Below are 72,089 nucleotides of genomic sequence, written 5' to 3' on the forward strand. Positions count from 1 at the left end.
AAAGAAATTATTAGGATATGACCAAGACGTCCTCAGCGCAAAAGAACAGTGTCATCAGACGAATTCAACCTCCGGAAACAAGCCAAATTTCTTAGTGGGACAAAATTAGTGTCTTTGATTCTTTGTTCCATTCTCGTCATACGACAACGGACAAAGAGGGGCAGTAGACACCTAATTTTGTCCAAAATTTATTATTATTATTATTATTATTATTATTATTATTGTTATTATTATTATTAGTTATTATTATTAATAATAATAATTATTAACTATTATTATTATAAGTATAATAATAACATATTTGTTTATTGGATAGATCCAAAATACAAACAACGATCCAAATATCACAAATGGAGCCCAAATTACAAACATAACCCGAAGTTCACTCAGCCAGCCCATGCATAGAATTCTAAACCTGATTAAGGTTTTCATCCTTAGAATCTGGCATCGACCATCTACAGCCATTGGATCTGGCCTAGATCTAATGACCTAACACTTCATATATTAGGGTTTTGAAGACCCTCCAATGCCGCTCCTTCACAGCCGTTAGATTTGATTTTAGATCTAACGGTCCAAGATCTCCCTAAATTAGGGTTTACCCCAGTATATCACAGCTATCGCCGCCACTGATGGAATCTGGACCGTCCGATTGGCACGTGAGATGCACACGCTCATCGTCCAGCACCCCCACCGCGTGAGCCGTTGTCGAAGACACCCCATATCCATCGTCGTCAACAAAATCTGACCACACAGTGAAAATACACCAAATCATTCAACAAAAAATCCAACAACCCATTTAAAATACAATTAAAATCCCACCAAATATGGGATATTAACTAGGAAAATCATTCCCCTATTTCAATACCTTATCATTCACATCCAAAAATCACCCCTAAATGGACATACAAGATATTTCGGGGGAGCACTTCGAACAACCAAAAAAAAGAGAGAAAAAAATGAAAGAAAAAAACCGTAAAGGAAAAAGGGGGAAAGTTTACCTATTTGCAAGATCCAAGTATGTTCGGCTTTATCATAGGCAAGGAAGCAAGCCACCGAAGGTAAAAAGTTTTACTTTTTCCTTCGGAATAGGGATTTAGGCTTAGTGGGTTAGGTTTTAGTGGGAGACAGATGAGAAGGTTAGAAGAGGGAGGAATAGGAAGTTTTGGGGCTTTGTTTCTCCCCGTGGCCACCGATCTATAGTGACCAGGGAGTCTCGATGGTTCACCTCCCTCGGTGGGGAGAAGGAAAATTTGAGAGAGTTTACTCTCTCCAAGGGGGAAAGGAAAAAATGAAATGAGAAAAATGAGAGGAAATGGATGGTTTTGGCATGGGTTTTAACTATATATATGGGGAATGAAACGATATAGTTTAGGGTGGGGGTTAGAGTGTATTTTAGCGCATGGCATAATAGTAGTTTCAGTCCTTCTTACTTTGTAACCTTACCTTTTGGTTATTGAATGAGTGCTATGTTATTTTGTTTCGAGTTTTTATCTTTCAATGTTCACATTTAAGTCACAAGTTTATATATTATAACATGCTTGCTCATATTCGAATCTAACCCTAAGGTTTACGAATCTTTTGTTTTGGTCACCATTTTGTATGAATGTCTTTAGGTAGAATTGTTATTTACCCTTCCATGTCCGTGGTTTAGTTTATTTTAGTCCTTAATACTATTTATGGTTTATTTATGTTTATAGTACAATTTTTTTGTTTAATATCCTCGATTATGGCTCATGTTTATTATTGGTATCGTTGTTTGGTCTTTCAAGTCATTGTTAATATCCTTTGAATCACCAAATATGCCTAGCTTCTTTTGTTTGTATTCTGATCTGAAATGATTCTTTGCCTTTATTTCAGTCCTTTATATATGTATACATATTCGTACGTGTGCATAATATTATATGTATACTGGGGTTTTATGTATTTTATATGGAATAAATGTAAATTATATTACCCATACACATTTCACCATGATATATTTATTAAATATTTTTATGTATCCTTTTTATACACTGAATAAATATTTATATACGCATACATTAAATAAATATCATTAGCCCTATTTACAACTAGATATTTTTTTCTTTCTATATTTTTTATATCTATATATTTCAATTCATATTTATTTTTCATCATACTCCTTTATTTATTGATATTTTACTCGAATATTTTCAAGAACACTTATTTGTAGAATGGGAGTGGAAAGTACTGTTTGATCGAAGTAGTGTAATCCGATACGACGTTCGAACGTAGTATAAACTTGAAAAAAAACTCGAATGCTTTTTATGTATTTAATAAAATGATAGTAATATTTTTATTTTATTTTATTTTTTATAATATTCTATTTTATTTTTATTTTTTATTCTATTATATTTAATTTTAGTATTGATGATGTATGTGTCGAAACGGTTTTTAAACGAGGGGATGCGAGATTTTGGAAACCACACCAATTTTTAATTATTCTCTTTACGATTGAATTTTTAATTAAAAACAATGCGATTTTAGAAAACCTCTCGTTTCGAAAATTTGGGATTTCATTCACGATAAAAACACAGGTTCGAAGAGTCGCCACCAATCTTTGATTAGGGTGTGATTGGGCACCCAGAAATGTTTTGCCATTTTTATTAAAAATTAATTTTAATTAAAATGACAAATTGAGGTATGCGTTACCAAAATCTGAATTCGGGAGTCGATTACGCGTAGAGAAGGATTAGCACCCCCACGGCGCCCTAAATCGGTACCTCGTCGATTAATTAATGTCTTTGCAATGAAATTTACAAATTCGAGTTTAATTTAGTTTATGATCTCGACAAAATAACAACACATGGATTTTACAATATTTAAAATCACCAAAATAGATTAAATTAAAATTACCTAACCTTTAGAAAGATAAAGAATATTCGATTATTTAAAAATATCGAGACCAGATCTTAAATAGTTATAACAACCTTTTCCCGATAAATTTAAATAGCCGAACATTTCTTTATCTTCCGTTCCCAAATTTTAAAGTGATAAACCAATTTTTAGATGTCACTAATGGGATACATTTTTAATTTAAAATCGTTAGAAACTGACCTCTAATAGTTAAGACAGCCCGCTTGAAACGATTTAAATTAAAAGGGTATTACCCTTAAGCCAATTATGTCGTATGGTCGAGTTATGCACGTGAGACTATCATACAAAAAAAATGATACATATTCAAATAAGTATTAAAGTCTAAAATACATATATAACTATATACTAAAAAAACCATTATGATGTTAATATGCCACTAATATCTTTTATACTAAAAAATAATAACTACAAATATAATATAAATCTCATTTACTTAAGGCTAAAAATAAAATATAATAATATAAAGCATAAAAATGCACATACCACATACAAAACAATAATATAAATGTCACAACTTAAAAATAAAATTAAATGTACTGCCAAAAGTCTAATCTTAAATTTAATATTGCCAAAAAGGATGAAAATAACAAATAATGAAATTAAACTACCAAAATGTAAATTGAATAGTACCTTAATTAAACATATTATATAATTAAATAATAAAGTAACAAAATTACAGACCAAATATAAGAACAATCATAAAATAAACAAAACCATAAACTTAAGACTAGAAAGAAAAACACTTAAAATATGAATACCAAAATAAAAACATGAAAGATTCAATTGAAGGACTAAAACATAACATGTCTAAAACTAAAAGATTTTACACGCTATTATCCCATTTATAAAATACTTGTAAATTAACCCACTAAAAGGCATGTGTTTGGATGTCAAACGTGTTTTGCTTTTATAATATATATATATAAAAGTTAAAAACAAAACTAAACCTAATTTATTCAATATGTTTTTACTTTCCTTTAAAACAAAACCAAAACCATGTGCCGTTATCCCTTCCCCCACTCTCTCGTTGCTTCCCTCTTCATTCTGTACACATCTGAGACCAAGATTTTTCATGGTCAACACGCCGTCAACCGAAACCTTTACAAAAATTCCATTACCATCAGCTAGCCACCAAACGCTACTGGCCTTATTTGCTCCGACGCCTCAAAAATCAACCGGGTAAGTCACTAATTCTAACCCTTTTTTATTTACTTTGATCTAAACTTATGAAAGCCAACGCTGCTAGCCTAAGACTCCTAAGGCTTGGACGATGTCAACCCTTGTTCTCGGTTCCTAATTTGGTGAAAAGAAAACTTGGATGATGAACCCAGGTAACAACATCGAATCTCTTCACTTTTTCTTTATTTATTTTTTTATTTGTTTCAAAACCCGACTAAAAAAAATTACCTTCTAATCTATTAGTTTAGTTAATGCTTAATACTTTCGAAATGAAAAAAAATGCTTGATTTCTGGAAAAAAAATAGAAAACGCTTCGTATAGCTCTCTGTCAAAAATAACGAAAGGGAAGGCTCTCTTTTCCAGTTTTATTAATTTAGAAATAAACACACACTACACTATAACGCCATATAAACATTAAAAGAAATTTAAGGAATACCTTAAAACTGAAATTTATTGACTTCAAAAACGATGGGGAAACCCCCAATTTCACTGCTTGATCCTTGAATACAAGAGAAAGAATAATCCCCTTCCCCACTGTTTTTTCCGTTTTTCTTTTTTTCGTCGTTTCTGCCCCTTTTTATGTCACTGTTCCCTCCAGTGTTTTCCATCTTCCCCCTTTGAAAAACCGAGCCCCTCTCCATTTTATCAATACTTTCTTTACCGAATACTTTGTCTGCATGTTGATTTTCTCTGCGTTTGGTGATATTTGGTTGAGCAAGTATTGACTTTTATGTAAATTTTGGTGGCTAATTAATTTTTCCTTGATTCGGTGCATTATTGACTTTGTGCAGATTAGCTCCAACAGTGGCGATGGCTTGAGATATTTGCGTGATTGGTTGCTACTCATACACATGGATGGGAACATCTCTTATGCTTAAACTGCTTTATTTTTGGGCTGCTGGATTTTTATTGGGCTTGCATTGGGCTCCGGGAATTCTTTTTTGCAGTGGGCTTGAACTTTAGACCTACATAAATAATGTAATTTGTATTAATAATAATAATAATAATATAATTAATATTTTTAATATTTTTAAGCCCGGTCAAAAACGGGTGTCTACAGCTGTCCCTCTTTGCACATTCTTGTGTTAACAAGAATAGGACAAAGACGAAAAAGACATTGAGTTTTTGACCAGTTCCATCTTCGTGCTTTAAAACTTGATGAGGGATTTGCTCCCTCTTCTTTGAACAATCTTCGACCATTGGGTTTGCTCCCTCTTGCCTCAGGGAGTATAAAACTCAAACAATCTTCATAAAACAAGTCCGTTCTCTATTCCTTCAGAGAGTATAGGACTAAATCTTCAACAAACGTGTCCGTTCCCTATTCCTTCAGAGAGTATATGACTCAATCTTCAATCAAACGTGTCCGCTCCCTATTTCTTCAGAGAGTATATGAATTGAACAACCTTCAACAAACGTGTATGCTCCCTATTCCTCCAGAAAGTATAGGACTCAATCTTCAACAAATGTGTCTGCTCCCTATTCCTTCAGAGAGTATAAGACTCAATCTTCAACAAACGTGTCTGCTCCATATTCTTTCAGAGAGTATAGAACTCGAACAATAATCTTCCTACGAGACTGCCCAATTTTCTTCAGGGACTAGAACTCGAACAATAATCTTCCTACGAGACTGTCCAATTTTCTTCAGGGACTAGAACTCGAAAAATAATCTTCCTACGGGTCTGCCCAATTTTCTTCAGGGACTAGAACTCGAACAATAATCTTCCTACGAGACTGTCCAATTTTCTTTAGGGACTAGAACTCGAAAAATAATCTTCCTACGGGTCTGCCCAATTTTCTTTAAGGACTAGAACTCGAACAATAATCTTCCTACGGGTCTGCCCAATTTTCTTCAGGGACTAGAACTCGAACAATAATCTTCCTACGAGACTGCCCAATTTTCTTCAGGGACTAGAACTCGAACAATAATCTTCCTACGGGTCTGCCCAATTTTCTTCAGGGACTAGAACTCGAACAATAATCTCCAACGATCGCGTCTGCCCCCTATTTCTTCAGAGAGTATAAGACTCGAACAATCTTCAACAATCACGTCTGCCCCCTATTTATTCAGAGAGTATAAGACTCGAACAATCTTCTTTTGCTTCACTACTTTTTGTGAAGGCTTTATTTTGGTTTGTTTCAAAGGTCGAACCTGAAAATCAAACATTATCAATCATTAATGTATGTTTGAAAATATTATACTCGAACATTCTGAGTTCGAGAAAATTTCTGAAAATTCATCTTCATCGCGAAAACTCGTCAGAAAGCCCTTAGATACATGGATCTATTCTGGCTCAATTGTTGTCATCATTCTTTTTAGGAGTTCAAAACTAGTCATCATCATCTTGATGCTTCAATATATTTAATCTTCCACTATCATTGGGAAACCTGTAGACATTTAAGTCACCATGCAATGTCATGATCCTATTCATGCCTAAAATGTATGCGATTACGCAATTCAACACATTTTTTCTTCGAAGGAACATCATCTTCTTTGATTCTGATGAACCTCGATTTCGTCTTGGGCACCGACATTTGACCAGTTCACCCCAGTTAACAATCTCAATGTCATATCTCTCGGCTTGACGGGACTTTGACTTCTTTCTTTCTTGAAACCCGCCAGTACCCATGACCATCCTGATGAATGACAATCTCTTTGGGTCATATATTAATGGTTGGAATTTTATATGAATCCCATGATTTCTGCTTCCCGCAGCCATACAAACATACATGCTAAAACCAACGTTACCTTCAGAATACCTTCCTTTTCAACATCTTTTGCATAACAATACAAAATGATCTAATGTACCACAAGCTAAGCTATATGTTTTAACTTTTTCAAAATCAAATGCTTGTAAAAGGGGAATTGAAAAGGAAAAATATCTCTTTATTTATAAATGCAAAGAATTTTTAGCAACTATATGGCAAACTTTGAACTGGAAAAAGAACAAAAGGATAGGCATATTCAAATATCAATAACACAAATGCTTTTGAACTTGCACGCCGTTAGAATGACACGAGCATAGCTTCTGTCAAAAGGAATTCCAAAATTGTGATGACACCTAAGAGTGCAAAGCTACTTCTGAACCCTAAAATCTCCCATTATTGGATGCCGTAAACCAGTATTGAATCTCATGTGCATTCAATTTCTCCTCTGGTTGCTTTCATAGAGACTCGTTAATCTTTAGTCTCAATCCTGATCACCAACTATCATTGTCACTACTCATGTCATGAGCTCTTTCCACTTCCAAAAATAATTCAGAACCTCCACCATGCACGAATTCTGAATTTAACTCAAGCCGCCCTCTGCGGGTTTTCAACTTGATCTCATTTGGTTTCAAAATGCCCTTTTCGAGTTTGCATCTTGAACCCCCTTTTATTTTTTTTTGTTTTTTTCTTCTTCTTTTTTTTCTTCTTTTTTTTATTTTTTCCATTTTTTCTATTTTTCTATTTCATTTTTTCATTTTTTCATTTTTTTCATTTTTTTCATTTTTTTCATTTTTCATTTTTCATTTTTTTTTATCTTTAAGCAAAACCCCTCTTAGTTGCGTCGGATTTCACTGGATAAGGTAATTCGGACTCATCCATCTCAATCAAGACTAGAGCTCCCCAAAAAAGGCTTTCTTGACAACATAGGATATTTCCCACTTGGGCATTCAATTCCCTCGGAAATCTTTTGGAACGAGCAATATCCTCCTGAGCATCAGATCCCCTTCATGGACTTCTCGAGGGAGAACTTTCTTACCATGTGCTCGTATCATCCGCTTCTGGTATATCTGACCATGACAAATAGCTTTCAATATATTTTCTTCAATTAAATTCAGTTGGTCATATCTGGCGTGTACCCATTCTGCCTCCTTTAGCTTCACCTCTGACAAGATCCGAAGTGAAGGAAATTCACCTCAATAGGTAGGACAATTTTCATCCCATAAACCAAAGAAAACAATTGCCCCAGTTAACGTCTGCACAGAAGTCCGATAGACAAACAGAGCAAATGACAACTTCTCGTGCCAATCTTTATAAGTTTCAGTCATCTTCTCAATAAGCCTCTTAATGTTCTCATTAGCTGTCTCTACTGCCTCAATCATCTCCGGGCGATAAGTAGGGGAATTATGATGCTCTCTTTTGAATTGCTCATAGACAGACTTCATCATCTTGACGTTTAAATTCTATGCATTGTCAGAAGTAATCCTCTCCGGTAAGCCATATCTACAGATGATTTTCTTCTTCAAGAACTTACATACCGTTGACTGGGTAACACTCCCATAGGAAGCTGCGTCTACCCACTTGGTGAGGTAATCAATTGCTACCAGAATAAAGCGATGATCATTTGACGCTTTCGGCAAAATAACATCCATGCCCCCACATAGAAAACGGCCACGGGGTTGTCATCACATGCAACTAATGAGGAGGGGTGTGCATTCTATCTCCGTAATTCCATTAGCATGGGTACCATATACTCCTTCATGTACTTCAAGAACGATCTTGGCATCTTCAATGTCCACACACTTTAATAGGACTTGATTCAAGTTTTTCTCGTATAGGGTCTCCTCATTGGGCACATATCCCGCTGTCATTCTTGGTCGCCTACTCGGGATAACTTTGATACCTTATATATTGCAAGATACCCTAATACCAAGGCCTTCTATCTTCTTCTTCTTCTTCTTCTTCTTCTTCTTCAATACTAAAGCAGTGGGGTGAACACTCATAAGCTTTTATCTCAATAGGCATCATATTTGCATGCTCGTTCATCTTAAAGGCTGCTGCCAGAGGAGCCAATGCATCTGCCACTTGATTTTCTTCTCTGGGGAGGTAATTGAAAGTCACTTATTCAAATTCTTCAATAAGTTCCAAGACTAATTTACGATATTCCACCAGTTTGGGATCTTTTGTTTCCCATTCTCTTCTGAGTTGGTAGATTACGAGAGCTGAATCGCCATATACCTTGGGCATTTTCACCTTGAGTTCAATAGCAGCTCTAAGACCCATGACACAAGCTTCCTACTCGGCCATATTGTTTGTACAATCAAAATTGAGCCGACTGGTAAAATGATAATGCTCTTCATCTGGTGAGACCAAGATTGCCCCAATTTCATGCCCCAAGGCATTTGAAGCGCCATCAAAGTTCATCTTCCAGTATTTCCTAGTTGATGCAATTGTTTCTTCCATCGATATAGCCATTAAATCATCATCTGGGAAATCAAAATTCAACGGTTCATATTGTTCGGAAGCCCTACTTACAATGAATTCTGCTATGGCACTCCCTTTAACCGTTTTCTGGTTTACAAACTGGATATCAAATTCAGGCAACAGGATTTGCCAACGGGCTAATCTTCCATACAATGCAGGTGCCCCCATTAGTGACAAACGTCATTTTCTTCATATCTTTAAAGTGCATTTTAATTTGATTGTAGCTAGGGAGACCACCCACAAATGAGAATAAAGAATTTCCAGCGATATCATCCATTAAAGTGTCTTTATGTGGCAAAGGAAAATTATCCTTTGGACTCGCTCTGCTGAGATCTCTGTCGTTGATACACATTCGACCTTTCTCATCCCTCCTTGGCACTGGGACAATATTCGCCACCCACTCAGGATATTTGGCCACTGCGAGAAAACTGACATCAAATTGTTTCTTCACTTCTTTAATTTTGAGCAGCATCTCAGGTCTCATTCTTCTCAGTTTCGGGCTTACCATTAGGCATTATCGGCAGTTTATAGACAACCAGTCTTGTATCCAGACCTGGCATATCTTCGTATGACCAAGCAAATACATCTTTAAATTCTTGAAGCAACTCCATCAAGCTATGTCTTCCTTCTAGCAGACAGGGTGGTACCAATCTTGACTTCTTTCTTTCCTCATTTGTACCCAGATTCAAGATCTCTGTAAGCTCTTCGTGAGGCAGAATTTGTTTATCTTCCTGTTCCACCATCTTTAGTAATTCCAAAGGTAGTTCACATCCCTCATTGTCATAACAACCTTTGACTTCCCCTTGACATATGGGCATCTCGAAATCAATCTCCGGGTCAGAATCATTAGCATTTGTATCATTGATATCTGAGTTCCTGAAAGAATACCGGAAGAGAATATACATACATATATATATATGGGAGAATCTTTTCCCATATAAGTAAGTAGAAAGAAATAATATATACATTATACAACCAAAAATGAAATGCATGGGAGAATGTTTGCCATTTTGGACCAATGGAATGCATCCTTTATTAAAAGCAAGTAAAAACACACAGCTTAACCCTTTACATCAGATCACCTATTGCCCCAGGGTATAGACAATAGAAAAAAGTTATAGCGCGCCCCTCTGCAAAAGATTTATAAACTACAGGCAGCTTCTCCACAGTCCGATTGTTCAATACAAAACTCATCATTTTCCTTCAGCGATTGCGTTAATTCCAGTTCCTGCATGGTTTGGCAATGGATTTTGGGATATACTTGGTTGTCCACTGTCACCAAAATTGATAACATTCCTCCTTCTCAAAGCTTGGACGACCCTTTTGAATGCAGTGCAATTTTCAATAGAATGTCCGGGATTCCCACCATGGTAATCACACTTAACATTAGCATCGTACCATTTTGGATAAGGAGGTTGTATGGGTACCACATGATAAGGAGAGACTAGATATCGATCATATAAATCACGAAATAACTCCTTATAAGTCATAGGAATTGGATCAAATTGAGGCCTCCCTCTCCTCGGGTCCCTTGCCCCTTGTCTATTGTCATTTTGAGGTGGTGCTACCGTTCCCTGAGATTGGGACATTGTGATGTTATTGGAATCGTACTGGCTCACGTTGGTGACTTCATTTTCCTTTTCCCTCTTTAGCGGCTTGTTTCTGGACTCTCCTCCCTCGAGCTTCCCGCTTTTAATTTCCATTTCGATCATTTCTCCTGTCGTAACTACATCAGAAAAACTTCGGGAAGGATTACCGATAAGGTGAGAGAGAAAAGGAGCCTTCAAAGTACTAATGAAAAGCATATTTGTTTCCTCCTCTTCTAATGGTGGGTGCACTTTCACTGCTACCTCCCTCCATCTCTGAGCATATTGTCTGAAACTTTCACTGTGCTTCTTCTTCATTCCTTGCAACACCAATCTGTTAGGCCTGACATCTTTCACATGTTCATACTGGTCGAGAAAGGATTTAGCAAGGTTTTTCCATGACCTAATATCAGCTCTTTTTAGTTGGTTATACCATCGTAAAGCTGAGCCTGTCAAGCTTTCTTGGAAACAGTGGATCAAAAGCTGATCGTCCCCTATGTACCCAGTCATTTTTCTGCAGAACATTGTAATATGGGCAGAAGGGCATCTAGTACCGTCGAATTTCTCGAAGTCGGGAGTTTTGAATTTTGGAGGCAGGACCAAATCAGGAACTAAACTAAACTCTTTAGCGTCCAGTCGATACATACTGGTGCCTTCCTTCATAATCTGGACTTCACTTGCTAATTGTTCGAATTGTTCCCGAAATTGTTTGTTTTCATTCTATTTGGCCTCTTCATCAAGGTCCGGGACTTGGTGACATGGACTTTCTTCGGGGTGCGAACTAGGTTCCGGTTGAAGATTCACAGCAACGCCAACGGAATTGATGTGCACTTTGGTAGGGACAGACATTCTTTGGACATTTTGAGACTGTACTGGGGTAAACCCTGGAGGATAAAGTGGTTCTCCAGTTATTTGCTCAGGGGCCTTTCCATGTTCTGGGTTTCTCCCTTCCGACAAACTTGCCAACTTAGACAACATATCTTCTTGAGCCTTAAGCATGTCCTCTTGCATTTTCCTTAGATCATCTTGCAACTGCAGTTGAATATTTTCAATTTGAGCAATCCTATCTTCCATGGCTCTCTCCCTTGTATTATAGTGATGCTTGGACTTTCCCAATATTTCTCTACCACAGTTCCTTCACGAGTTACTCTCATGTTTTCATGATTGATGCATGTAAAAATGCTTAAATTAAAGCAATGCGAATGCAAATGTGGATTCCAAATGCAAATGCAAAAGGTGTTAATCCCAACAGTGACCACTATAGAACAACCTTCATTTAGACAACAAGATTTCTTTACACCATGTAATCAAAATACAATTGTGATTCTTCATTTACTTGAACCGTACTCTTCATAGAATCTAGCATTGCATCTCCAAAATGGTCGGCGGATTTTATCACATTTGATGAATCGGTTGTCCTTGGATTGAATCTTGGGATCTACATCTCCACTTTCAATGGAAAGTGCTCTTCACGTCTTTGTGAAGGGTCTTTGGCATTACTGCATCTATGGAACATCTTCAGGATGTCTTTCTTTGTGGATCGATCTTCAATCAGATTCAAATTTCTTCATTCATCAGATATCCTTCTTCATAAATCATCTGAACGCCTCCGGATCTTCGATTTTGATTACATGGTTAAGAATTTCTTGCCTCATTATGACCAGCCTTCTTATTAGTCAATCACTTGCGAATTAACACCTTTGGATGACATGAATATGCAAATGCAATAAATTAAAAATAAAATAGACATAAAACCAAAATGGGTTAGTACACATAATATAAACAACAAAATAATGAGTATCGTAACAAATAAAACCTACCCTCACATGCTGACTACCCAATCATGCTTAGTAAATCCTACCCGACATGATATTTACCTCCATGCTTTTGTTATTTGCAAATAATCCTAACCGCATGATATCTAATTCGCATGCTTGTTCGAGAAAATAAACCTAACCGCATGATTTCTAGTTCGCATGCATTTATTCACAAAAACGAAAATAAATGACCCAAAAAGCTTTTCCTTGTGTACACTCCTCACGGGATTCTTAAGGTTCGGGTTAGGCTCGACCTAAGTTCAGGCTCTATGTTTACTATATGCTGGGTTCGGTTCTAAAGTAATAGGTTCTCGAATTGTCCTTGCCAGTACCCCCTTGGGCTGTCGAACCCTCAATCCTGGCCCATCACAGGCTTTAGGGGATCGAGTTCAATTTCAAGGGAACACACTTCCTTATGTCCATGCGGAGGTGAATACCATCACGAGGACCATAAGGCGTGAGCTCCAAGAGTGATCCACTATCCCATGCGGAGGTGAAAACCACACGAGGGAGTAGTCTCTCACTCCTACTTAATTAGGACGGAGCGAGTTTTAGCTCATGTTATGCAAATGCAACTGTGTAGTGTGTGAGGAAAAGCGAAAATAAAACAACCCATATTCTCAAAATACTTAAAAGATCAATCCTCTTTCAACACAATTAATCTAAAACCATTAACAAACAAATCAGTACAACTATTTATTGATTAATCAAATTAAAATCAAACAGGGGATCAAAAACCAAATTAGAACGAATTTATAACTTTCAATTGCAAAGACAATCAATTAATTGACTATAGGCCTGACTCACTAAAAAGTCCCCAGCGGAGTCGCCAAGCTGTCGAAACGATTTTTAACGGGGTGAGATTTGGAAAACCGCGTTTATTTTTAATTATTCTCTTTACGATTGAATTTTTAATTAAAAACAATGCGATTTTAGAAAACCTCTCGTTTCGAAAATTTGGGATTTCATTCACGATAAAAACACAGGTTCGAAGAGTCGCCACCAATCTTTGATTAGGGTGTGATTGGGCACCCAGAAATGTTTTGTCATTTTTATTAAAAATTAATTTTAATTAAAATGACAAATTGAGGTATGCGTTACAAAAATCTAAATTCGGGAGTCGATTACGCGTAGAGAAGGATTAGCACCCCCACGGCGCCCTAAATCGGTACCTCGTCGATTAATTAATGTCTTTGCAATGAAATTTACAAATTCGAGTTTAATTTAGTTTATGATCTCGACAAAATAACAACACATGGATTTTACAATATTTAAAATCACCAAAATAGATTAAATTAAAATTACCTAACCTTTAGAAAGATAAAGAATATTCGATTATTTAAAAATATCGAGACCATATCTTAAATAGTTATAACAACCTTTTCCCGATAAATTTAAATAGCCGAACATTTCTTTATCTTCCGTTCCCAAATTTTAAAGTGATAAACCAATTTTTAGATGTCACTAATGGGATACATTTTTAATTTAAAATCGTTAGAAACTGACCTCTAATAGTTAAGACAGCCCGCTTGAAACGATTTAAATTAAAAGGGTATTACCCTTAAGCCAATTATGTCGTATGGTCGAGTTATGCACGTGAGACTATCATACAAAAAAAAATGATACATATTCAAATAAGTATTAAAGTCTAAAATACATATATAACTATATACTAAAAAAACCATTATGATGTTAATATGCCACTAATATCTTTTATACTAAAAAATAATAACTACAAATATAATATAAATCTCATTTACTTAAGGCTAAAAATAAAATATAATAATATAAAGCATAAAAATGCACATACCACATACAAAACAATAATATAAATGTCACAACTTAAAAATAAAATTAAATGTACTGCCAAAAGTCTAATCTTAAATTTAATATTGCCAAAAAGGATGAAAATAACAAATAATGAAATTAAACTACCAAAATGTAAATTGAATAGTACCTTAATTAAACATATTATATAATTAAATAATAAAGTAACAAATTACAGACCAAATATAAGAACAATCATAAATAAACAAAACCATAAACTTAAGACTAGAAAGAAAAACACTTAAAATATGAATACCAAAATAAAAACATGAAAGATTCAATTGAAGGACTAAAACATAACATGTCTAAAACTAAAAGATTTTACACGCTATTATCCCATTTATAAAACACTTGTAAATTAACCCACTAAAAGGCATGTGTTTGGATGTCAAACGTGTTTTGCTTTTATAATATATATAATATATAAAGTTAAAAACAAAACTAAACCTAATTTATTCAATATGTTTTTACTTTCCTTTAAAACAAAACCAAAACCATGTGCCGTTATCCCTTCCCCCACTCTCTCGTTGCTTCCCTCTTCATTCTGTACACATCTGAGACCAAGATTTTTCATGGTCAACACGCCGTCAACAGAAACCTTTACAAAAATTCCATTACCATCAGCTAGCCACCAAACGCTACTGGCCTTATTTGCTCCGACGCCTCAAAAATCAATCGGGTAAGTCACTAATTCTAACCCTTTTTTATTTACTTTGATCTAAACTTATGAAAGCCAACACTGCTAGCCTAAGACTCCTAAGGCTTGGACGATGTCAACCCTTGTTCTCGGTTCCTAATTTGGTGAAAAGAAAACTTGGATGATGAACCCAGGTAACAACATCGAATCTCTTCACTTTTTCTTTATTTATTTTTTTATTTGTTTCAAACCCCGACTAAAAAAAATTACCTTCTAATCTATTAGTTTAGTTAATGCTTAATACTTTCGAAATGAAAAAAAATGCTTGATTTCTGGAAAAAAAATAGAAAACGCTTCGTATAGCTCTCTGTCAAAAATAACGAAAGGGAAGACTCTCTTTTCCAGTTTTATTAATTTAGAAATAAACACACACTACACTATAACGCCATATAAACATTAAAAGAAATTTAAGGAATACCTTAAAACTGAAATTTATTGACTTCAAAAACGATGGGGAAACCCCCAATTTCACTGCTTGATCCTTGAATACAAGAGAAAGAATAATCCCCTTCCCCACTGTTTTTTCCGTTTTTCTTTTTTTCGTCGTTTCTGCCCCTTTTTATGTCACTGTTCCCTCCAGTGTTTTCCATCTTCCCCCTTTGAAAAACCGAGCCCCTCTCCATTTTATCAATACTTTCTTTACCGAATACTTTGTCTGCATGTTGATTTTCTCTGCGTTTGGTGATATTTGGTTGAACAAGTATTGACTTTTATGTAAATTTTGGTGGCTAATTAATTTTTCCTTGATTCGGTGTATTATTGACTTTGTGCAGATTAGCTCCAACAGTGGCGATGGCTTGAGATATTTGCGTGATTGGTTGCTACTCATACACATGGATGGGAACATCTCTTATGCTTAAACTGCTTTATTTTTGGGCTGCTGGATTTTTATTGGGCTTGCATTGGGCTCCGGGAATTCTTTTTTGCAGTGGGCTTGAACTTTAGACCTACATAAATAATGTAATTTGTATTAATAATAATAATAATAATAATAATAATAATATAATTAATATTTTTAATATTTTTAAGCCCGGTCAAAAACGGGTATCTACAGTATGTTTTCAAAAAAATCATAAATATTTCATGCAAATTTCGATATTAATTTAATATTTTAAATAATTCAAAGAGAGAATATTATTTTACATATAAGAAATAGGTGATATAGTTTTCCCGATGGAGGATTACAAATTTCGAGATTTCTTTAAGTCAAAGAATTTTCTCTAATAATTAATTTGGAATAAATTATTTCGTTCAATAAAAGGAATGTACTTTAAATATTGATTCAAATTTGTGATGTCCACCATTTACGATAATGTGTAAGCGAATAAGTACTAATTTTTTGGCGTTATGCGGGTTCTTATTCTTCCCCACGAGTAATTGATTCTCGAACCCTTAAAAATACATTTTTGGTAAAACATGCAAGTTTTTGTCTTTAAAATAATTTTTTCTTAAATTCTTTTAAAAAGATATTTTTAGGTATTCGAACTGCCTAACCCAAAGGTCGATGATGGTTACAATTTAAAATAATTCAAACTGATTCAAAATCTCAATTTTTTTCAAATAAAGTTATAATTGTTTTTTAAATATAAATTTTTTAAAAATGGTTATGAAAAAAAGAAAAGGAAAAAAGACATGACAAGGATGTGTTCCAAAGGAGCTTTGCCGCCATGGCGGTGTTCATATAAAGGGTTAAAGTATGGCCGCCGACAAAGTGTGGAACAAGGGCTTTGCAAAACCCTTTCATATACCTGTGTGGGAATGAGGTCAACTTCATATCAATTTACATTGCCTTTTTCAGTCATATATATAGTTGATGGGAACAAAATGGTTGTTCACTATTCACCATTTTTAATTTAAATACAAAATAATAATTAATGATTTAACGACGATTGATTGATGTTAAAGTCCTATTAAGAGGAAAAGGGGAGAATAAATAGGGAGAGCGATTTTAATCTCTTTCAGTCATGCAAAAAATTTTACAGCGACATTTAATGTTTATGTCAGATGTATAGTCATTTTAACTACTCGTAGGTTGATAGGCTCAGTAGGTATGATCAACTGACAATATATTTAGTTTTGATGAGTTACATGAAATTGTCAAAGGTTGTGCCACGAGGTTGCAACTTTTCAAGGGTCTCAGCCTCTCAAGTGTTTAAAATCCTTCTTCCAAAGATGTTCTTTTGAAGCTTTTATTGCCGAGAAGTTTTTCGGGATTTTGTTATCCGAAGGAGATTCAAAAAAGATACAACACATATATTGACATTATATCTTATTTTACTTATTAGTTGACTATTTAAGATCAAATATTACAAAAAAATTATTATTGAACGGTATCTCAATCTAGTTTTATCTATTTATAATATTAAAATTCAAATATTTAATTTTATTAAAATAATTTAATGGCTTACCCGTTAAATCAACTGATGAAAGATAGAACTTTTAAATTTTAAGATTATATTGCATTTGTTAATGATATGCATATAAATTTGTAAGTTTATACTTAACGGATATTAAATTTGTATGTTAATGATATATATATATATATATATATTAGGTTTTATTACATATGTTTTTTTTAATTTATTTAACATGTTTTAAGTGATGCTAATGAGGTTTTAATTGAAGTCTTGAAATTTTCAAGGACCCAAGTTCAAATTGTACCATTGTAATTTATTTATTGTTTTATAAATATGGGGTGAATTTAACGAAGATAGACAATTTATGCTCATCTCCTGCATATACGGTGATCGAACTCAGAACCTAAAAGATAACAACATATCTATTAACCATTGAAATCGTTTGTGCAACCTATTGAAACTTAGTTTGAAGTCGAATTACTTGTTAAATTAATTATTCAACTCGATTCTTGCAATGTTGGTATAAAATTTAGGGATTGTTTGTTTACTGCTGAATGCGGAACCGTTCAACGCTGAATGCGAAACCGTTCAACGCTGAATGCGGAACCGTTCAACGCTGAATGCGGAACCGTTCAACGCTGAATGCGGAACCGTTCAACGCTGAATGCGAAATCGTTCAGCATTCAGTGTGTTTGATTTTCACCTTTGAATGAAGACTATGCTAAATGAAACAACAAATCACTGCTAAATGAATCATTAAACACCCGGTATTTTACCATAATACCTATGTTTTCACATGTTGTCTTATTAAACAATCATATCTTATAATATAATAAATCATTATGAAGGTAAAAATGAAAATATTCATAATTCAGATTGTACATTTAGAACCATTATCAAACAACATGTCACATTCAAAACCAATTCATACAGAGCCTTTGAATCATTTAACGCTTAATCATTTTACTTTATCAAACAATCCCTTAGACTCCCTATTTTTTTATTTTAATTTTAATTTTATACCTTAGATTATAATCTCTAAATTATAAATTTTAAATAAATTAACGGCATTCAAATAAGTAAAACTGCAATGTTTAAATTTTACGCAATGTATAGATTTTTTTCATATACGAAAGGTATATTTGTACAAATATATATATTTTAATGTTACATATATTATTTAGGGTTAAGAGTTTTAGATTTTATGTTTAGAATATTTACTCTTTTTATATTTTTCTAATAAATCAAGGCATATGGATAAGGATTTTTTAATGATAAATATTTAAGAGTGAAGTATTATTTGAAAATTATATCTATTTAAACAAATATTTAGTTTACAAAATTTACACATGAAATAACTTTTTTCAAGTAAAATTGGTTAAATATAAATTAAAAACGCTAAGGGTAAATTACAAATTTCATCACTGAATTTTACTCTTTCTCCTATTTTGCTCATTGAACTTTAAAAGTTTTCAAATTTCTCAATGAACTTAATACATTGAATTTTTTTATCATTCTGTCGTTAAATAGTTAACGGTGTTAAAAGGACATCGTTTAAAAAAAATAAAATTTTCACAAAAACGTCGTTTTGCATCTATATAACAATCCATTTATAATGTATTTAGTGAGAAAACGGTTCGAGTGACGAAAAAACCCAATGTATAAAATTTAGTGAAGAAATTGAAAAGATTTAAAGTACAATGAGTGAAATAGGAGAGAGAGTAAAGTTTAATTACCAAATTTGTATTTTACCCAAACGCTAATAGCTTGAGCTCAAAACAAGAACCAAACTTGTTCCATGTGCAGAAACCATTACAACATGTACATATAACCATGATTCGGATGCGAAATTCAAACACGATAAAGCTTTATAACCTGCTGAATCTCGGCACGACAGACGGGGCAACCCCATTTCTTGGCTTCGATCTCGTTCAAACATGACATACATCCAGCGACATGGCCGCAAGGAACGCAGGCGGCTTCTGATGGAGCATCCAAACATATTGTACACGGACCTTCGTCTCGTTTTGTTTGAGCAGCACTAGGAGGATAGCTTTCTCCTGTTGTGCAAGAAATATCGACAGCGGTGGAATCAATCGACGGGTATTGAACCGGACCATCTTCTACAATCTCATCTATGGCGGGTGCTGGTGGAGCTGATGGGACAGAATCTGAGGTTTGCATTGTCGTATGGATCTCAGTGTGCTCGGTTGAACTGCTACCAGAGTTGGCTTCGATCAAAGTCCATTCACTGATACTTGCTTTTGAAGGTGGAAATGCCGTTGGTGCTACTGAACCGCTGTGACAACTAGTGCTTGCAGAGCTATCCCAACCAGCAGATGCACTAGCTTCATTGCAAGAGTGCAAATCAACATCAGATGTCTCTGCAATAGCTGACTGGATAGAGGCATTGATCGCCATTGCTAATTCGAACTCCTCTGTATCCGGTGGTGCAGTTTCTGGAGCATCCGGAGGCTGAGAATTATGCAGAAATGCAGGAATCCTTGCCTACATATTCAAATGCCATAAATAAAATGGAGATCCGACATAAGAATTTACTGGAAACTGGAAAAGAGTTATGAACAAAATAGTTCCGTACTTGTAAAGGTGTACCTATCACTAAACTACATTAACAGGAAGATCTCTAAAGGGAAATTTGATGAAAAATACCTGTGGAATTCCTTTACATGCATCACAAAACCACTGAAGCTGCTGCATGTCATTTTCTTTACCAGGCGCAAGTTTAATTCGTGTTTCTGGAAAAGAATGAAACCATGTCGACGTGAATTGCAATGTAAAAAACACACATATATCGTCCTAAAACCGAAACAAATGAAAGTATTATCCAAGCATCAAAGTTAATAACCGGTTTCCACATGATTATTGGTGATGCAGTCACTACGGGAAACTAAACCTAGTGATCTGAAGAACCGGGAGGCTGCAATTTAGAGTCCTGACGATTTCCAATATTGAAAACTTCTAGTTTTTTTTTCTTTTCATGATTACATGAAACTTCAGTCAAATTCAGGGGTTCTCTAAAAAACTGATAAATACCATGCTTACACATTGCCTCTCGGGAGGTGTAAGTACTTCACCTCTGCCTCCCACTTCTTGAGGGCCATTCATGAAGATAAACAAATTATGGCAACTAAGCTATCAATCTGATTCCAAATTCCATAACATAGCCAGGAAAGATTGAGAACTAATAATATTGGTCACAGAAATTACTGCTTGAGTTATCGACAATTATCGCTGAAGGATCAGGCTGGTTCAGCTTTGGTTCCTCTAAATTAGCTTTCCACAATGGAATCACTGAGCGTGGTTGAGCATCCTGTTATTTCTCCAATTACACAAATAAGTGGTGGAAAATCACTTAAGGGTAAGCAAAGTTTAATGGTATGAAACAGAAACAAAAAAACAAACAACAGAGACGATTTATTATCTTAAAGTATTATTCAAAGAGTAAACGATGGTTGAAGTAATCAAGAACAAGCTATTCCTAGAAAAGGTTGGGAAATATAATTCCAGAGCTTCCTTAAGAATCCTTGTTTGAGTTTAACAACCGATAATATAGACTTCGCATACTCAGAATATAATTCTATCTGCTTCTTTCTCTTTTCATGTTTGTGATCTACAAATCAAGAAGTATCTGAATTTTGCTTATATCAGTTATGTAATAACGCATTGAGCTTAGTAGATTGAACAATTAAAGCAGCTTGGAGCCTATATGCAGTTTTTATATCTAATACCATTACTAATAAATAGTAATTAAACTCATTACTTGTACACATAATAGCATCATAAGTATTTAAGAAAGCTGCAACTAATATGATGATCAGATTCAGGACAGTTTAAGACAAGCTTGTGGATTAATTGCAATACCTTCAAACTGGAGTACATAGCCATCCCCAACTTGAGAGGCCTTGTATGATTACGCGAACCAGTTGGTAGAACAACAACCCAACTGCGAGCAATGCATAAAGGAGAAGATAACACAATTTGTTTCAAAACAAGAAAATGCTACTGATTGATAGCAAATTAAGGATTATATTAACAAGCAAAAAACAACCGAGATAAAGAGAGAGAATTCTAAATACTAATACCCACACTTTTCTTGAAACCAGTTGAGGAACAAACATTTTGATGAATCCCGACCCGGAAAACTCTCGCATCCAACCAGAGAATAAACATATGTGCTTCTGCACAACATCAAAAGAATAAAGATAAATTTCATTTCGAAGCTTAGTTTTTAAAGACACATCGAAACATAAAGGATCTCTGGAGCCTAGACACTGGCTGAAGACGTACGCCTTTCGTAAGCAAGACTCATTTTAAGCGCTATGTGCTGTTGGAGATGTTTTCATGCGTCTATGTGACGTTTTAAGCGCGTCTAGGCACGTTTTTTAAAACTAAGTTTCGAAGTTGTCGGAAGGTTATTACAAAATACAGAGAATGTCAAAATAAACTTCCCATCTTTACCTCGATGGCTCGCACAACATTGACATTTCCTTTCACCCAAGCAACATCGAGAGGCGTTTGACCATCATCATTAATAACCAATGGATTTGCTGAAAATTTAGAACCAGTCACTCATAAGACAACTCTACACAGTTCAAGTGGATGGTTTTCACACCGAATTAACGAAATAGATGAAACAAACAACCTCCACGGGAAAGAAGTAATTTGACTGTACTTAGAAGGCCCCTCTTTGCTGCGTGGTGCAATGGAGTCCCACCAAGGTGACCTAAACACAGATTAAAATCCCAAAACTAAAATCAGTTCATAAACTATTTACTTTAACAAAGTTCCCCAAAGCTTATTTAGTTTGAAAACTGTTAATTTCTTCCTTCTTAAACCAATATCATTAATGGAAAAGAGAAATTACCAGGTGAAAAAGGGAAATTAAACAAAAAAACTTCCTCCAAATTCATACATTTCTGCTTTTATGAGTGGAAGTTCCCAGCTAATGAACATTCAGCTTCATAATAAATAAAAAATAAATCAATAAAAGCGAAACCTGGACGATAAGCGTTAATATTGGCACCGAGTTCGATCAAAGTTTGGGCTACATCAAAAAACGATGGATTCAAACAAGCCAATATCAACGGCGTTCTTCCTTCTTTATCAATCCACTGTCAATCCACAACCAGAAAAAGAAGAAAAGAAATAAGATTAATTGTTCGATCAAAGTGATTAAACGAGAGGGAAAAGGATCACTTATTTGATACCTCGAGGCCGGCGCCTTCATGGAAAAGAGATTTAATCCCTTCAATGTTACCGTAATTCACTTGATTGTATAGCAATTCGTCTTTCGATTGTTGTTGCCCCATTCAAAAATGCCTCTGTTTGGTCCGATGGAAAATCCGAACCGGATTTTATTTCCTTCTGTTTTCCCAGGAAAAACTGTTTCCCGGAAATTTGGAATGGAAATAAAATCCAAATTTAAGATCAAAGAAATTGAAATATAAATTTAAATAATCATATATATATATATATATATGGAGATTTGATTTCTTAGCAGAGAAGAATTTTGGGTTGTCAAAGGTAACGATTTTGTTTTTTAAACAGAAGTGACGTATACTAAAAAGGCGGCAACGGGAACCGGTGGAGAGTACTGTTTAACACACGTTTGTTAATTATCTAAATCTTTTAAGTAATTAATTTTAGAATGAATGATGCTCTTAATAGGGTAAAGTACAAAATAGTACCTCAACTATAGGGTAGTATTTTGTTAAGTCTATCGGCTATTAAAAGTTATAAAATGATTATTTGACTATAGAGTGTTACTTTGTTAAGTCTCTGACTATTAAAAGTTACAAAATGATCATTCGTCTACAATGTGTTATTTTATTGAGTTTCTCGACTATTAAATATTACAAAATGGTCAACTGACTATTTAGTGTGTTCCAAACTCGTCATTTTTTGTTAAAAAATTGACAACAGTCTGAGCTGGTTGTTAACATGTTAATTGAGATATGATATTTTTTTGAGAAAATCGCCTCAGTGACCAAAAATGCCTTATAATATACGATTTTAACCAACTTTTTCCGGATTTGCCAAAATGACCAACAAAATCGCAATGCGATCGCTAATTCGCAACGCGATCTTCATTATCGCAAATTCGCGTTGCATTTCGCGTTGCGATAGTTGGAAATCGCGTTGCGATGGTCTACAGTGTCGTTGCGATTTTCCCAATTAGCAATGCGAATAAGTAAATCGCAACGCGAATTGGGAAAATCGCAATGCAATACTGACTATCGCAATGCGATACTTACTATCGCAATGCGATAATACAAAATCGCAACGAGATACTGACTTTCGCAACGCGATTCTGACTTTCGCAACGCGATTTACATAGCGCCATTCGTATTAACGCGTATTTTTTTTTTCAAATTCCAAACACGAATTTTTTCTTAATAAATCGGAAACTGAACCGTCCATAGTAATCGCAACTCATAACCTCAAACCCAAAATCACAACACTCAGTACCATCTCCATCTCTCACTCTCTACGGCGAAATCCGTCCCCATCTCCGAAGATTTCCGTCCCCATCGTCGGCGAAATCCCTCACAACCATTCACAGTCAAAAATCTCTCACAATCATTCAGAAATGGAAAATCAACCTCCGAGGGTTAGTTTTTTTTATTTTTATTTTGAAATTTTTGCATTATTTTAGGTTTTTCATATTGAGATTGATGATAAGTTTACTGGTAATTTCAATAATAGATTAACCATTTCACTTAGATTTCTTATTAAATTCATTCGATTGCTGCCAATACTGCTAAACTGTTTAGCCTGTGAAGTTAGTATTTGTCTTTGTTTTGTCTTTTGGTTGAAGTAATGCAGAAGAAGAATAGTTTCGAGAATGAAAATCGCAACGCGGAAATAACTATCGCAACGAGAGAATCGCAACGCGAAATAAAAAATGCAACGCGAAACCAAAATCGCATTGCGATTTTCATTTCGCGTTGCGATTCTCTCGTTGCGATTTTCAATTCGCGTTGCGATTTTCATTTCGCATTGCGATTCCCTCGTTGCGATTTTCATTTCGCATTGTGATTCTCTCGTTGCGATTTTCATTTCGCATTGCGATAGTAATTTCCGCGTTGCGATAGACATTAAGATGATTGCCTATTAAGTGATAACAACTGAACAGATCATAGCAATTTTCAAACTCAAGTTACTAATACATGCCTAACTGAAAATGTTAAAAGTTCACACATAAAATCTACATAATACAACGTTTGCATTTAAAAATCACCTAAGTTAACAGTCCCAAAAGGTGAAGCCAGTTGTGATTGGGATTTTAAAGATGATTGCGAATTTGATTGCCTTTTTCTTGACACCATATGAGCTTTGGATTTTGATGATGATCCATATTTTGGTAGAGGAAAAGATGATTGTGATGGCACTGGTGATCCACATGTCAACCTTGTATGACCACTTTCCTTGCACCGACTACATGTCGATCTCTTCTTCTCTTCACCCTTAGACGGTATACGATCGTGACTTTTTGGTCGGCCAGGTAGCCTTCTGTCCATGGCTGGTGGCAAAACTGTTTGTAAGTCATCTGGTATGTCCCACTCAGAAGGATGTGGAATAGGGTAGACAATCTCAGCATAAGTCTGTCGATATACTTCTGTAGTGTAGCAATCCATAGCGTATGTGCTTGAATCATCTCGGTTTAGATGAAGAGCAACTTTTATAACATGGCCACACGGATAACCAGATGTTTGCCATTTCATACAACTACACGTCCTTGCATTTAGATCGACAAGCCATTTAAGTTATTATCCAGTACTTCAAACAAAGTGTTTGAACATGGTTCAACTCTCCATGACGTTGACTTCACAACACGTTTCGTTATCTTTTTTTCAGTCCATGGTGTAACACGATGTTCCAATGTTCCTGTAAATTTAAATAAATAATACTTAGTAAAATATATGATAAGTTACGAATTCAAAGAAATAATACTTGCATGGTTTCTTTTCTTGTAGTACCACTGTTGAATAGAGGCTCGAAAAAACTCTATTAACATAGTAATGGGTAATTTCCGGGAATGACGACTTAGAGCGTTGATTGATTCTGCACTATTAGACGTCATGAAACCATATCTTGCTCCAAGTTCATGTACTCTTGACCATCTTTCAAACCCGACATCTTCTAGTGTTTGAGCACACTGAGGCAAAACACGTCTTAAACAGTTTATATGCTTATTGAAATCCACTTCCCGATAAGCCTTTACAGCCTTCCAGTATGTCCATTTGTGCTTTTTTATACCAGCAGACCTTGATTTTAGATTTCTATACAAATGAACACCACAAAGTCCATGAAAAGCATCTGGGAAACACCTTCTAACAGCGTTGTCAATTGAGTTTGCCCTATCGGATATGATTGTCAGATTGCTAATAGGACCTATGCAATCCCTAAGATACCCCATAAACCATGTCTATGAATCAGAGGTTTCAGATTTGCCAACCCCGTAAGCTATTGGCAATATCCCATTGTTAGCATCCATGGCTACTGCTAATAAGTTTACTCCAAGGTATCGACCTTTCAAATGTGCTCCGTCAACTATAATAACTGGGCGCATGCAAGTAATAACGAACGAATCTACAAAATAATATACACAAGAAATATAATCATTTAAATGTGAAATGCATGTAACTAACAGAAATGAGTCAACAGAATTATATTGATTTACTAACCGCAGCACCAATGGCGATAAACAGCAACTCAAAGCATCCATCTCTATCTGTTTTGATATGAGTTACCGACCCAGGATTTTTCAGCTTTAAATTGTGACAATAAGTCGGCAGTTGGGCAAACGATGCTTCTGGCGACCCCCTCAACAATTCCAAGGCATAACATTTGGCTCTCCAAGCTTGAGAATATGATATACTAATCTTGAACCGAGCATTCATGTCAGTCATAATTTCATGTCCCCGATATACCCTGCCATTCAAAAACATTAACTCAGCCAGAAAACCACCCAAAACCTTTTTTGTTTGCCTGTCTATGGTTAGGAAAAACTTGGGTTCTTGAACATGTATGTTTATCAATAAAAGTCCTAACTTGAAACATTTCGCAATCTTTTATCCTCTTTGCAATCATACGCCACGTACAGTTTTTGTCAATTATACACCTTGTTTCGAAATGATCTTTGCTTGATTTGTTAACTTTTAGTTGATAGCCATCTTCCACACATTTCGTATACAAAGCTATCTTCAAGTCTTCCTTTGTATCAAAACAATCATCTTTCTTGATACGAATAACTTTTGTGTAACAATCAACTGCTTTCTTTGCCAACTCTTCTTCCGGTAGCTGAAGTAATTCTGGCATATTCCAGTTATACTCCCGTGGCATTTTCTTTTCTTCGGGGACTTTTTCTTCTTCTCTTTTTCTTCTTCAGGATTATATGAATTACAGAATGGATGTTCAACATGTTCATTCACAGTCGTAACTTCCTCCTCATTATCATCAACAACATCTTCCTCGGCAACGGGTGTTTCATCATCAAAATTCGGGTATTGACCAATATCAAAATCATTACATGCAGGGTCTGTTTCTTCTTCTGAAACATCATCAAAATCCGAGTATTGACCAATATCAAAGTCCGAGTATTGACCAAGATCAAATTTCGAATACTGACTAGTACTCACAATTTTTTCTCTTGGCTTATCATCGTCTAATTGGTCAATACGAAAACCGGAATTTGGTGCTGAAAGTTGATTTGGATTTGGATTAGAGAAAGGTTGTGGGTTTTGAGACCCACTTAGTTGATTACTACCCGCTACTGACCCAACAATACTACTTCTAGGTTCAACAACATACAATGTAACATCATCACTTGAAACATTAATGTAAGCAATGAATCGTTCAACATCTTCATTGTCGGTTAACAAATAAACTTTACCATTTCTCTGATAAGATAGCCTAAATCCACTTAGGGGCTCTAAATTCAATTTCTTTGAAACACGTAACATTAGAGTTTCATAAGTTAACTTCTTTAATGACAGTTTTAGTTGAAGATTCATGGGTAAAGGCATATATTGTAAAACACCATGAACATTCTCCCATGACCCTCCAAAACACAAATCTATCCAAACATGATCAATATTAGATGATTTCATGGTTGTAAATTAATTTACTAAACAAACGAGATGCGAAACTAAGACCTGTTGTCGGATGGGGAAGGATGTCGTTAGATATAGGAACGGATGTTGCCGGAGAGAGTGATAGATGGAGATGGAATGAGTTACGATTTAGGGATTTAGGTTATGAGTTGTTGCTGCTGTGTAGATATATACACAAAAAATTTGGCTTGTGAAACTAAAACCTTTTGCGAACTTTGAAACTCGCATTGCGATTCTGTATTATCTCGTTGCGAAAGTCAGAATCGCGTTGTGAAAGTCAGAATCGCGTTGCGAAAGGCAATCATTTGACCATCGCAATGCGAAATGCAAATCGCAACGACAGAATCGCAATGCGAAATGAAAAAGGAGTATATATGTCAACAAAACTTGCATTATATGTATTTTATGTGTGCACTTTTAACATTTTCAGTTAGGCATGTATTAGTAACTTGAGTTTGAACATTGCTATGATCTGTTCAGTTGTTATCACTTATTAGACATTCATTTGACTATCGCAACGCGAAAATGGCTATCGCAACGCGAAAATGGCTATCGCAACGCGAAAATGGCTATCTCAACGCGAAATGGCTATCGCAACGACAAAATCGCAATGCGAAATGAAAATCGCATTGCGATTTTCTCGTTGCGGTTTTCATTTCGCATTGCGATTTTCATTTCGCATTGCGATTCTCTCGTTGCGATAGTCAGTTTTGTGTTGCGATAGTCTGTTTTGCCTTCAACATAATACAGATTGAAAATCAACAAATCAACTATTACATTTCAACACAAATAAGAATTATGTACACATCAATTAAACAAATAAACATTTACAAATCATCTTTTACAAATCAATTAAACAATCAAAAAATAATAATAATTCTTATTTCTTCATCAATTATTGAATCAATGAATCAACAACTTTGTGACCCCGTACATCCATTTCACGCAGCTCACTTAAGGATTAACCTACAGAAACCAAACATTTGCTCAAACAAGACTTCCTACACATCTAAAACCTACAAACAGCAAATTATTGAATTCTAGGTACTTAACCAAACATTTTAAAACCAAAAGGAGTATATATGTTAACAAAACTTGCATTTAACTTACCAATTAACAATGGACACTTTCATAACGCGGATGCAGGTAGGCAGCGTCTCGAATATATTTCTCTAGCCATATAATGCCAAAACCACAAGCCTACTGCAGCTCTATCTCTATCGGTGGGAGGTAAAAACTCTGTGCTTCCCGCCGTCAAACGCGCCAAGCAAAGGCATACGAGAGGACCATAATCCCCTCTGGCTCCCGGCGATTGCTGTGGCGCGGTCTCGTCTCTGACAACTATGACATTGAACTTCTTTGGCTTCTTGTGTCCAGAATGAGTCCAATAATTAATCCCATCCAAGAATTTAGCCAAATGAGAGCTCTATCCCTTGAAAATATCTCTCAAATCAGACAGTGATATATAATTGATCATGCTGTCATACACTATTATCTTCAGGGATGGGAGCTGAAGTTGGACGAGAAGCCAGTGACGACGTTCCAAAACAGGGATAAACACCTGCAATCATAAGTAATAATTCATTTATTTGCGCACTTATTTATGAACACCTTTAAAAAATTTAAAAAAATAAACACTAACCTTATCGACCTCCCACCATGCAGGATAAAGTTTAGCTTGTCCATTGCCCAACGAAAATGATTCATCTCGTTGATTCTTCAAGTGAACTACGTGAAAAGCCGCCGGCATTATTGTATATAGCGAATTTTTTTTATTTTTCCTAAGCTTCCTTATTATTAGTAGACGTGACACCCACGCATCGATATGTTGTTTTACAAAAAAATACATATATTAGTGAATTACATTAATTTTTAAACAAATTAATCAAAATCATATATAAGACAAATATAAGACTTACCTCCCCATCCAAATAGCCAATGTCTTCAACCCCTAATAGCACACCCCACCAAGACCGATCAAGCAACAAAAACATTTCATCGTTGAGTTTGCTGATGTTAGTGTAACACCCTTGGCTCCGCTCATGTAGATAAAAATCAACTGCGGTCTTAGCCCAAAGGGTATTATCCACAATTGTTTCCGGTAGTTGTCTCCTCTCCACTTCAGATACCGGAAGGGTACTAGCCGGTAACTCATACGAGAGCCAACTCTCATCCATCATGTCCGGAACCGGTGGGGGTTTCTCAATACTTCGATATATTACCCCATGTGAATCAGGCTTTGGAATGGTGGGAGGAACCTCTTCAACGATGACAGTGGCCTCTTGAACGGTGGGGGGGAATCTTGAGGGAGGATAGGGGCCTCTTGAACGATTGGAGGGGACTCTTGAGGGATGATCGGTGAGTCGGGCTTCTTCTTGCGGAGTCTTTGCACCATTGGGGTGAACGGAGACGTAATAGCACGTCCACGCCGTCTGATGCGTGAACTCCGTCGTGCAAGGAAAACCCGACGTAAAGCATCCACCTTATCGGGCCGCTAAAAAAAATTAATACATAAATCAGTAAATAAACAGACATGATATTAAACAAAGACAAATATGTTTCAAACTAGCATTGTATTCACCCAAGTCATTATTCTATCATAGTTCACAAAATGCTCAGATAACATTCCAGAAGTAAGCACTTATATAAACATTTAAAAGGACAACATATATAAACATTCCAGAAGAATAATAGTTTACTTTCGCAACACGAAACTTAAAATCGCAACGCGAAAATGACTATCGCAACGAAGAAATGGCTATCGCAATGCGAAATAAAAATCGCAACGACAAAATCGCACTGCGAAATGAAATCGCAACGACAAAATCGCAACGCGAAACACAAATCGCATTGCGATTTTCATTTCGCGTTGCGATTTTGTCGTTGCGATTTCATTTCGCATTGTGATTTTTTCGTTGCGATTTTCATTTCGCATTACGATAGCCATTTTCGCGTTGCGATAATCATTTTCGTGTTGCGAAAGTAAACTATTCTTCTTATGCAAATTGAAACTTGAATGGATTGCATTACTTCAACCAAAAGACAAAAACAAAACCAAAAACAAATACTAACAAAAACAGGTTAGTAGTATTAGCAGCAACCGAATGAATTACGAGTATGAAAAATCTTAAACTTACCTCGTTGCGTAGAGTATGAACCTCATTCTGCAACGATGCTACCATCTCACGTAGAGCGGCTACCTCACCGCGTAATGTAGACACCTCAACACGCCATGCACCATCGTCTTTGCGTAAAGTACCAACCTCCTCACGCAAGGCATTGGCCTCATCACGTAACTCCCCTAACTCATCCCGTTGAGGTGGAGGTGGAGAACAGGGAGATAAACGTCGTGGCATCTTTTCCGGTCGCCTATCTTGCGGTGATGGTGGAGAAGAGGCTCGATGATGTGACAGAATAGGTGATGGCTGTCGTTGTGGAGGTGTATAGCCGGGTCGATCAGATGATGGCTCTAGGTGAGGTGATAGCTCTGGGCGAGGTGATGGCTCCCGAAGTGGAGGCTGCTCATCAACCGTTCTATCGAAAAAAACGCTTACTAGCTTGCCACCAATCAGTGGCAAGCTCAGCTTCCGTGGGTGTCAGCCTCTGTAGAGGAGTGTTGGCCTCCTAACAATATAAAAGCTCAAACAAAGTTAAACGTGTACTAGTAATAACTTGTTTATAAACATATGGTAGTATTTATGTTAACTTACATTATTTATTATCGTATACCGTAGTAAATCTTCCCATTGCAAGGTCCGTTTCCTCTTCCAGGAAATAGCCCTGGGAATATTATTTGAAGTTTTTATTGCATATGTCTTCATGGCGGGAAAGGCCTCAAATATCCAAATCTACAAACAATATAATAACAAACATTAGTAATTGTTAAATAATTACTTATAATTTTGGAAACATTATATAAAAATTCTTACCTTAAAGGCCCAAATAAAGCCTGTCAAAGTGTATTTGGAACCATCGCCATGCAAACTTTTTCGATCATCCAAGGCAGACGATAACTTATTCCATGTAGCTTTCCATAAATACGAGCCCCACGGAAACAGGTTCCACGCATTTAGGTCTTCTACCAATTTGATTAGATCATTTGGAATAGGTTGTCTGGCCTCTCTGCCTAAAAAGCCGGTATGCAAAAGAATTAGAAGGCATACTCGTACAACGTCGACGTCATCCATCCGAGTAAAACCATCTTTCTTATTCAATAATATCGTCAGGTCTTCCACGTGTAGATTCGGCCTCTCCAGCTCAGGAAAAACCCGGGATAACCATGATGGGCGGGTAATATGTCTAGTGTACCGACCTACATCATCGTGTCCGAAGCGTAGACCGGTGATTAAGCAAAACTCCTCCCGCCCAAAACACGTATACGCCGGTGGAAAATCAAACCATATCTCTTCATCACGACGTTGTATAGTACCTGGTAGATCCCTAGTCATGGTTTGAAGATATAGGTGTGTCAACATCGCATCTCCACCGGGATGTTGTACTTTCAGCCATGGCCCGAAGCAAGTATCCTCAAACATTTTTCTTTGTGCAGGTGAAAGCTTCGACGTAATTGTTTTGGCCAGGCTGACTTTATTTCTTAAGGTTAATTGAGCCGAATAAAAGTTCTACAAAAACAATAAACATACTAAGTTAGATATACCAAAAACTACACTGTGAAGATATACCAATGTCGTAACCGTCTTTCGGTTGGACCCCGGAATTGGGCTTCGACTTAGGAAAAATGATTTGGAGTCGCCACCGACCACTTTAAAACGAATTTAGGTGGGCCGGACACCATCTTACCTTATCTGCGTCGTACCAGAAACGTGTCGGGTTCGGGAGTCGGTTACGGTCAAGGAAGGATTAGCACCCTTGAACCGCCCTTTCGGTACCAATTAATTTGTCGGTTGTCTTAGTTGCGAAAATTTAAAATTTAAATTTAAATTTAAAAACTCGATGCAAATCACTTACCTTTGATCGATTAAAGTTACCGCTAAAAAGGGGTAAACAAAAAAAAATATGTTAGACGATAAAATAGTTAAATAAAAATGAAAGGATAAAATAATAACAAAAAAAGTAGTAATATAAAAAAAAATCAAAGAAATTAAATTAAAGTTAAATAAATAATAAATAAATATTAAATAAATAAGAAAAATATTATTTTAAAAGTAATAAAATGGAAACAATATGAAGTAAAAAAAGAAAATAAAAAGAATAATAATTAACAAGCATGATAATAATAAAAAAGTCAGAATTTAGGGGGTCAAATTGCAAAAATGTAAAATTTAAATGGGGACCGAATTTAAACAATTGAAAATCTTGTGGCCGAATTGCATATGGTGACTGAAATGGATTACGACTCAAACTTACAGGGATCGCGGAAAGGATTTAACTATCCTGTAATTACACGGTAGTCCCTGGTATATAAATACCCAAAAACAGATATTTCTCATTCATTCTCACCATTTCACTCCAGCTCTCATCTTTCTCAACCGAGAGAAAACTCTCGGCCAGCCCCCCCTTGGGCGATTACCGGTCACCAGTCCGGTGGCCCTTCCGCCGCCTGAATCGCCGCTAGCGGCGGCCGGGAAACCTAAACCTTAGCAAAAGTACTCCCTTTAACCCCGTACACCCAAATCCGAGACCTAAAACACCAAAACTTATCCCTACCAGCGTGGATCTAGGTGTAAAGTTTCGATTTTTTACCCCTCTCGCCGGTGTCCCTTCGTTTCTTGAGGCCTTTGGCTTTGTGGTTTCTCTACGTGCTTGTTTTGGTTTGTTTACTGAGAGGCTTCGGCCTTTGGCTTGTATTTTTGTGATGATTTTTGTCTGTTGTTGATGGTCTTTTTGTTCGGTTGTGGCTCGATGATGCTTCTATTTTTATGGTCGTTGGTCTCTCGGTGTGGTACTGTATATGGTTGATGGTTGTTGTGTTGATGGTGTTTTGGGTACTGTGTGGTTTTGGATCTTGGTTCTCGATGATGGTATTGGTCCCCCCCTCTGTTGGTTGGCGGTGGGTTTTTATAACCCACGCCGGCCGTTGGGAGTCCCGACGATCTCGGGATCGTGGTTGGTTGGCCGGGGATTTCGGGATGGGTCAGTCCCGATCCCCTCGGCCGGAAATCTCGGTGACCGGTGTGTGGTGGCGTTCAGGCTTCTGGTAACCTTGATTTGATCTTGACCGTTGGATTGGGTCAGATCCAACGGTCCAAGATTGGCCACGGCTGATAGCTCTTTGTGGGTTAAACAAACCCTGATTCCCTTGCTATGTTGGCCATTGATCTCTTTGTTGATCCAACGGTCCCCTGTTGTGTGGCGCTGTGACTAAGTCTAGAAACCCTGATCTGCTTGGACCTCGTTCTAGACCCTGAACAGAAAAACAAAAACAAAATAATTAAATAAGAAATAATAATAATAAATAAAATAATTACAATAATAATAAATGATAATAATAAATAATAATAATAATAGTATAATATATATATAAATATTTTAAAAAACATATAATATATAATTTCCAAAATGTTTTTTTTTAAAATTATATAATATATATATTTTTAAAAAAATGCTTTAAAAAAATTATATATTATATATTTTTAAAATATTTTTTTTAAAAAAACTATATAATATATAAATGTTTTCAAAATGTTTTCAAAACTATATATCATATAAATTTTCAAAAATGTTTTTCAAAACTATATATATTATATACGTTTTCAAAAATGCTTTTAAATATATATATATATATATATATATATATATATATATATATATATATATATATATATATATATATACATTTTCAAAATGTTTTCAAAGACTATATATTATATATTTTTAAAATGTTTTCGAAAAAAAACATATATATATATATATATATACTTTTCAAAAAGCTATTCTCAAAATTATATATATATATGTATTTTAAAACATTTGTAAACTATATAATATAGATATGTATATATAAATAAAAATCAGACGAAAATAGGTGTCTACAGCTGCCCCTCTTTGTTCTTTTTCGTGGAACGAAAAATAGGACAAAGATAGAAAAGACACCAATTTTCGTTTGGTGGAGTTGAAAAATAACTCCATGTCGAATTGGGTTGCGGATGGCTCCTCCGTCGCGAAGTCGAGTTCATTTTGAAATGATATGGAATTGAAATGTAGTTTAAAATTTGAATCTGGATGCGGCTTCTTATTGCCCAATTGTGGTCAACCTCGGTCTTCTTCTCGGTTTAAAGACATTGGTTAAAAATTCGACTGTAAAGCAGTTCCTTGACTCCACCATATGATTGATAGGCCCTTGAGCTGAATAAAACCGACCTCGAAAGGTCCTCGTCGACATATGACTTTTCTCGACTTAAGTTATGATGTCGGAAAGCGGTTTTTTGTCACTAAGGCACGGTTAACCCAGGTGTTCTTCTCGACTTGGAAACCTTGATTGCAGCCGGACAATAGTGTGATTGAGGTGTCATCGAGCTGATTGGAATCGAACTCGACAATTTTATTGACAGATAACCCTTCTTGCCTTGAGCTATTCTGTAAGCTTGATTTGCCTCTAAGTTGAATATAATCGAACTCAAAGGTCTTTAGCAGATAACCCTTCTTGACTTAAGCTATGCTGCAAATGATGTGCCTTGGAGCTGAGCGGAGTCGAACTCGAAGGTCTTTTGGTCACAGATAACCCTTCTAGCCTTGAGTTATGCTGTAAATGATGTGCCGTTGAGCTGAGCGTAGTCGAACTCAAAGGTCTTTTGTTGGCAGACAACCCTTGTAGACTTAAGTTGTGCTGCAAATGATATGCCTTGGAGCTGAGCGTAGTCGAACTCGAAGGTCTTTGGTTGGCAGATAACCCTTCTCGACTTAAGTTATGCTGCAAATGATGTGCCCTCGAAGCTGAGTGTAATCGAACTTGGGGGTCTTTTGCAGATAGCCCTTCTCGACTTAAGCTATTCTGCAAATGATGTGCCTTGGAGCTGAGCGTAGTCGAACTCAAAGGTCTTTGCTAACAGATAACCCTTCTAGCCTTGAGTTATGCTGTAAATGTTATGCCCTTGAAGCTGAGTGTAATCGAACTTAAGGGTCTTTGGCAGATAGCCCTTCTCGACTTAAGCTATTCTGCAAATGATGTGCCTTGGAGCTGAGCGTAGTCGAACTCAAAGGTCTTTGCTAACAGATAACCCTTCTAGCCTTGAGTTATGCTGTAAATGTTATGCCCTTGAAGCTGAGTGTAATCGAACTTAAGGGTCTTTGGCAGATAGCCCTTCTCGACTTAAGCTATTCTGCAAATGATGTGCCTTGGAGCTGAGCGTAGTCGAACTCGAAGGTCTTGGTGGCAGGTAGCCCTTGAGCTAAACTGCAAATAGTTTGTTTAAAAATGGCTTCCCTTTACGGGTCGAAAACGGTCATGATTCTTCCGGTGGTTCCCCTAAGCTGGTCTGGGAAAACCTACTGATAAATTCTGACAGCCGGATATCTTTCGTCGTGGAATTGAAATCTGGCTTGAAAGTGTTAACTGAAAACATGTTGCTCCTGGTGAGTTTGAACCGAACCAGATTTGATCTGAATTGGTTCTCGAACCCATCTGAAATTGGTTCTGAGATCTGTAGTTATGTAAAGTCGGTTGAGGTGTAGCTTCTTGCTGCTGAGTTACACCATCTTTCTTTAAAGGTGCTTGCAAGTCGAGTAACCTTCACCCTGAAGTCGAAGCTTGACTCTGAAAGCTGCAAAATTATGTATGCTAAAATGATGAATGTGATGCACCTAAGTATGTCTAAGATGCATGCAACATGAATAAATTATGTGTTATTTCTTGGATGGAGTCTCGTGCTTTGCCTGCCAATCTGGTCCATGGAATCGATCGTGCCCCATTTGCTTCTCGAGCTTGGGCTTTACAGACATTTCATATCTGAGATTGTTCTGTTTGAAAACGTTTTTCTCCTTTTTCTTGTTTCAGGAGAGAGAAATGATAAAAATGTTGTAAAGTATTGTTCGCAATTGAATCAAATTGTAAATGTGAGTTCAAAAAAATATCAAAGGAATCAAGAGCTCTTTTAATGCTTTCAGAGTTACAAATCTTTGACAAATGTTCAAAGGGACGAGTCGGCTTTAGGTTGGCCTCCTTTCTAAGGTTTTTTTGGTAAAAAATGTCATTTTTTAAATATCGCAACATGCTTTGGCACTTTAATTGGGTGCGGACAAAATGACGCAACTAGCATGATCAATTACTAGACCTTTTATCTCAGTCCTCTGAAATCTTTCATTTGTTCAAGCTTTGTAGGCTCTTCCAACAAAGGCAGTGCAAAAAATATTGGTCTAAAAATGAAATTCTTGAGTGTTTGTGTGTAGTCAACTATAACAGGTGTTCCTTAACTCCCTTAGTCCAACATTACCGAAAATTTCTTCTTTAGATAAATTTCATTTACTTTGCCATTGTCTGGCTAGCAAAAATCCATAAAGCCGGGGCGTTCAACCAATTGCTTTAGAGGGACAGCTCAGTATTATAATTACTTTTATCGGGTTTAACTGAAGGGTTCGTCTCACCACAAAGTCTTCAGCCTGACAAAAGCAGTGGAGCAAACACCGAATTGCCAAGTTTTCGAGCAATGTCATGGTTTGAACGTAATCTACTCATAAGGCCAGGGCTTTCAAGTTTCCTCTATAACCAATTGCCTTAGCGGAATAGCTCAGTTTTTACGGATTTAATTTCTTAAGATTGTCAAGAAGAACCTGTTATAGCCTAGGTATTTGTTGAAATTCAAAAATTTCATCTTTAGAGTTCAATTTTCAAGCAACTGACCTAAACTGGATTCACCTACTCGACTCTTTCATTTGTAAAGATCATCATCGTCATTGAAAGTCTTAAATAAAAAACACATAGTAATTGTCATATGCAAATGATGCCCCGTGTTGTCCGCATCTTATGAAAGGAAAAGGGTATATTGGTTAATTCCAAGAGCAGGGTATGGTGTTTGAGGGTATATTCTGGATAAGGTCAAAGTCCTTGTTTTTAAATCATGTTACTTCGTCAAAGATTCATAACTTTGAATCGTTTACAGAGTTTCTTAATTCAAATGATATGCAAAGAATTACAAATTTGCAAATATGATCCATTGCTTAACATCTTTTAAAGTAACATAAATTTGATTAAAATGTTCTTACAAAAACTTGAAAAAAAATGGAAGAAAAACAAAGTCAAACAGAATGCCTCAAATGATGAAATGATATTCCTCACTTGGATGCCCCCAAGTTGTTGAAGTCGATCCAGTTCTGGTTACGCATCTTTTGTACGACCCTCTTAAATGCGTAACAGTTCTCAATTGTGTGCCCTGGGACTCCGCCGTGATATTCACAATACGCATTCTCGTCATACCACTTGGGGTATGGGGGCTTCATGGGTTCTACTGGATATGGTGACACCACATGGGTGTCAAGAAGTTGCTGGTAAAGCTCTTTGTAGGTCATGGGAATAGGGTCGAAATGTTCTCTTTCCCTCCTGGACTCTTGTTTAGAAGTACCTAACGGTACAGCCGCAGTTGATTTTGGGCTGGAGATTGTAACACCTTTGCTGGAGTGTTTGATATTGTTAACCTCTCCATCCCTCTCCCTCATAGGAGGCTTCTTACTGGCTTCCCTATCCTTAATCTTACCTTGCTTTATGGCCGACTCAATCATTTCTCCGGCCATAACCAAGTTTGAAAAGCTTCCTGATGTGATCGCCACCAGATGCCCGAAGTATGGAGCCTTCAGAGTTTGCACGAAAAGTTTCCGGGTTTCCTTTTCATCTAACGGTGGATGAACTTGCACAGCCAAGTCCCTCCATTTTTGTGCGTACTGCCTGAAATACTCGTTATGCTTCTTTTCCATGTTTTGTAGCATAACTCGATCTGGCCTTATGTCATTGTTATGCTTGTATTGTTCCAGAAATGACTTGGTCAGGTCCTTCCAGGTCTTGATATTTGATCGGCTTAGCTGGTTGTACCACCGAATGGCTGAGCCCGACAGACTATCCTGAAAGCAGTGGATCAGGAGTTGGTCGTTTCCTCCATATCCTGTCATCTTTCGGCAGAACATGGTGATGTGAGCGGATGGGCAACTATTCCCGTCAAACTTCTCGAACTCTAGGGACTTAAATTTCGGGGGAAGAACCAAGTCCGAGACTAGACTAAGTTCCGTTGCATCGATTTCATGGTAGTCACGGTCTCCTTTGACTATATTCATTTGGTCCTCCAATTGTTTGATTTTTTCCTCTATCTTCCTCGCTTTTTCCTCTTCGTCCAAATCCGGTACATGGTAATAACCCGGATTGTTCCTAGGGTTAAATACAGAGGACAAGGGCTTTGATTTTGCAGCAGATGAGTCCCCTCGAAGTTCTGGTAGGATTTCAGGTGAGATAACCACTTGCGGGGTAGGTTGTATAGTTACCCCTTCCGGTGAACCTGCCCCGGGCGCACTGGTCTGTTGTAGGCCAACTAACTTGGCAACGATCTGATCAACCAAGGACTCTTGGTTCTTTGTGATTGTTTCCAGAGTATTTCGACTGTTCTGGTTTATCTTGTCTTCTAGTTCTTTTTGTAGTTTTAACATATTATCCTCGATTTGTGTAATTTTGGCTTCCATCCTCTTCTTCTTCAAACGAGTGTTATGTGGATGGGGTGTGTCCAATGCTTGAGGCGGTGTATCCAGTATTTGTTCCCCTTGATGAGACATGTTTATATTAGTTAATGTGAATGCAAAGAAAATAACAAAATGCAAAGAAAATAAGAAATGCAAAATGTCTAAATATATGATGCATGAAATGTCCGAGGCATTGATCCAAAAAATGTGCCTGTTATTCTGAATAACCCTTATTGGTGACAAAAGTGTTACGTCTGAAGAGACAAAAAACTCTCTTTGATGGTACAAATCCTGTACAGCTTCTGACAAGTTGATTCGTCTTTTTCACTAGTTGAATATCCTGTCGAACCATTCCGGCTCCTTTGGTTAAAATGTGCAAATAATGAGATGCTTGCCCCAAAAAAAAAAGATCTCGAAGGACTGCATCTCCGACTTTCACTTTCTACCGAGCTTGTTTCTAACGAAAGTGTCATTGGAGCCCTCTATTGAGAGAAACTATCCGAAGCTTGCTTCTTGAATTCGTCCGTAATGGCATCCAACTCAGCTAGTGTTTCACCATCTTGTTCTTGTAGTTTTCGAAAGGAGCGATCGGGTCAGTGACCTTTTCCTCGTATTGCCCCTGCAACTTTGCTTTTGAGTATTCTTTGACCACGGTTGGACTTCTGAGTTTTTTTATCTCTTTGTATTATAACCCATTTGTCCATTAATGCAGATTATTCATGTTTAACAAACATATTTTTGGTGGATCAACACATCGTTTTAAATGATGCAAACGATGAACACAAAATAAAAGAGAACAAAAAATAAAAGGGTTAGTGAGGTAAATCAAAACAATAATAAAAATGAAAAATGCTACCCCACATGCTTATTATTCCTACCCGGACATGATCTCTATCCCGCATGCTAATTTCAAACAAAACCTAACCACATGTTTGTCTAGTTCGCATGCTTTGAACAGAAAATAAAGTAGGAAATAAAACAGCCTAGGGTTTGGAATGAGGTTTTGGGGTGGGCTCTAATTCCCTGTACTCTCCCGGTTTAGGTTCTAAAAAACGGTACTCGAGTTCTCCTTGCCAGTGCCCCCTTGGGCTTACCAGACCCTTAGTCCTAAACCCATCACAGGCTTGTGTGGACTAAGTTAAACTCGAGGGGACACATTCCCTTATGCCCGCACGGTGAATAAATTCACACGAAGACATAAGGTATATGAATCCCGAAGGCTACTTGCTAGGCATATGCGGTGAATAAATTCACACGAATGCGTCACTTTCACCCCCACTTAAAAGGGTTCGGAGCTAGGGTATAGAGCCTGAGATGAAACTTTTCGAAAATCTGAAATCATTGAAAAAATGTTAGTACAACTATTTACTTGGAAAAATAATCAAAGGTAAATAATTGGAATCGAATAAATAAATTAAAATTTAAATTTACAATCTTCGCATAAAAAGACAACCGAAAATTAATTCTGGCCTGACTCACTTGCCGGTCCCCAGCGGAGTCGCCAAGTTGTCGTAACCGTCTTTCAGTTGGACCCCGGAATTGGGCTTCGACTTAGGAAAAATGATTTGGAGTCGCCACCGACCACTTTAAAACGAATTTAGGTGGGTCGGACACCATCTTACCTGATCTGCGTCGTACCAGAAACGTGTCGGGTTCGGGAGTCGGTTACGGTCAAGGAAGGATTAGCACCCTTGAACCACCCTTTCGGTACCAATTAATTTGTCGGTTGTCTTAGTTGTGAAAATTTAAAATTTAAATTTAAATTTAAAAACTCGATGCAAATCACTTACCTTTGATCGATTAAAGTTACCGCTAAAAAGGGGTAAACAAAAAAAAATATGTTAGACGATAAAATAGTTAAATAAAAATGAAAGGATAAAATAATAACAAAAAAAGTAGTAATATAAAAAAAATCAAAGAAATTAAATTAAAGTTAAATAAATAAATATTAAATAAATAAGAAAAATATTATTTTAAAAGTAATAAAATGGAAACAATATGAAGTAAAAAAAGAAAATAAAAAGAATAATAATTAACAAGCATGATAATAATAAAAAAGTCAGAATTTAGGGGGTCAAATTGCAAAAATGTAAAATTTAAATGGGGACCGAATTGAAACAATTGAAAATCCTGTGGCCGAATTGCATATGGTGACTGAAATGGATTACGACTCAAACTTACAGGGATCGCAGAAAGGATTTAACTATCCTGTAATTACACGGTAGTCCCTGGTATATAAATACCCAAAAACAGATATTTCTCATTCATTCTCACCATTTCACTCCAGCTCTCATCTTTCTCAACCGAGAGAAAACTCTCGGCCAGCCCCCCCTTGGGCGATTACCGGTCACCAGTCCGGTGGCCCTTCCGCCGCCTGAATCGCCGCTAGCGGCGGCCGGGAAACCTAAACCTTAGCAAAAGTACTCCCTTTAACCCCGTACACCCAAATCCGAGACCTAAAACACCAAAACTTATCCCTACCAGCGTGGATCTAGGTGTAAAGTTTCGATTTTTTACCCCTCTCGCCGGTGTCCCTTCGTTTCTTGAGGCCTTTGGCTTTGTGGTTTCTCTACGTGCTTGTTTTGGTTTGTTTACTGAGAGGCTTCGGCCTTTGGCTTGTATTTTTGTGATGATTTTTGTCTGTTGTTGATGGTCTTTTTGTTCGGTTGTGGCTCGATGATGCTTCTATTTTTATGGTCGTTGGTCTCTCGGTGTGGTACTGTATATGGTTGATGGTTGTTGTGTTGATGGTGTTTTGGGTACTGTGTGGTTTTGGATCTTGGTTCTCGATGATGGTATTGGTCCCCCCCCTCTGTTGGTTGGCCGTGGGTTTTTATAACCCACGCCGGCCGTTGGGAGTCCCGACGATCTCGGGATCGTGGTTGGTTGGCCGGGGATTTCGGGATGGGTCAGTCCCGATCCCCTCGGCCGGAAATCTCGGTGACCGGTGTGTGGTGGCGTTCAGGCTTCTGGTAACCTTGATTTGATCTTGACCGTTGGATTGGGTCAGATCCAACGGTCCAAGATTGGCCGCGGCTGATAGCTCTTTGTGGGTTAAACAAACCCTGATTCCCTTGCTATGTTGGCCGTTGATCTCTTTGTTGATCCAACGGTCCCCTATTGTGTGGCGCTGTGACTAAGTCTAGAAACCCTGATCTGCTTGGACCTCGTTCTGGACCCTGAACAGAAAAACAAAAACAAAATAATTAAATAAGAAATAATAATAATAAATAAATTACAATAATAATAAATGATAATAATAAATAATAATAATATATATATATATAAATATTTTAAAAAACATATAATATATAATTTCCAAAATGTTTTTTTAAATTATATAATATATATATTTTAAAAAAAATGCTTTAAAAAAATTATATATTATATATTTTTAAAATATTTTTTTTTAAAACTATATAATATATAAATGTTTTCAAAATGTTTTCAAAACTATATCATATAAATTTTCAAAAATGTTTTTCAAAACTATATATATTATACGTTTTCAAAATGCTTTTAAATATATATATATATATATATATATATATATATATATATATATATATATATATATATATATATATATATATATATTTTCAAAATGTTTTCAAAGACTATATATTATATATATTTTAAAATGTTTTCGAAAAAAAAACATATATTATATATATATATATACTTTTCAAAAAGCTATTCTCAAAATTATATATATTATATGTATTTTAAAACATTTGTAAACTATATAATATATAGATATGTATATATAAATAAAAATCAGACGAAAATAGGTGTCTACAACCAAAAACAATAATAAACATAAAGAGTAGTAGTTTATTCTTCAAACTTAAATTTGCAACACTGTGAATTTCTTATTTGTCTTTGTTTTTTGATTGAAGTAATGCAATTCATTCAAGTTTCAATTTGCAGAAGAAGAATAGTTTCTGAAAATGAAAATCGCAACACGAAAATGACTATCGCAACGCGAATTTGACTATCGCAACGAGAGAATCGCAACGCGAAACTAAAATTGCGTTGCGATTTTCATTTCGCGTTGCGATTCTCGGTTAATAATAAGCAATCTAAGTGAAATGGTTAATCTATTATTGAAATTACCAGTAAACTTATCATCAATTTCAATATGAAAAACCTAATAATAATGCAAAAATTTCAAAAAGAAAATAATTAAAAAAACTAACCCTCGTTGGTTGATTTGGTTGATTTTCCATTTCTGATTGTGAGGGTGGCTCTGAGAGATGGAGATAGACGGATTTCGCCGGAGATGGGGACGGATTTCGTCGGAGATGGGTGAGAGAGTGAGAGATGGAGATGGGACTGAGTTGTGATTTTAGGTTTTAGGTTATGAGTTGCGATTACAGGATATACTGTGGACGGTTCAGTGTTCCAATATATTAATATTCGTGTTTGGAATTTAAAAATAAAATACTTGGCCAGGATACTAATGGCGCTTTGAAAATCGCATTGCGATTATGTATTATCGCGTTGCGAAAGTCAGAATCGCGTTGCGAAAGTCAGTATCTCGTTGCGATTTTGTATTATCACATTGCGATAGTAAGTATCGCATTGCGATAGTCAGTATCGCATTGCGATTTTCCCAATTCGCGTTGCGATTTACTTATTCGCATTGCGAATTGGGAAAATCGCAACGACACTGTAGACCATCGCAACGCGATTTCCAACTATCGCAACGCGAAATGCAACGCGAATTTGCGATAATGGAGATCGCGTTGCGAATTAGCGATCGCATTGCGATTTTGTTGGTCATTTTGGCAAATCCGGAAAAAGTTGGTTAAAATCGTATATTATAAGGCATTTTTGGTCACTGAGGCGATTTTCTCTATTTTTTTAGATTATGGGATCAAATTTTATCATATCTCAGTAATCATGTTAACATCCAGCTCAGATTGCCGTCAATATTTTAATAGAAAATGACGAGTTTGGAATATACTAAATAGTCATGTGATAATTTTGTAACTTTTAATGCTTGGGGGACTCAACAAAGCAACATCCTATAGTCGAAGGACCATTTTGTAACTTTTAATAATCGAGAGACTCAACAAAGCATCACCCTATAGTCGGGGACCATTTGTATACTTTACCCTTTTATTTAAGATAAAATATTAATATATTTTGGGTAAAGTACACAAATGGTTCCTCGATTATAGGACGTTGCTTTGCTGAGTCACTCGACTATTAAAAATTACAAAATGGTCACCTGACTATTCATATGTCCCAAACTTATCATTTTCGGTAAAAAAAAGTAACAACCGTCTGAGTTGGACATTAACATATTGCATGAGATATGATAGTTGTTTGAGATTCTATGATCATATTTTACTATCATATCTCAGTCAGCATGTTAACGTCAAACTCAGACTACCATCAAATTTTTTAACAAAAAAGGAGTTTGAAACATATGAATAGTTGGGTGACCATTTTGTAACTTTTAATAATCGGAGACTTAACAGAGCAACATCTTATAGTGTAACTTTTAATAATTGGAGGATTCAATAAAACAAAATCCTATAATCAGGAGATTATTTGTGTACTTTACCCATATATTTTCATGTCAATTATCACTTTGTTATAATTCGTCAATATGTATCACTGTAATATATATCCATTTGATTAAAAGTTTATAAATATATCTGACGATTAATCCAATTTTAAAAACCATTGATTCATTTTAATATCAACGATAATTTATATGAATAAACTTAGTTAAAGAAATCGTTATTATTTTTAAAAGTTATAGATTTAAATATCAACAACTACAAAATTAATTAAGTATTTATTATCAAATAATTAACAGTATTTAAAACATATATTATTTATAATTACCTTTAGCTTAATCAAAACCTAAAATCTCTATAAACAACAACGCTTCTTTTACTATTAGACTATTCAATAAGTTCTACAATCTTATTTTTCATTCAACGGTGTTTATAATAACCTAATGAGCATTTTGAAGTTAGGTATCTTGTGCCGGAAAACATAGACAGTAACTAGGATAATATTCAGTAGTGGATGCAGGCTTTATTAAGGATAGACACTTATCCACCGTGAAATCTAAATTTTTTTTTTAGTAATTTATTTTATTAATTATATCCACCCTGATATTTTATTTGTGTCCGTCTTATACAAAAAAAATTATGTTAATAATATACAAAAAAAATAGGTATCTACAATATATTTTGAGCTAATATTACAAACATTACCACTTTAGGTGTTACACCCGTCACCGACGTTAATTTTTTTGTTAAGTGACACGTGTCACAATTGGATAATTTTTAAAAAAATTATATAAAATTTTAAAAAATTATATATTTTTTAAACTAAAAACACATAAATTTCGAAATAACCCCAAAACTTTAAAAACTTTTATTTTAACCCTTAAACCTACACCGATCGCCACCCTTTGCCGTCGATGAAGTCCCGCCCGACCTCACTTCTCCCGACGACCAAAATCCCTATAAAATCGAGACCGATCAAAGTTTTATACCCCGCGAATCCTAGGATGAAAAGCGCGATCTCATGCGATTCTAATAGCTAATCAACGACAACTATGGTGGCGTATAACTAGGATGATAACAGGAACTACATCGGAGGCGATGGTCGTGATCGAAAAGGGTACCGACGGCGGGTTAATGTTAGGGTTTAGGGATTTTGAGACTTTATTGGCTTCTGCCCCCTAGAATTTCCGGGATGACTCAGCCCTCGTCTTCTTCTTCTTCAGTCAGGTGCATTTTCATGTTCAAGTCATCTTTTTCTTTGTTTGAACATGAAATGTTTGGGTTTATGCATCTGGGTGTGATTGGAATCCTGGGGTTTGAACATGAATGAAATGAACTTATCTGTTTTGATTATTCATTGTGGTACTGGACCAAGTTTATCAAGTCCGAAGGCATTTGCACAATATGCATAATCGTATGTTTCCTTTTTCTCCCTTGCCCTTTTGCTTGATCGATCACATAATCGTATGTTTCCGGTTCCAGATAGAGGATGTGCTATGAAGGATTGCCTTTTCTTGTATTTGAGCTATTATACATTTGATATTTTTGTTGTTGTTGTAGAACACTAGGCATAAGAAGCTCAAACAATATGATACTTTTCCAGAAATCAACATGGAACTTTTGGTGGAAAATTTTCATTGTCTAACAATGCTGATAACTTTATACACGGTCGAGGTGAGTCCTAGCCATTTGCATTAGTAGTTCGTCGGATCAATACCTATGTTCAGTTCCCATCCATTGATGTTAACCATGGAAGTGTCATTGTTTTTGAAGGTCACTCTCTCTCAAACTTATATCCAGTGGGGATAAATAAGTGAATTTGGATTGATACATCGAATAAGTTCACAAGACATTACTTGTTGAGGTTGATTTTAGTTGTGCATGTTAATCCTGACTTGTTTGATAAGTATGAGGATTGGCTCATGTTTAGTTCCTTCGGAAAATATGTTACAACACCTTCTTCTTACTATGATAGCTTTCCTTCTCCAGGAAAATGGAAAGTTACTCGTCCAAGAGCAACGGATAACTTGAAGTGTGTTTCAGATAATTCAAATAATGAACTCCTTAGGAAGGACCTGCATAATAGTTCTCTGGTGAGTCCTAAATCTTGAATTCCAAAAGAGTTCATATGGATGTTCATTCTTGATGCTATAATATGTTATTTCGACTTCTTATGAGGACCTGCATTCATGATATCTTTATGTTTCCCAATCATTATCTTCTTACGATTATTCAATCTTTCCTTGGATTGTAGAGCCATAAGGTCGATGCGGAAAAGCTGGCATTATGCCCTATTTTTCTTGATTGTCATCCTTGCAGTTGATCACCATGATAAACTGGTCTCTGGAACTCTGTCATCGTTTTTCTTACCGAGACTGATGTGACTATATTTTGTCAACTCAATAACAAAGATAGTCCAGGACTTATTTCAACATCTACATCAGACACCAGTGGCTACAAGCTTACGTTTTGCCTGCTTATCTAATTCGTTGAACAAACCAAAACCTCTAAACTTGGATGTGTCCTTGCCTAAATTCGGGATCTTCGATGGAACTTGTCACGGTTACTGTATTTGTTCAACATTCAACTTGAGAAAAATGTTGCCACGTAACTAAAACTTCTATTCCCTTCTTGATTCTGCCTCGACTTGAAGTTAAGAACATATTTTTTCGGAATTGAGTGATTCTTTTGTTACAAACATTTGTAAGATTCTTGTGGTTCTCCTTGTAGTATGCTGCTCATTTATTGTTGTTGGTGGTTTCCTGTTCTTCAAGTTTAGGTAATGTACAATCAATCGTTTATTTATCGAAATATTAGTTTATATATAATCTTGATATGATCCTTAGTGTGCATGTATCTAGAGATGAATTTTATTAGAAGAAATTGCTCTAACATAATACACAAAACAGGAAAACATGAAAGAATAAAGCTGATGCCTATAATCATAACATTTAGCAGCAATGATTTAAGATATTACACGAAAAGAATGCGAGGAAATAAACAGACTTGCTACATAAGGTATTTTACTAACTGTCATTGCTGACGAGAGTACAAAGCTATTCCTGCTGCTGTTAGATGTTTTCCAGTTTACCTGTTCAGCTTTTCTTAATAGAACTTTTGTGCTTTTCTTAACATTTTCTGCTTTAGATATCTGGATGTTGGACGAGACATAATTGCTAGCTTGCAATACGGGGCTAGGTGCCCTTGTGGTTATTGTCATATATCAGATGTTGAGAATCACGAGAGGGAGGATCACATGGAAAGCTTTTTCCTCGCAGAAACAGTAGGTGACAATTTGAACGTATTATCTGTATTCCGCGTTTCCCTAGTCACAAGTTAGAATTTTGATTGGCTTGAACTTGAGTCCAATTTGACCTTTTCGTCAGCTGCCCCCTTGGATAATTTTTGGTATTAGCACAACATTGTCTTTTCCATTCCAGTACATTTTTTTTTTGTAACCTCTGAACATGGTCAGGTGAAATATGTGGCTCCTTTTTGACTTGGCTGTGGGTCCTGACAACCTTGTTGAAAGTGGACCGTACAAGTAAGATTTATGTTTCCTTGGGCCTTTTTGTTAAAAAAAAAAATTGTATACCATGAAACAAGCTACGTTTTCTTAATGGAAAAATTCCATTTATAGGTACATATTTAGCACCGAGGGCCACTTGTTGCCTGCGACTCCTCAAATATCCTTATTACAAGAGCATTGTTCATATTTTGGGGCTTATTGTAACCGTGGCTACTTAAAAGAAGAGTTTCGTGCGTCAGACAAGTTTGCTGATTCTCAAGAACCTAATGGTAGTAGAGTTTCCGAGGGTTGGGTTCGCACTGCATTTCCTTTGGACTCTTCTTCATTGGAGGCATCTCCTGTATCAGGGTTGATTAAGGTTAGTGTTGAAATAATTCGGAATTAAATTTATGTATAGTGTAATGAGTATTGTTTCCTCTACTTTGTTTTTTGTTTGTTTTTCTACTGGATTGATGGTAATATTGGATGGTGAATTGTTATTAAAAGATTGGTTAATGTTTGCCCTCTCAGTGCCTACTTAAGGATTTCGACTTCTGCTGTCTCCGAAATGAGTTTAGTTATTTCCGTTGAACTCTTCTCATTCTTAGAAATTTTCTTCTTTTACACAGGGCCTTTGTCCAGGACTAACTCATGCGCAGAAGTATGGCATTTCATATCTAGCTTCGGTCGATACTCCTAATGAAGATAGTTCTGCTAAACAAAAAGAAACCGTGGTTCAGAGCCATGCCATAGTCGTCGTCTCCGACCAAATTGCTAATCAATCATTATCTGGCGACAGTTACAATGTTAAAGAATCAACTGGGAAGGAACCCGAGAGTGATCCATCTCAATCATGAAAAGCCTTCCCGAGCTTGTATAATTAACCAGAGGTAGTTTGTTCCCTAAACAATATCATGACAAAACCAGAACTCAGCTGTTTCCTTTGTGCTATTTTCCTCGAAAGATCGTTGACTGATGAACGTAGACTGCTCGGCCATTTTATTTGACAGCACACATATTATTATACTCAGCAGGCTCGAACAATCCGGTAACAACTGTCAATACAATGAGTATACTTTTGAGGTTAGAGTTGTGAACTGCAAGACAAAGCAGGTTGTCGAGAAAAAACGAAGGTAGGCGTTCTGTTTACTTATGGGGGCACTTATAAACTTCGAAAAAATTGAACAGAACTTGTGTACATTTTATAAATGTTCAAGACAGGTTGATTACATGGGGTGAACCATTATCATCCTGGACTGCCTGCTCAAGTGAAACAGCCGGTTTAATAGGGGTTCCATTGATTCGGGGACTGTCGTGTAAGGGTCTCGGAAACCATTGCCGTTTACACCATTTGATTTAAGATGTACTTAAAATTTGATAGATTGTGATATTCAATTACCTTTCATGTTCGACTCTTTTTTGTTAGTTCAAAACTTGAAGAAATTCACGTGATAGTCCATGTATATATATATATATATTCCCTAATCATGTGGTTGTGGTGGTGCAAAATAAACAGTTACCAATGGCCGCCAGAGCATCGGCAACCCGATTACCTGCACGGAACACATGTTGCACTCGAACCTCCCAATACCGGTCAAGCATCACATGTTGCACTCGAATCCCCCAATACCGGTCAAGCATCTTCCAAATAGCCTGGATAATCGTGAAATGTTTCCAATTCGACGCATGGTGCCTAATAATGCCAACAATGGCAGAATTCGCACACTCGAGCTCGACTCGTTGTAAACCAGGGGACCGCGCCGTTGACAAACCATTGTAAACCACCCAATTTTTAGCTTCAACAACACTGCAAACCCCAGCATTCCAGACAAAACCATACACACGGTCACAGTGATAAATTTAAAAATATTTTTAAGATTGGATACACATATTAATCTCATCCTAGGTATATAAGATCTCGAGTGAGACTTCAAATTTAGATTGATAATCTAATCATTAAATAAATTTAATATAGATAATAATATCAAATATAATATTTTTAATAATAAGAGTTTGAATAATCCTATTATTGATGAGGGTCCATTTCAGCCTCACCCATGCACATTAAAAAGCTGTTTAATCATTAATATTCTTGTTGTGCTATACCCATACACATAAAATCCATCCCCTGTTATTTTATATACTTTGTTCAGAATTTTTCTTTTTATTATTTTCTAGTCAATTCTATATATATCCTAAAAAAATAAACGAAACGGGTTTGAAAAACTCAAATTTCGACTTCAAACAATTACGATAACCAAGAAAATTATCACGAGTAAAATAAATAAGGTAAAAACATAAAAATATTAACCTTTACGTCTAAAAATACCTTAAAAATAATTCTGAAAAAAAATAAGTGAAATTCATTATAATATTAAAATTATAAGTGTTTATAATTATAAGTGTTTATAATGAAATTCGGGTCATAAACTCAAATTGTTCAGGTTTAATTTTAATAGTTCATATAATCATATTCTAACTATAATATTTAATAAGTTTAAAATTCGAATCAGAGTACAAAACAAAGCCATGGAAATGGCTAAAGGACAACATAGTCCCAAAACAAGGTCAAAATGCCAAAACAGAACCCTGATGAAGGAACCACCATATATACCCTTAATATGAAGGGACACTGACCTAGACAAAAGTTTGGGGCACCTTTCTCTTGCATTAAATGGTGGCTCTTGTTTAGGACCAAGTTTCAAAGGGACAAATAAGGGTCCATCAATTCTTCTGCTGCAAGAAAGTGTATCTAAAAGAAGTGACAGATGCTGGTGAAGCCACGTCGAAGCATCGAAGACCATTCATGGTTGAACAAAAAGGGTCCCCCTCCATGGAACGTGATCCATCATCATCGGACCCTTTTGTCCTAGCCGTCTACTGTTCGGTCTTTGCTTCCAACTGAAACCTGTCTCTTTACAACTCTTTGTAAAACTCCAATAGTTAGGGATGGACCTAGAGGGCGACGGGTGGGGACGGTTGTTCCTAAAATATGTTTCATACTTAGATTTTATAAGTTTTTTCATACTTAAAATTTTATAAATTAATCCCTTTTAACATGAAATCGTGCGTCTATCCCGACCGATGATTACAGCTTTTGTAACATGATCCATTACCTCTCTCGTACATTATTCTTTTTATAAGAAGAGCAAGTGTTACAAACAAGTGAAATAAAATGAGTTGAAAGACTACGGAGAGAAAGATTAAAACATATATTATAATATCGATTGTAATGATATATGATATGTGGAAGAGAAAGATGAAGTGGTCGATGTGATTCTAATCTTCTAGTTCTTTTTCTTAATTTTAATCTAGAAGTTTTATAATGACTTTTAGTATAAGTATCAAGAGTAAGATTATGATGATTACCATAGATAGACATGCCTAATGAATATGATTAATTGACAATAGATTTTGATTCTGATAAATCATGTGAGTTTGTCAAACTGTTATGATAAGTGATGTTTAATAAAGACGTTACCATCAATATAAATTACAGTAAAGTACACAAATAGTCTCTCGACTATAGGGTGTTGCTTTGTTGAGTCTTTTGATTATTGAAAGTTACAAAATCGTCCTCTGACTATAGGGCGTTGCTTTGCTGAGTCCACCGACTATTAAAAGTTACAAAATGATCACCTGGCTATTCATACATTAAAAATTTGTCATTTTCTGTTAACAAATTGGCGGTCATCTGAGCTAGACGTTAACCTGTTGACTATGATATGATAAAATATGATCATAGAATCGTTTGAGCTGTATTTTATGGAACGACTCTCCGTTTACAATATGCCATTGAGAAAGTGATTGAAAGCAACAATTATACCAGTAGAAATGATTAAAATATGATTTTATCATATCTCAATCAATAGGTTAACGTCCAGCTCAGACAGTCGTTTATTTTTTAACGAAAAATGATGAATTTGGAACATATAAATAATTGAGTGACTATTTTGTAACTTTTAATAATATGAGAACTCAGCAAAATAATATCCTATCCTAAGAGATCATTTTATAACTTTTAATAGTAAGACTCAACAAATTAAGGTCATATAATTAGTAACCATTTCTATACATTACGCAATAAATTATGTGTAACTTTAGTGGCCTATTACAGACGTGCAGCTCTATCCAACCAGATGGGTTATGAAAATTTTCTGAGACAGTGGCCCTGATCTACTACAGTTAAATGGGCTCAGACATCTTTAGGCCCCCCTTCTTCAGACATGATCCTGCTCCCTATCTTACATATATTCAGATAATTGTGTCCACATGTATATCTATTATGATATTAAGACACAATTAGATGATAATAATAAATAAGGGTAAAGTACAAAAATGTCCCCTATTATATTGTAGGGTGTTATTTTTTTGAGTCCCTCAACTATTAAAAATTACAAAATAGTCCTCCAACTATAGGATATTGCTTTGTTGAGTTCCTCGATTATTAAAAATTACAACAAAATGGTCACTCGACTATTCATATGTCCCAAACTCTTCTCTTTTTGGTTAAAATTTTGATGACATTCTGAGCTGGACATTAACATATTAATTGGGATATGATAGTAGTTTAAGATTTTTGTATCATATTTTATTATATCACAGTCAGTATATTAACGTTCAACTCAAATTGCCTTCAATTCTTTTAACAAAAAAGGATTAGTTCATAAAATATGAATAGTCAGGTGACCATTTTATAATTTTTAATAGTCGGGAGACTCAAAAAAGCAATGCCCTATAGGTAAGGGACCATTTTCTAACTTTTAATAGTTGAAAGACTCAATAAAACAACACCTTATAATCGAGGGACAATTTATTTACTTTACACAATAAATAATTAGACGAGTCAATTAGATTAAAATGCCATGTATGGAATTTGAACATTCATTCATCCAATATCCTTTATAAAGTGATTTCATTAATCAAAGAGAGCGATATTATCGTTAAAGATTAATTAAAAAGGATATTTGATTCACGTAATCTCTAAAAAGCATGATGATCTTTCTGCCAGCCACTAAAACTGATTCGGCCATCCTGATTGGTTTTAAGTAAAGATCAAGTAAATCACTCCCAGATTGAAATTACGGATTTTTTTTAAATAAAAGAAAATAAAAGGCTTTATTAAAAACGAGCTCTTGAACTATAACATGATTTTCATATTGGTCCTTATTTTTTTAAAACTAAATCATCATTTCTGCTTCTCGTTTTACCCAAAAAAGTGAACAACATCCAATAATAACGAGTCATGTGTCATGTTTTTATTGAATATTTAAACTATCCATATTTCCCTAAATTTGTGTATCAGAGTCTACTACACTCTTAAGCGTGTACAACATCCATGTTGTCAATAGCGGAACTTGGTGATGGCATTTGAGAACAATTTAAAATTTTAAAAAGTTTAGAGATGTAAATTAAAATTTTGATTTTTTTGAAGAGTTTAGTTTATATTTTCTGCCAAAAAATAATTGGGGTCTAACTAAAAATTTTGAAACTTTGAGAGGCTTAATGAGAATTTTTTAAAATTATGGGGGGTTTAATTAAAACATTCAAAAAATTTAATACTTAATCTGAAATTCTAAAAAAATTGTGGGGATAATTTTTTTTTTAATTTTAAGAGTCTAAATTATAATTTTTCAAATTTTACTAGTCCTCATTGTGTTCTTCCTCTACACATGTAACATGGATGGTGCTATACGAGTTAAGACTCAATCGGCTTAATTTTGGTTTTTAGGGTAAATTGAGAACAAATTGATAGTCTAGGTACTACATCTGACCCCAAAAACTTTTAAGGACCAATATAAGAATATGAGTATAGTTTAGGGGTCAAACATGAGTAAACCAAAAACGAGAAAGCAATGAACAAAAACAAATCTTTGAATGAGAAATATTGAATAAATCAAAGGGCCATATACATTATGAGCATAGACATTTCACAAATGGAGTTGTTGGTCAGCCCCACCAAGGTGTCGACTGTCCAAAATTCCAGCAACATTTGGAATAATGGCATTGTGAAGGATATTCTCTCATTTGTGAATGATAATATATTGCTTTTTGTAGGACCATAAACTAATAAACTAGATTAGTGGTCCTAATTATTAATTAAGTTATGGATTGTGAATGGGATATATATTTTTTTATCGGCCTAGAGTGAATATGATGTAGTATTTGTTCAAAGACTCTCAATCACTTGACATTGAATCAGTGGCGGAACTTGGTGATAGAGTTTAGGAGGGTCAACTTAAAATTTTAAAAAATTTAGAGGTTGAAATTAAATTTTTTAAAAATTTTGAAGGGTTTAGTTTACTTTTTTTTCAAAAAAAAAATTAAGGTATAACTAAAATTTTTAAAATTTTGAGAGGTTTAATGAGAATTTTAAAAATTATGGAGGGTTTATTAAGAATATTCAAAAAAAATTAAAGATTAATATGAATTCCTAAAATTTTATGGGGACCAAATTAAATATTTTAAAATTTTAAAGGTTCAAATTATAATTTTTCATACTTTTAAGGAGTCTTGGCTCCCACTAGCTTCTATTGTGTTCCGCCACTACATTGAATACACCCTTGTATATATGATTAATTAGTTTAATTGAATAAATAAAGGGGGAAATATGTTAATTTATGGAAATGATATTGAATTTATATTTATTTATCAAAATGATACTCAAATCATATTATTTATCAAAGAAAAATTGTACAACACTCGTTGAGCGACGATGAGCACGGTTAACGATGAACACTATTAAATTAATTTATAAAATATTACATTATAAAGTACTAAACATATGATTATAAATTAGTTAAAAATATAAATGTAATTTTATTAAAATAAAATATTTATAAAATATTAGTTTTTATAATCTTATTTTAATTATAATTAGATCAAATATTAGTTTGGGAAATTTATAAATCATAATTTATTTTCATAGCTTTGAAGTCGCCTATGTCGCCGCTACCATCATCGTCGCCGTCACTGGTATAATATTTCGTCGTTAATTTAGTCTTTGTTGTTCGTCGATGGTGAAAGATGACACTGACGGGTCGACGGTGACGACGACGGCGAGAGGAGCTTTAAAGCTATGAAAATAGATTATGATTTATAAATTTCCTAAATTAATATGTGATCTAATTATAATTAAAATAAGATTATAAAAACTAATATTTTTTAAGTATTGTATTTTAATTAAATTATATTAATATTTTTAATTAATTTATAATTATATATTTAGTACTTTATAATTTAATATTTTATAAATTAATTTAATAATACTTATCGTTAACGATGTTTATCCGTGACAACATCATTCTTTATCGAAATGACACCCTTCTGGTAAAGACACGCCACATGGGAAGCATTTTTCAAAAGATACATTTGTGCAGGTTTGTCAAGCGTGCAATACATGTTAGTGACATGTATGATTACAAGTGGCAAAACAGTGACAACGCATATATAGGTGTTGTCTTCAGTCATTTAATGAGTATATTTTTATAAAATTATTTTTAAACATTTTGCACAACTTATATATATATGAACAATATGAGATTTGATAATATAATGAAAAAATTTATTGATTTTAAGCTATCAAAGAAAGTTCACGAATCTGATCAGACTCGTATCAATACGATTGTCAAAAATAATTATTGTCTTAAAATATATTCAGAATCCTAGTAGATATATTTTAAAGGGTAAATTATGCATTTAGTACTTAAATTATCTGTTTTGGTCTATTTTAGTATCAAAACTTTCATTTTTTCAAAATCATACCTAACATTTAGTTTTTGTTTCATTTTAGTACCCTACCATTAAAAACTTAGCTGAACTTTTACAACTTGGCACTTTTTTATGGGTAAATTACATCATTCATCACTCAACTATCTTCTCACTCCAATTTTGGTAATGAAGTTTAAATTTTTAATTTAATTACTTAACTTTCAAATTTGTCCTAATTTAATAACTCTAACTTCCAAATTCAATTTTTTTATTTTAATTATATATTAATAAAATAAAATAAAAATCATGTCACAAAATATTATTAATAAAATAAATTAGAGTGATTAAAACATGAGCAATTTAAAATTTGAGTGGTTAAATTGAAATTTTTTAAACTTTAATGACCAAAATAGGAGTGAGAAGATAGTTAAGTGATGATGTAATTTACCCATGAAAAAAGTGTCACATGCAAAAGTTCTATTAAATTTTTAACGGCAAAGAACTAAAATGAAACAAAAACTAAACATACTAAAATTAATAGTTTATGAACTAAATGCATAGTTTACCCTATTTTAAATGAGCCTAAATTTATTATTTAAACCCAATTTCTATACCTAATATTTTTATTGTAGCCCTTTCAAATTTCAAACAAAACTTTGGACTTGGACATAATTTGTCCCTAAATAAGGCATACAAAGAAGCAAACAAATAAAGAGAGTGAAATAAATAAATGTATACGACAAGTAATATGGTAACACCATTAGAGGAGGCATCCAAAGTTCATAGGGGAGACTTCATATAAGCATGGAAAACACTTTTGAGAGCCAAAAAATAATTGATATTTGTACTATCTTCCCTATTTGTAGTATTCCATGGTATTATTGTGGCAATAAAACCAACCACATGACAAATATAACTCTAAGTTTTTACATATGGATAACTTCCCATGTACCCTCTAAAAAGCCTAATTTATTGCATTCTATACACTTTCTTGAGGAGATAATTAAGGAAGTATTGTGTTTTGTTTTCTTTGACTTAACCAATATTTAAATAATGAAAATTGATAATTTATTGAGTAATTTTCGTGTTAAAAAAGAATGTTGTTCTTTTTAGAGGATTTGAGTTCGAGTAGTTGCGTCTGCATGGTGTATATGCGTTATCCATGGCTAAGAAATATTTTGAACATATACTACCTTATAATCAATCCAGACTAATAAAAAATATTGATAATTAAGGTATTTTTAAAGTTGTTTTAGAATTTCAATATTTTTTTTAGAACTTTCCTTTAAAAAATTAAAAATTTCATGTCGTAGAATATAGTATATCTCAAAAACAAATTAAGACTTAACAACAAAATTGATTAAATTATTTAATTAATTCAATTTCTTAATTCGAATATTTAATTAATTTCATTTTTTTAATTTAAAGATTCAATTAAATGCAAAAATAATTTAAAAACTTAATCATTTTTTTAAAATGAAGGCTCATAAACCCTTGAACCAAAAATAAATTATATGTCATCTCATTATTCCTAAACCCTAGATGAATAATTATGATATCTACATGACATGATATGATATGATAGCGACATTGAATTAAGTTAGGAAGAAAGAATTCAAAATGAATCGGGAAGGGGAAGTGGACAAGGCAAGAGCACACCTTGGGTTAGGGATGTTTCCTTCTCCTAGGGGATGTGACATGTCTCTACCTCACCGCAATGTGCTTCCGATTAGTCTAATGAGATGTGACACTAGATTATTCAAGTAAAAAGTTAGGGGTTCGAATCCTAATATTTGTGAATGGATCAAATTGGGTTGGAAAGGTTGCCCTCATCTCTGTAATATCCGATCCGGATTAGTCGATTAATAAATTGATGGTTATATCAAATATATATATACACCTACACATACACATATTTTCTAAGAAAGAGAACATATCTATATGTATGGAAAATCTAATACCCCAAATTTTGTGTAGTGACTAAAATGTAAGTTTTCAAAGTTTAGTGGCTAAAGTATAAACTTTGAAAATTTTGGGACCAAAATTATAATTTTTAAAAGTTATATATTTTAGCCTGTAAATGAACCATTTGGATTAAAACATAGATTTTAGTGGAAATCATATTTTGCATGTGATTTGTGTTAAAAACCATAAAGCGGTAAAGATCTGTATTGAAATCGAAAAATCGGATCGAACTGGAATTTTACAAAATTTTGAAGGATGTTAGATAATGGTTGGAAATATTATTTTCATATTTTAGATTAGAGAAATTTGGCTCAGAACAGTGCAATGTTTCAGATTTGACCGAATAGTGAAATTTTAATGACTAAAATGTAATTTTTAAAAATTTCATGGCCAAATTCGAAATTCAAAGCCAAGTTAATTCATATTTGACCAAAGAATATTTTAATGGATGACATCTCAATGGCATTTAGTAATTTTTAAGATTTATTAAGAGTATTTTTGATATTTTTCATTAATTGAATATTAAATTCAATTAATTAGGAAATGGCATGTGTTTTTATCTTTTAAATACTAGAAAATTCAAGAGAATTAACACATTTTCAGCTTATTTATTCTTCAAGACAGAAAGTTCAAGTGCTAACAAGGTAAGATTTTGATTTTGATTTTTTGAAGCTATATACTTAAATTTTGGAGCTATATACTTGATTTTTGGAGCTATATACTTGATTTTTGGAGCTAGTTCCTACATGAAGTTCTCTATCATTTGATACCAATATTTCATGGTGAAGATGATTATGTGGTGAGATTCCATGATTAGGGTTTAAGGAGGGTTTAGTGATTTTGAAGAATTGATGAAGGATTTTTATGTTCTTGATGTTGGTGATTATTTCTAAAGCATATATAATGATTAGAACTAATTGTACATGTGTATATAAGATTATGCCATGTTAAGGTTTATGGAGAATCATAGGATTTTTATTTAATTTGATGTTGTGATGATTGGAAATGCATGAACTTAATCATAGGAGGTTGAATTCATGCTTGAAATTGAATAAAAAGTTACCCCTATGTGAGATAAAGTATTCGGCCATAGGGAAGAAAATTAGGGAAGAAAATTGGGGGGAAATGTTGAAAATTTTCCTATGGATTAGAAATGATATTAGAAGTATTCCATGTGATTTGGAGATTGGTTTGGATCAATTTAGAACCTTGAAAGTGTAAAAAGGGATTCAATGTTGATTTTTGATATTTGTTATGCTGTAAATTAAGTTGGAAAGTTATTTGGAACCAAATTTGATAAAAGTAGTAGTGGAATTCAAAAGGTCCCAAAACCATGGGGACTTGTTCACAAGTTATTAAATGTATAGGTATTATTTGGGTAAATTATTGAATGCTGGAAAATTTATTAGTATGCTTAATTTTGAATTAAATATTGAGTTGGGGTTGAATTACAAATTTATAAAGTTAGGTGATGAAAATCGAATGTTTAGGAAAGTTTGGGTTGAAATTTATAATGTTTTGAATGTTGAAGTATTGATTTGGGTATTTTATTTAAGTGATGGAGTTTTAGTAATTTATTTGCAATGATATAATGGTGAAAGACCATTATGAATTAAATGAAAAAGTGGAGGTGAATTCTAAAAAGAATTCATAATTTGTGGCTTATTTATGTAAATTATCAAAGATAAAGGGTTAATGATAAAAATAAATATTTATGGATTTGGATGAGTGTTTTGAGAAGTTGGAAATTATAATGAAAATGTGATTTAGTTGATATCGATTTAATCTTGATTTTTATTTTATAGATTTTCAAATGTTAAAACCAACTTATGTTAGTACGATACTAATATGTAGTTCGAACATTTTGTGTTATAATTTGGTATTGTCAGACTATGGTAAATCTAGCAATCTGAATGATCCGAGAGGAAAGGACAAATCTCGTGACTAGGACTATTGTATACAAGTTATGTAGTAAGGCAAAGGTGAGTGCAATTTATTTATTTAATTATTATGATTGAGGACGACTTGTGATAAGTCAACCTCATTTATTTTTAAAGATATGAATTATGTTTTGATTTTGGAAATATATCCGTAATAGTTTAATAAGTTTAATGAATGATTTTGGGTATGAACTGCCCATGTCATGTTTTACGATTGTGAATTAAATATATTTCTAATTCTGATATGATTTTTATTAAATTATTTCGAAATGAACTGAAAGCCCACTGTATGTTATATTGAGAATCAAAGGTACAATTGTCATACCATGAGGTGGTGTGATTATCTGTTATGATTATGATATATCGTGGTGTACCAGAGTGTACACTAGTATATATATATTCCGATCTGAATGCACTTTGTGTGCATATTATTATTTTCGATGTGATAACACTGTGTGTGCTTATTTGTTTCGATACTGGTGATGGCACTGAGATCTGTATTGCGTACACTCGTCTGACTCACATACATTATAATCTCTTAAATATGAAAGTTCTGAAAAGTTTCTGATTATAAATGCATGTTGATTGATTATTCTGTCTGATCCGATTTATTATAATCTTATAAAAAATATCAGATAATTCTTTTCAGGTTTCCTGTTAAAGAAACAACATGAGATATTTGGTTTGAACGTTCTAAAAATTATGTATGTTTTATATTTAATGATTTTATGTATTTTGATATTTTATTTAATTATTTTCACCTTTAGTATTACAGCCTCAATAAGTTATACTTAATGCTTCATGATTTTCATGTGTAGGTTCTGATTAAGACACGGAGTTTTGTGAGGAGCCTCCCAAGCATCTTGTGCAGATCATCCGTAATATCAGTATCAGTAAGATATCACCGATGTTTCTTTTGACTAGTAATGTCATGTATATTTATGTTATCAACCTGTTGTAGACACTAGTTTTTGTCCCGTTTTATTATTATTATTATTATTATTATTATTATTATTAAATAATAATTACTAATAAATATTACAAATAAATATTACAAGTGGCCCGACCCAAATACAAAGAGGATCCAAAATCTGATTTAGACCCGAGAAGTCCAACCTGATCTAGAACCAGAACCGATCTAGGTCCAGAATTCAAACCTAAACTTGTTTAGGGTTTTTGCTAGGGTTTCCCACATCTTCAGCCATTGTAGCCCACAACCATTGGATCTTGCCTTGATCCAACGGTCCAGATGATGCCAAGAGAAACCCTAGGGTTTCACTACAACCCTAGGGCTATGCCGGCCGCTGCCTTAGTTCAATGATGAGCACGTCGTCCCCGCCTCCAGGTGCTTCAGTCAGTAGTTGCCATGCAACCACCACCTCACTAGCCGGATCCAAAAGATCTGGGTGCATTTAATGCACCCAGTTAATTCACCAAACACCTCACACCCTCTATGGTGAGTCACCACCATAGCTCCGGTGACTCACCGGGCTTCATCATTGCGACCGGTCCAAGAGATGCACTCTGAGGCCTATAAAAAGCCTCGACTTACCTGCAAAAAAAGAGAGGCAAGGCCAAAAGAGGGCGAACAAACAAGAAAAACAAAGAACAACCACCAACAATGAAGAACAAAATAAAAGAGAAAGGAAATGACTTACCACGGTTGTCAGAGTTAGTAAGCATCGTCGGGAAACCAGAAAAATTGAAGGTAAAAACCTAGATCTACTAAGTTTGGTGGGTTTTTAGGAGAAGTGAATGCCGGATTTGGATTTAGGAGAGGTCAGAGGCCATTTTGGGATGATTTTCTGAATTTTGGCCACCATGGACGGTGACCAGAAGTGGTTGTCGGCGCCAGTGTACGATGGCCGGCGGTGGTCGACTTTCCTTCTGGCAACGAAGTTGTATAGAGAAGACAGATAGAATTCTCATTTCTCTCTTTTAGAGAGAGAGAGAAAAATGAAAATGAAAGGGTTAAGGCCCTTAAGGGCTAGATTTTTGGTATAAATACCCCTCCCCATGCGACGTCATTTTGGGGAGGGAGTATCTACATATTTTACGAATAGGTAAACCCTGTCCGCTGTCCTTTGGCTTTGTAATCTTTACAATTTAGTTATTGGAATTAGATTTCTATGAATTTTAATTTGGTTTTCGAATTTTATTTTTTTTAAATTTTAGATATTAATAGTATATGTTTATATATATTTAGGTAAAATATCAGATTTAATCCATTAGATTTTAATAATTTATATTTTAATTCTGAATAGTTATTTAAGGTTAAATTACACTGTTAGTATCTTGATTTTGTATTATTTCTATTTACGGCCATAATTTTATTACTTTATAATTTAATCCAATAATCTTAATATTTTCAATTTTAAATAATATTATAGGGTTATTTATAATTGTAGTACCAAATATATTAAGTATTTATTATTATTGCCTTGAACTTTTATATTTTCATGATTTAATCACTAAATTTATTATAATTATTATATGTGTTCGGGCTATATTATTTTATACAATAAATCATAAAATATCTCCTTAACTGATTAGGAAGATATTTTAAATGATTATTGGTACAAAATAATACTCTTGATGTTTCATGAAGGGATCATAAATTAAATTAAACTCGAATTTCTAAAGTTTACTGTAAAGACAATTAATTAATAAACAAAGGTACCAATTTTCTGGTAAGCATACCTCTTTTGTGTTGTTTTAATAAATTTTTTGTAATTGTTATTAAAATAATTAAGTGTTTTTGGTGTCCAATCACACCTTGATTTATGATTGGTGGCGACTCCCTAAATTGTGTTTCATCTTATGTAAGAAGAAAAACACCGACTTTTTCGAGATGAGATTTAGAAAATAACAAAAATTATTTTTGTCGAAAAATATCGTTTTGACAGCTTGGCGACTCCGCTGGGGACACAATGGTTCTAGAGAGTCAACCCACCAATTTATTAATTAATTGTCTTTGTAATAAAATTATAAGTTTGTTTTAATTTAGTTTTTGATACCTTGAATAACAATTCTTTTTGTGAATTAATTAACAATTAAATAGTTGTACTAACTTATTTGTTAATGTTTTCAGATTTAATTGTGTGTTTTTTAAGGAATAAATTTGTGTGTTTTATCATGTTTTTCACTTTTCCTCACATATTGTGCATTGCATTATCATGACATGAGCTAAAACCCCGCTCTATCCTATTTAAGTAGGAATGAGAAACTACTCCCTCGTGTGGTTTTTACCTCCATATGGGATAGTGAATCGCTCTTTGAGCTCACACTTTATGGTCCTCGTGATGGTATTAACCTCCGTATGGACATAAGGAAGTGTGTTCCCTCGAATTGAACTAAATTTAAAAGCCTTTGATGGGCCAGGATTGAGGGTTTGACAACCCACGGGGGCACCGACAAGGACAATTCGATGTCTCTTTTTTTCCTTAGAGCCAAACCCAGCATATAATAAATCTATTTTGAGTCTTTTAACTTTACTATTCAAACAAATGTATGCGAACTAGAAAACATATGGTTAGGTTTATTTCTCCAAACAAAGCATAAAACATGAGGATAGGATTGCTAAAAGCATGTCAGGGTAGATACCATGTCGAGTAGATTTTTTTTTCTTTCCATAAATATCTTTTCCTCCTATTTTTAGTATTAACCATTCCTTTTGACTTATTCGTCTATGTCTCTTATTTGTATTTCATTAGCATATTATTTGTACTAACTTGTTTTTATATTGCTTTCTTTTTGTTTGCATTGCATGATCATGACATAACCAAAAGGTGTTGATTTGTGAGTGGTCATCAAATTGAAAGGTTTTCATTATGGACAAAGGGTTTCATGATCAAGTAAACTATAATATAGCTAGGGAATGGAATCTTGAGGAAACTCTGAGGACAGAGGAGAGCTATGCACAAAAAAATCGTATGTCCAATGAAGAGAAAAAGGAGATACGAGAGATAAGAGAGCAAATGTCCAAGATGATGGAGATAATATCTATTTTGGCCAAAGGAAAAGAGACTCCAACACAAAAAGAGAGAGAGCTCAATGAAGATAATCATGCAATCTTAAATATACTGGAGACCACTGATCTTAACCAATATGAGAAATTATGAAAGGCCATCATTCGTATCAACAATTTATCTGGAAATACCAAAGAAATAGTGACAACTATAGAAGTTTCCAGATATGAAATAAGTCATGCAATCAAAACTCATCGGTATTTAAGAGTCTTTTCCCAACATCGAAAAATCAAGATTAATCCAAGATGAAAGGTGGTTCTCATTTTGATTATATCCTTATATCATATAAGGATTTGTACGAGAAACTACTAGAAGCTCGAGAGGTGGCTCCGCATTATGTGAAACCATGGCAACTTCCGTATCCAAATTGGTATGACATCAATGTTCATTGTGAATATCATGTCAGAGCTCAAGGACATTCCATTGAGAACTGCATTGCCTTCAAGCATCGAGTCCAATGTCTTTTGGATCATGAAATCTTAGAATTTGTGATAAATGATCGACCTAGTTTGGTAACTGATGGTCCTGCTAGATTAATACCAAAAATATTCAAAGATAAGAATATCTGTAGGGGCATCCAGAAGGAAGAAGATTTACTGAAGTACGAGGCTTAAATACATAATTTAAATATTGAAAATAATAAACTGAGCGCAGAAATGGAAACCAAGCGTGAGGATTTCCAAAAGATCGGTCAAGCATTTCAAAATGCTGGTATAGAAAGTACCCCAGAAGAGTGGATAACAGGGGTCACTAAACTAAAAAAGAATTGCAAGACACATAAAGATCGAGCCAAGAAGTTTTCTCATGATTTATAGATTGTAGAAGAAACGTGCAATACTACCGTCATAGATTTGGGAAGATGTCAAGCCAAAAACCAAATGTTGAATATATCTATAGCCAATGTGGAAGCTTCATATCAGGGCCACAAGCATGAGAATGATGCTGAACTAGAAGTCACCAGGTAAAAAAATAAGACCTTGATGAAGTTTGTAGATGATTATGGAGATCTTACACGGGAACTTCGTAACCATAAAGATTTTCTTACAAGAAAAAATGAACAACATTGTCTACAACTCCGAGAATTGACACGGAAAATGAAGGAAAAAGACAATGTCATGAAGGAAGTTGTTGCCCAAGCTAACAATATGGCTCATAAACTGGTTGATTTAGCCGGCTTTACGAAAGAATTAAAACAGATTGACAACTCTACACCTGAGTATGAGTGGAAGTTAATTTGACTTTTTAAGGAGATAGAGAAGTTAGGAGTGAAAGCTATCCCTTATATGTAAAGTTTGTTTGATGTATCAAAACCTTTTGTGTTCAATGAAAGTTGTTTTAAGATAATCACTCTTGAATAACACCTTTTTCATACATGTATTTGCATCACATTTATTTATTTAAGTATTGTTACTTACATTAGTTATGAAAATGTGAAAATAATTTAAGGAGGATTTTGTAACAGTAATACCATGATTATTCGTTCATACTACTATCTCATCATCATGAAAAAAAATGGAAATAACTAAGCAATTTCATTAGGGATCACAAGATCAGTTGCAAGAGCAGTTGGTCAGGTTACAACAAGATGCGAGGAATGAAGCATCAGGATCTCTACAAAATGTATCGAATCAGATGATCCAGGTAATGAAAACTAAGGCTGTTGATAGAGGGAAAATAACTGCTAAAGAATATCAGTGTTATCAGACTAATGCATCAAAAAGGATAACCTACCCTAGGGCACCCTATTCCAACTTAAAGAATAGCTTCGTTGATTATGTGCAATGTGAGAAGGGATTCAAGCGAGTGGAGGAAGCAATTAGAACTATGAAAGGTGTTAATGTCTCCCACAAAGAACTAGAAGTAAGAAAACGCAGCTTGGTCCTAGATTTGGTTATCCCACATGAATTTAGGGTGCCTAATTTTGAAAAATATAATGACACCAGTTGTCCCCTAATCCACCTAAGAATGTTTTGCAAAAAAATGGAAGGGTACCTAAATGTTGATGATTTGGTAATTCACTCCTTCCATGATAGTCTCATTGGGCCAGTGGTAGTATGGTATAACCGTTTGAATAGTAATCATATCCAAAGATGGGTAGATCTAGCTGATGTTTTTAGGGCAATATCGGTATGTTAAAGGCTTAGCTCCAAAACGCCAGGATCTTAAAGGAATAAGGATGAAAGCCAATGAAAAATTTAAAAAAGTATGCCTTAAGATGGAAATGAGTGGCAGCACAAGTTCAACCTCCCATGATAGAAGAAGAAATATCATATATGTTTCACGATTCCCTTCCAGCTCCTTTTTTTGAGTTAATGTTGGCAAATTTGAAGAATGAATTCGAGCATCTTGTGACAAGTGGAGAATTAATTGAAAATGCAATCAGTAAAGGAAACTTAAAAGTCACTTCCAAAAACTCAACTGATCAAAAAGTGAAAGTTGATGATGTGAATAAATGTCATATCCAGAGCCCCTGCAACCGTAAAAGAAAAAGAGCAATTAGTCGTTTGGACCGACCAAAGAAAGTCCCACGATCGAAAAATACTTTAGAGGTGTTCCAAACTTCTATATCAGATTTGTACCCTCATTTGATTAAAGATCAATACATCACACCGAGGCTAGTGAAAGTGCCACCAAACCCTTCTGCTTATAGCTATGATCGAGATAGTATTTATGATTTCCACTTGGGGGCATCTAAGCATTCTACGGGGAATTGTAGGACATTATTAAAGGAAATGTAGATGCTTGTTGACAATGGGACATTGACACCAAAATTGGTGGAACAGTGGATAACAAACTCAAGTATGGCATTAAAGCATGATTAAGTTAAGTGTCGTTGCTTTAGATAAGTAATAGGGCATCATAATTAAAGAATAGATCATTTCATCAGTCATAGAGATTTATCTCATTTTGCAACATCTTGTTTGAACTTGTTTTTTGTTCTTTCTCATCCTTCTTGTAAGGTTATTTAAATAAATTTGTGTTGTTTTTAAGGTTATGAACAAGGAATCAAATTTCAATCTTGAAGTTTTTTTTAGTATCAAGTAAATTAAATATTCTTTTAATTTTTCAATAGTTATAGATCTTTGGCAAGTGGTAAAATTAGACCTTTCATATCCCGTACAACACCAGAAATACAATTACTTGATTTATTCTTGGTCCTTACCAAAACCAAAATTTGACCCTACAATTGTATGAGACTCCGAAGTAAATTCCTTTACAAAGACACCAAATCCATACTTTTACCTTCTCGGGTAAAACCAATTTGTTTATAATACTACCTTCCACCATATACACAACCATCATTTTTATACCGGAGAAACCAAAAGGCCTCAAAAGTACAAAACTTTCAATGATCCGTAAATCTTCCTGCAAGAAGAGACACGATGAGGCATTATAAATCAACTTGTTGAAGAGAAGCTCGAGAAATTGGGGCATGTTCGAAGCAAGAAAAAAATAAAAGGAATGATCTAAATAATTAAATCATGCATTAATTACATTGTTTTCAAAAGTTAATCATGAATATTCATCCCCCTAGGTATACCTCATTTTTACAAGGATTTTTATGTATGAAATTGATGTAAGGTTATCCAAGCTTCTTCAATGATGGAGAAGTTGGCAGCCTTGTTGTTTCCCGATCTAGGAGAGACACCAAATGCCACACTTAAATATATAAGCAATATGCACAAAATAATGAAAGAAATGGATTAATGAAATAAGAAATAAAAGAAAGAATTGAAATGATAAGAAATGAAAGGGATAGAGTTGTTATCAAAGGTAAGCTGCAGAAGTGTTGTAGAAAGATCCTTCAAATATAAGTTGATTTGGCCTCTAATGGTGATGATGGACGTTTGCTTTGATGATGAATGAAGGATGTCTATATGGTGATGGAATGGTAATGGAAATGATGATGGTGTAGGCATGAAGGTGATGAAAGATGGTGATGGTTAAGTAGTATCTTAAATAAGCCAAAGAAGAAGAAAAACTATAGAAAGCTTATCCCTGTTCTCTATAAATTTAAGTAAGGGGTGGTATGTTGGGACTTGAACCCTCTAGCTATAAGAACTAGGAACTCAAGGTATCAATAGAAGGGATTGACGCCACAAACTTAGAAAGTTTGATTAATCGATATAGTTCTTAAAGAACTTGAAGAGAGAATTTCTCACAAAGAGTTTATATTATCAAAGGGTTGAGTTATAAATGAAATGCTAAAGCCTATTTATAGTTTTCAAAGGGTTTAGGCCGGATAGATACATGATGGTTCGGCTATGGATGAAACCCCTTTGAAAATACATGATTTTTTAATGAAAATACATGATTTTAATGAAGATACATGCTCTTGGCCGAATGGTAAGGTGTTGGTTCGGCCTAAGGATGTTTTGAATGCATTTGGAAGTTATTTGGGCGCCAAAATAAAGAGGAAGGAGTCTTTGGCCGAATAGGAAGCACCCCTTGGTGTTTTGGCGCCTATTTGATGACACATGGAGTGCACATGCTTGAATGATGCACATGGAAGCCTACATGAATGCACATGGGTGGTCTTGTAATGCTTTGGTGAGGTTGCAACCATAGGATAATGTCTTGAAGTCCATGGGTAGCCTTGATATGAACTAGCTTCAAGGTAAGCTAGATGAGTGTCTTGGTAGCTAACTAGGTGAGTTATAGCTTGATGAACTCAAGCTAGTTAGCTTTGATCTTCTTAGCTCCTCAGCTACTCTTCCAGCTACTTCCAGTTACTTTTAGTCCACTTTTCAGTAATTTGGTCTAAAGCTCTCCTCCAGCTAAGTTCAGCTACATGCTAGCTCCTCCAGCTAAGTTGAAGCTCCTTAAGTGATTAAATGAGCTGCCATACGTTCATGAGCTAGTGTGAGATGCTATGCTTATCCTTTTAGCTAACCAAGCTACCATAATATGTCTTGTCTTGTGTTTCACCTATAGGAATCAACAAACAAATCAAATAAGCAATGTATGAGCTCATGTAAGGTAAAATGCATTCTGCTGTGAGGTGTTTGAGTGATGTGAGCTATGAATGATCATCTAGAAGTTAAGATAACACATATATAAGCTAGATAGAAGGCATAGGATGTTCATGAGCTTTAAGAAAACATGTGTGAGCTATAAAATAGATGCATACATGCAAATGAGCTAAAGAAACATGGATTTAAAGCTAGTGAGCTAATGTAAACATAACATGAGCTAGAATCACATGGCATGAGCTAATGAATGAATTAATACATGCTTCCATGATATGTAAATGATATGCAAACATAATAAATGAAACTAAAACATATGTAAACATAATATAAAGCTAAGTAAAGATGTGGAAATGTATGTTATGCATGAAAATCATATAATATGCAAGTGAGTGATAACATATGATTATTCAAGCATAGTTTAATATGCAAATGTATGCTCATAATAATATATAGTGTATAAGTGAGTAAATATAATATAAAGTAAGGTAGAACTCCCTTATATTGAGCTTGATGGATCTTCAATGATGTGAGTATGTCATGCAGAAAGTTCGTGCTAGACAGGATCACATCAGAAATGATGAACGGTCCTCTTTCATACCTTCATAAATGAAGAAAAATATATCCTTTGTTGTCCTCTTTTAAGCCTGAGTTATTTTTATTTGGATTCAACCGTAACCAAGGATGTAATGCCCAATATCGAATCAGAGACTTTACTGAAAAGATTTAAAATTTGAGGATTTATCTGAGTAAATGATAAAAGATGAGAAATGTTTTGGATTAGTGGTTTAGACTAAACTGTAGCAATGGATGATTAAAAGGACATTTTGGTCATTTAGAATAAAATGAATTTAAAATTCATTGTTATTAAGGTATTAAAGTAAGGAAATAATGGGAAAAAGTAAGTTAACTAAAAGTAATCTCTTTTCTTCTTCTTTCCCAGTGCATAGTAAAAATGCAAGAGTACGACCAGTCAAGAAAAAGAGTATGCCCAGTTTGAACATTACTTTTTGTTTGTCTACTTAAGTGTAATGCATGTTTTCTTATTAGTAAATTAAAATGTTTTATAAAAAGAAACAAAATTATATGGGTTTTAAAATAGGAACTGCTTTAAAAGTGATGTGACATCTGTATCTCATGTTTGGAAAGGTATACGGGATATGGGTGTTATATTTATTGGTATCAGAGCTACAGGTTCAGCCGATTCTCGGCCGAAATCTAGTTTATTTTAATGTAAAAAGGGTTTACATGCCACTAAAATGTCAATGTTACTGAAAGGGTATAGAAAGAATAAGATAGATGTCTCTCCTTACTAACTTAAGTATTATCTTTATGTATGTCATACTAGATGCCAGATTCAATGAATTCGAGAAGAACGGCTGAACGAGAGAATATAGATGGATCAGGTAGTAAAAGTTATGAAAAGAATAGTGAACATTCGATTCCATCTGAGAACACCAGCGTGCAATTCACGGAATTCATCATATGTTGATGAACAACTTTTTCGACACTAATTGTGCAATTCACGGAATTCAACATATGCTGATGAACAACCATTTCGGAACTAAGTGTGCAATTCACATAATTCATCATATGTTGATAACAACCGTTTCGGCACTAAGTGTGCAATTCATGGAATTCATCATATGTTGATGAACAATCGTTTCGGCACTAAGTGTGCAATTCACATAATTCATCTATATTGATGAACAACCATTTTGGCACTAGGTGTGCAACCCACGAAATTCATAATATGTTTATGAATGACCGTATAGGCACTACGTGTGCATCGTAAAGAAATGAATATAACTTGAAAATAATGAATTGGTATTTTATATATATGAATTAATGATATGATGATTTCATCATACTATTAGTCTTTCCTCACTAAGTAAATACTTAACGTGCGTTTATTTCACGCGTAGGTCATAATACAAGCGGAGTAAGGAGATCATCGGACATCAAAGCAATTGTCGGCTCATCAGTAACAGTATGACATTCATGTCTACTTTTGATGTAATTAGTTGGCATGTAATAGATTTAGTAAAAACGTTCTGAAAAGCATTTGATTTACCATGATGTAAAATGGTGAAATGTTTGAACATTACTTTTTTTTATCAACTTAAGTGTAATGCATGTTTTATTAATAGTAAATTAAAATGTTTTATAAAAAGAAACAAAATTTTTTGGGTTTTCAAATGAGAATCTGCTTTAAAAGTGATGTGACATATGTATCTCATGTATGGAAAGGTATACGGGAGATGAGTGTTAGAAAGGATCACCCTCCACATTGGGGGGCAAGGCGAAGGATATCTGATCACAGGAGTAAAGATTGTCAATCCAATTATAGAGTCAAGTCTCCATGAACTAAATAGAAATAACAAGGAGTCGATCAAATGCAAAGTGCTCAGAGATCAAATCCAGTCAAGAACAAAGAAAAAAGTTCCAAATACAAGAAGCCTAAAATAAAAAAAAGTAGCTCAAAGCAATTGGAGTCATATACTCATCCAAAAGAAAAAAAAGAAGGAAAAGTCAAGCATTTCAATATGAATCACTCATTGAGCTTCAAGCCATAAGGTTGGTCAAGAGGGAAATCATTTCAAAGATTCATATTCGGAAAGAAGAGTGGGAAATGCTAGAGATACAAGAAAGTGGAAATGAACTCTAGGGTAAAAACCTAAAAAATGGGCAGTCTAGAGGGATACATAAAAAGAAAAGATGAAAAAAATGGCAAGTAGATTCAAGCCAAACAAGAAAAGATGAAAGGCATCAGAACAAATTGATCCTTGTTTCGTAACCACAAGCCATGGCCTATGTTACGTCCCTGAAAAACTCATTCTAATCATACATGGTTTTCTAACTGAAAGAGACTATCTTCAGATTTTATTCCGCTTCTAGGTTTTATAAAATCTTTAATGCATGATAGGAAAAAATAAAAGGGGGTTCAAGATGTAAATTTTGAATAACATCTTGAATCCAAAAGATGATTCGAGTTGAAAACCTAAAAAGATGGCTCGAATATCAAATTGTGCAACAATGACATAAGAGACGATCTTAAGCTCTTGATGAAGTATAACACATCCCAAAGATGTTCCTGAAAGTTGGAACCAAGTAATATCTCTATGAGGTAAGCATAACAA

The 72,089-nt window shown here is 34.6% G+C and overlaps 1 protein-coding gene and 2 long non-coding RNA genes across 3 annotated transcripts; 2 read left to right on the forward strand and 1 right to left on the reverse strand.

Annotated features, from left to right (window-relative positions):
- Positions 1-19,297: 19,297 nt before the first annotated feature.
- On the reverse strand, positions 19,298-22,989 carry LOC120125803 (putative E3 ubiquitin-protein ligase XBAT34). Its single transcript, XM_039144143.1, has 9 exons — positions 22,774-22,989; positions 22,563-22,677; positions 22,209-22,289; positions 22,025-22,113; positions 21,653-21,744; positions 21,428-21,509; positions 20,774-20,876; positions 20,216-20,301; positions 19,298-20,053 (listed from the first exon to the last, which is right to left on the reverse strand). Exons 1-9 carry the CDS (start codon positions 22,873-22,875, stop codon positions 19,397-19,399), a joined length of 1,407 nt encoding a protein of 468 aa, XP_039000074.1. The 5' UTR covers positions 22,876-22,989; the 3' UTR covers positions 19,298-19,396.
- Positions 22,990-46,415: 23,426 nt separating this feature from the next.
- On the forward strand, positions 46,416-47,430 carry LOC120125809. Its single transcript, XR_005516399.1, has 3 exons — positions 46,416-46,502; positions 46,818-46,925; positions 47,148-47,430. It is a non-coding gene; the product is annotated as an uncharacterized LOC120125809 (long non-coding RNA).
- A 659-nt stretch (positions 47,431-48,089) lies between these two features.
- Positions 48,090-48,610, forward strand: LOC120125806. The gene is made up of 3 exons (XR_005516398.1): positions 48,090-48,111; positions 48,304-48,372; positions 48,469-48,610. It is a non-coding gene; the product is annotated as an uncharacterized LOC120125806 (long non-coding RNA).
- Positions 48,611-72,089: the final 23,479 nt, after the last annotated feature.

Source organism: Hibiscus syriacus, unplaced genomic scaffold (assembly GCF_006381635.1).
Source record: "Hibiscus syriacus cultivar Baekdansim isolate YM2019G1 unplaced genomic scaffold, ASM638163v2 tig00110443_pilon, whole genome shotgun sequence".
NCBI classification, from domain to species: Eukaryota; Viridiplantae; Streptophyta; class Magnoliopsida; order Malvales; family Malvaceae; genus Hibiscus; species Hibiscus syriacus.

Coding starts and splice junctions, on each gene's coding strand:
- LOC120125803 (XM_039144143.1), bottom strand. CDS start 22,875: ATGGGGCAACAACAATCGAAAGACGAATTGCTATACAATCAAGTGAAT. Junction 22,290..22,562: donor TATTAACGCTTATCGTCCAG/GTTTCGCTTTTA, acceptor ATCTGTGTTTAG/GTCACCTTGGTGGGACTCCA. Junction 20,054..20,215: donor CATGTAAAGGAATTCCACAG/GTATTTTTCATC, acceptor TTGAATATGTAG/GCAAGGATTCCTGCATTTCT.